At 31.8% G+C, this 72,089-nt stretch overlaps 4 protein-coding genes and 3 long non-coding RNA genes across 10 annotated transcripts; 3 read left to right on the top strand and 4 right to left on the bottom strand.

Moving 5' to 3' along the window:
• Window positions 1-331: 331 nt before the first annotated feature.
• On the bottom strand, window positions 332-1,383 carry LOC106417684. The gene has a single exon (XM_013858462.3). It carries the CDS (start codon window positions 1,222-1,224, stop codon window positions 388-390), a length of 837 nt encoding a protein of 278 aa, XP_013713916.2. The 5' UTR covers window positions 1,225-1,383; the 3' UTR covers window positions 332-387.
• A 28,528-nt stretch (window positions 1,384-29,911) lies between these two features.
• On the bottom strand, window positions 29,912-31,238 carry LOC106417668 (lipid transfer protein EARLI 1). The gene has a single exon (XM_013858448.3). It carries the CDS (start codon window positions 30,509-30,511, stop codon window positions 30,002-30,004), a length of 510 nt encoding a protein of 169 aa, XP_013713902.1. The 5' UTR covers window positions 30,512-31,238; the 3' UTR covers window positions 29,912-30,001.
• A 2,560-nt stretch (window positions 31,239-33,798) lies between these two features.
• LOC125592840 lies at window positions 33,799-38,267 on the top strand. Its single transcript, XR_007328504.1, has 2 exons — window positions 33,799-37,120; window positions 37,421-38,267. It is a non-coding gene; the product is annotated as an uncharacterized LOC125592840 (long non-coding RNA).
• A 2,085-nt stretch (window positions 38,268-40,352) lies between these two features.
• BNAC09G23210D lies at window positions 40,353-42,471 on the bottom strand. 3 transcript variants are annotated; one of them, XM_013857636.3, is made up of 6 exons: window positions 42,273-42,471; window positions 42,151-42,200; window positions 41,992-42,080; window positions 41,816-41,917; window positions 40,857-41,715; window positions 40,353-40,775 (listed from the first exon to the last, which is right to left on the bottom strand). In XM_013857636.3, exons 2-6 carry the CDS (start codon window positions 42,194-42,196, stop codon window positions 40,519-40,521), a joined length of 1,353 nt encoding a protein of 450 aa, XP_013713090.1. In that variant the 5' UTR covers window positions 42,197-42,200; window positions 42,273-42,471; the 3' UTR covers window positions 40,353-40,518. The 3 variants fall into 3 exon arrangements, with proteins under 3 accessions (XP_013713090.1, XP_013713091.1, XP_013713089.1); XM_013857637.3 differs by having other exon boundaries at window positions 42,317-42,470; XM_013857635.3 differs by having other exon boundaries at window positions 42,151-42,256; window positions 42,356-42,455.
• A 171-nt stretch (window positions 42,472-42,642) lies between these two features.
• LOC106416579 lies at window positions 42,643-49,168 on the top strand. Of its 2 annotated transcripts, XR_007328503.1 has the most exons (5): window positions 42,643-43,027; window positions 43,563-43,749; window positions 43,951-48,023; window positions 48,352-48,774; window positions 48,858-49,168. It is a non-coding gene; the product is annotated as an uncharacterized LOC106416579 (long non-coding RNA). The 2 variants fall into 2 exon arrangements; XR_001283207.3 differs by having other exon boundaries at window positions 42,643-43,749.
• A 9,044-nt stretch (window positions 49,169-58,212) lies between these two features.
• LOC106417954 lies at window positions 58,213-59,562 on the bottom strand. The gene is made up of 3 exons (XR_001283547.3): window positions 58,957-59,562; window positions 58,531-58,771; window positions 58,213-58,450 (listed from the first exon to the last, which is right to left on the bottom strand). It is a non-coding gene; the product is annotated as an uncharacterized LOC106417954 (long non-coding RNA).
• Window positions 59,563-64,685: 5,123 nt separating this feature from the next.
• On the top strand, window positions 64,686-66,519 carry LOC125592839 (putative lipid-binding protein AIR1). The gene has a single exon (XM_048768320.1). It carries the CDS (start codon window positions 65,852-65,854, stop codon window positions 66,239-66,241), a length of 390 nt encoding a protein of 129 aa, XP_048624277.1. The 5' UTR covers window positions 64,686-65,851; the 3' UTR covers window positions 66,242-66,519.
• Window positions 66,520-72,089: the final 5,570 nt, after the last annotated feature.

The following is a 72,089-nucleotide window of genomic DNA, read 5'->3' as shown; positions in this document are numbered from 1 at the left end:
GTGATTGGTTTATAGACTGTATGAAGCTCATATTCCACTGATATTAAACGAAGAAAGACAAAATATAAAATAGTCACGATACTAATACTAATACTTATTAAACGAAGAAACAAAAATCAAAACAGTAAGTAAGATTATGCATCCACTCAAACATCACTTATAAAGAATACTTTTAGCAATTAAATTTTTTATATGCATCAGTGATAATTGTTCAATTTCCCAAATCATAGAAATCCCGCCAAACTGTCTGAACCTTAAACGTGAGATTGTAGCTTGCATAAAAAGATGAAATCAGAAGAATTGCGTCAAATTTGGATATTAATCAGAAATAAGGACGAAATATAAAATATATACTTATTTCTCAAAGTTCGATAATTATTCCTTTTTTTACAATCTGAAAAAGATTAGAAAACAAGGCAACACAGCGCGTGCATCGAAAACAATCAATTCACCATCTCGACCCGCAACTGAATCCGACCCGAACTCGCCTTTCTTCGCAACCCGACCCGCTATTACTCGACAAATCAGCATCGCTCTCCTCCCTCCTCCGCCACCTGTGCTATCATGCGCTTCACCGCTACCTGAAAACGTACAAACCGCCGCTCCTTTACCTCCTGGAAACACCCACGCGCCGCCGTTAATCCCTCCCGGAATCGGACCTAACGGATAAAACCTCATCATCTCATTCCCATCCGCCGAACACCTCGCGTATTCATCGCACGCGCCGTCATCTGAATCCAAGTTGGAGCGCGATCGCAGTTTCACAGCCTCTCTGTACTCCTCAAAACGGGCCACAGCTCTCGACCCGTTTTCAACTTTAAAAATCATCTCAACCCGACCCGGAAATTCTTCGGAGCTCCAGCTAGATTGGAATATAATCTCCACGACGTTTCTCGACGGATGACCATCGGGAAGATCGGTCAGAACGGGCAATGCAGCGGACTCTGTGGAAGCTCTTGCGGATACGCTTCGTCGGGTCGGGTTATAAGAAGAATTGCATTCTGATTCGGGTCGACGAGAGGACCGTAAACGTCTTAAATTCGCGTCGGGTTTAAGGTTTTTATCACCGGATCCTTGTCGGGTGGGTCGGGTATCGATGACGTCTTTAACGGACTTTCTGCAGCTGTAACTTGGCAACGAGAGTTTGCCGTTGTTGGAGTGATGATAGACGTCGTCGAAAGCTCTTGATTTGCAATGCAAAGATTTAACCCACCCAATCGGCATATTCGGGTATTGGATCCGAATCCGGGTTTTCCAGTCTCTGTTTAGAAATTAAAAGCTTATGCTATCTTTAGAGATTAATGGGGGCTTTGAAGTTTTTGTTGTGAATATATGTGTTTGTGTATAAATGTATGTACGTATGGCATATTGTCCTTCCGTTCGTTTTATCGGTTGGTGCTGTCGACAAAAAGACGAGATTACCCCTTTGATCTTGGGTCTTGACCCATGCCAACGTGAATTCTCAGCTTTTTGTCTTCTTAATCATTTTTGGTCTTTTAGTTGTCTTCTTAATCATGATTTGAAATATCTTATGATAAAAAATCTAAAATTAATAGTAAACAATTTTTTTTATCAAATTTACTTATGCTAAAACATTTTAAAAATAGTAATTATACAATCATGATACTGTGTATATATTTTATATACATATGTATATATAACTGATCAGATCGACTCAAATATTCAATATTCGGATAGTATCTAAATGGATAATAGATCGAATCAAATTTCACGGATATTTCGTTTGCCTCTATTCAACACATAATTCATATCATATCCATTACGTATATTATTGTAGCTATTTTCCTTTTCGATTGATTAGCAATTCAGCAAAATTTATGTATTCTTTGTCATTCTTCATACTTTGTATCTGTGTTTTAATTACAAAAATAAGTTTAAAAAAGCTGTTGCCGAAGGAAACTACAACGAGACAAGTGTAATAATTAAAGCAGTTGGTGAAGATAAAAAACTCATTTAATGGAGAATATGGTTATGGCCTATGGGAATGTGTTTGGTTTCTTTTTAACATGTTGAGAGTTGAAATGAGTAAAGTCTATTATCAGGTAGAGAAACTATTAATATACTTCCTCTTTTTGATATTAGTTATCGTTCTAGAATTAAAATTTTATTTTATTTTAATTGTCGTTTTATGTTTTCAATGCAAAAATTATTAATAATATTTTCCATTTTATTTTTCTACTTATTGAAATATGTTTAAATATATAGGTAATGATGTTTTTATTTTTGAAATACGCAAAATTAAATATTTTTTTAATATGTGTGCATAAATCTAAAACGACAACTAGATTAAAACGGAACGAGTAATTTGCAATAATAATAATGATGGCCGTGCTCATAAATAAAATAGGAAGTTCAATTTCGTTTGATTTAGAATAGGTTAGAATATTTAGAACTGAATATACAAAGGATTGGTACACTAATTCTTTCTATCTAATATATCTACAATAAAAGTGATATGCACTCCATCTTTTTTGTTGTCAAGAAATGCATTTCATTAAAAACCAGATTAATTTGTGGCAGGTACAACAGAACCAAGGATTTTGGCTAAACCATCTTCCAAAACAAAGTTATTACGATGGTGAAACCTAAAACACACAAACTCAAACGAGCTTGCCATAAAGATAATATCGGAGACTATTCCGTGGAGATCAGAGAAGCTTGATATGCACTCAATCTTTAAGTTAATTTCATGTATCAACTTTAAGTTTGTTTCACCAACAAATCGTATTGTTTCTTGTGTCGCTGTGGGTCTAGTGTGAACCAAGCACGGAATCTTTCCATTGAGCTTCGTTTATTGTTTTGGAACTTTTTTAATTTTTTTGACTACTGACATTGCTCAACGTCTTTTTTTTTGTAATTAGACATTGCTCAACTTTCTAATTTTGTTTCTTTTTAAAATTTTATTATAATGCCAACAAAAATAATATTATAATGTTAACTTAATGTTTGTAACTTTTTAAATATTAAAATATTTGTTGTCAATAAATAAAAATAAAATTTTCACAAACAATTTTGTTAACCAAAGTAATGATATAACCGAAATAGAATTAATTGAAATAAGTTTCCGCTCATAGACGTGGTCGGATGGTACGTCGGGTTAGAAATCTGCCATTCAGATAAATTGCGTGTACATGTGAGAGAATATAAGATATTTGACATGGTTTGTTTCTTGGTTTTTGGGATTAGTTAAGTCTTTTTGGAAGTTTGGATGATCCTCTGTTTCATATTAAGCGTTATTTTAACTCATTTTTTTTGTTTCACTAAGAGTCTCATTCCACAATATCAATGCAATTTATACAATCTTTTACCTGAAAATTAATTGTAAAATGCATTGATTTTATAAATAAATCGATTTATCTAAAATACTAATGATTAGATATGTGATATTAATGAAAACATAAATACGTTTTAATGAATTCCTTAATATGTGTGAAAAATGTTTAAGTGACACTCTTTGTGAAAGGATGGAGCAGTATGTTTCTTGAATGAATAAAATGTCAGGGAAATTTGAATTCTCCAAATGCAATATGGTCAAACTCGGGTTAAGTCTTAAAAACCTTCTTAATTACACATTCGATATGGACTCCGCTGTTCCTCTAGACTCTAGTATACTCATAAATTACGAAATCGCTTTATACACATGAAGTTGGCACGTCGGATTCAGCAAAACGAACTAGAATTTATATCTTTTTAATTAACTGATTCCATACGATTTGTTGGTGAAACAAACATATCAATTTATAAACATAGAAGTATATATCAATATGAAAAAGGGTGCGACAGGTAATGTGTCACTTTTAAAAATTGTTTATGCACAATAAGACAAAAAAATGTCGCATTTCAAGTTGCACAACATGAAGCGACAACTTTAAGATTTGTACACTACAGCACAGCAATGTATTTTATTAATGTTTAACTAAACTGTGACCCGTATGTCCGTACGTATAATTTTTCATTTTATAACTTTTGAACTTGAAAAATTATATGACTTATTTATTTTTTTTGTTACTAAACTAATGTATTATTTTATATAAAAAGTTAGAATTTTTATGAGATTCTTTATAACTTTTTCAACATATTTTGTCATAATTAAAAATAAACGTTTAATTTATAGTTAAAATTTTTTTTTTCCAATATCTTAAATGAACTAAAATTTTAAAGATTTCAAATAGCATATTTTATAAATAGTACTTAAAGTAAATGTTAGCTATATTCTATTATATTTTCTATATAATCATTTTTAGATAATATATTATTGTACTTTTAAAATAAATAAATAAATATATAATATATAGTTGTAGATATAAAAGTTTAACATATATGGGAAATTCTCACAGATACCACATTCATAGTATAATTCGAAACCATAAAAATAATTTTTTTTTATTTAACTAATGATTTATTATATATACAGAGAACAATGGTATAAGAGTCTTTTGTCACTTAATGAAGAATGTATTTTGAAAATGTCCCTTTAGTGGTGGTAAAAATGATAAGTAGTACCATGAAAGTGGTAAATATGAAATTTCCCCAACATATATTAACAATTTTATTTTTTGTATAAAAATATTACATAATTTACAAATTTTAATCCTTTTAAATGGTGAATGATATTTTAATTTGTTTAAATGGTGAATACTATTCTAATCCTTTTAAATGGTGAATACTATTTTATTTACTTATTTAAACGAAAGTATTTTCAAAAATATGATAATTTACCAATTTAATATAATTTTCATATTTAATTCATATATTACTTCTATTTTCATATAATATAGACAATAATTATAAAATTTATAAAAGTATCATATAATTTTTTTTTGTAATATAATTTTATTTTAAATTAATTTATAATAATACTATATTACTAATTACAAAATTATTCAATTTGTTAATATTAAAAATATTTAAAAGTTATAGTAAGGTTTTGTTAGATTTTCTCAACAGATTTATAATTTAATATTTTTTATAATTATTAAAAAATTAGAAATGTTATATATTCAATAGATTAATGTTTATAATTAAATACATGTAATTAATGAAATTGACTTATTATGATTGTTATGGGAAATTACCAAAAATACCACATTTATAGTACTACTTTTCACGTTTACACAAACCACTTTTACTTTCAATTTTAATGAAGGGTAAAGACATTTATAACCCTATGATTAACTAATCTAGACTTAAGGGTATAATTAGTTTTTCTGCTACCACCCGCAAACGTAGATTTTGCGGTTCGTAGCGGTTGTTGGCATTTTACAACAATCACTCAAACTGCTCTAAATCGATTCAGACCGCTCTAAACCTCATAAATTCAAAAGCTGGTTTCAGTTAGCGTTTGCGGTTGCGGACGATTGTGGGAGGATAATTTTTTTTTCTTTTTTTAAAACAATATAAATACAAAAATAAAATATTCAATAAAATTTTAAATTAGAATTATAGAAATACTAAAATATATCTATTATATTTTAATTAATATTATAAAATTTTAAAATAAAAATATATTCTATAATTTTTAAAATTTAAAACTATAACTTTCTAAATACATTTTTTATATTTATTATAATATTATGATTTTTGATATTTTATAATTATATAAAATGTAAATATTGTTAATTTATTATTTAACCGCTGCTGCATTTGGTAATTAACTTGTCATAAGTATCCCGCAAACGCACCAATTTCTAACCGCAGAACCAGTCGTACGAATCTCTTAAAACCGCTAAAAATCGCAACCACCTGCATCCGCAAACTCTCGCAATCGCAAACGCAACCGCTGCGTTTGAACTAGTCAGGCCCTTAGGCTTTAATTAGAGTTGAGGAGTAAGGTAGAGTTTTTGGAATGTAAAATTTAGGATTCTAATAAATATATAAATAAATACTTTTAAAATATAAAAAAAAATGAAAAGTTAGTTTCAAAAATAATTTTCAATTTTCAAAAACAAGTTTTGAAAAAAAAAATCGAAAAAAATTCAAAATAAAAAATTTATAAAAAAAATCAAATTTGAAAAATTATAATTCAAAAACATTAAAAAAATTATTTTTTATTTTTTATTTAAAATTTATTTTATTTGAATAATTATTTATTATATATAGAAAACAAGAATATAAGAAATCTTTTGCCAGTAAGAAAGTGGTAAACATCAAAAGCCTTTTTTTTTATGGTAGATAAAAAATGATACTTCTCTTTTAATAGAAAAAATACACAACTTTGCAATGTAATCTCCCATTACATATAGTATTGCCGGTAGTTTTTTAACATTTGTGTAATTACGATGATATAAACATGACAATATTACATAGATGTTTTATAGCTGATAATTCTATTTTCTTTATGACTATCGCACCTCTGATTATAATATCAATATTTCTACAGGATAATATATTATACAAAATATGGATATCTAAAAGTAAAAACAATTTAATCCCTTTATGTTATTTTAAAATTAGAATAAAATAACATTCGTTTTAACATTTTTACAATAGAAATGAGCAAAATACGGAATGGTGAAGGAGAGTGGGGACTATCAGGACTCGTTTCGATGAGAAAAACACGGCCATGGCTTTAAATTCATGAAAACTGACACGGTTTAGTTATGATAGATTTATTAAAGGGCTTATTTGCTATCTAACCAAAATTTGAAGTTAAATTAAGTATATGACAATGATTTTGATATTATTAACAAACTAACATTCAGCTCATTTTTACTCCGGTTATGTCCTCAATAATAACAAGTATTCTGTCATAGAGTGATAGAGTGGATGACGTTGATGTCTTTTGCTATGGACATAATTGAGTCACTACTATTTACTATCCAATCTTATTGAAGCCATGTTATATACTTATTTACCGTGAACATATTTAGTATAAATAAAATAATAAAAAACAACATAGAATCTACGAGTGCATGGATGACTAAGAAGAAGATCAACTAGAGTTTGGAATTTTTGTTTTATTATGTATTATGAAAATATTCTTCTTTTTTATTTAATAAAACTTGAATAGTACTAACATTGCATTTTTATATACGGAATAGAATGATCTGTTACCGTAAATTGAGTAAGTTAGTATTCAATTTGAATGTTCGGAAGTCCAAAAATGTACAAACACATGATTCGAATCTTCTGAAGTGTTTCTATTCTATATCACCAAAATAGTATAGGTCACTAAACTCTTCTCAACCTTTAAATGATAAACATTATCCCAACCCCACTTTCAATCCCTAAATACTAAACCCTAAACTCTAAGCACTAAACCTTAAACTCAAATATAAATCCTAAATCCAAATATAATTCATAAACCCAAATAGAATGAAACAGAATAAATAACATAGTACATACTGGTAAAAATATGAAATGTATATGATTACATGGAAGAATTTAATGTTGACCCCAACCTCAACCCCCACCTTACAAATACTAAACCCTAAATCCTAATCACTATACCCTAAACCCAAAATATAAATCTTAAACCCAAATACCAAAATCTGAAAATAGTACATAATTATATTTAATATTAAACTATACCATATAGACCATTCATTGTAATACTTAACTTTAAAATGTAACATATAATCATTATAAATAGAATAATAAAAAATATTATTGAAATTCAGTTGGGGTTGTTGCCGTCTAGAGATTTGGAGAAAGAATTTGAGAAGTTGAAGAAGACATGGTTAAAAGAGGTGGAAAAGGGTGAGTGAATAACAAGAGCCACAATTTTCTTTTTTCAGTTAATTAGTAATTAACATTATTTTTTAAAAATTATTTTTTCAATCGGTTGCTTTAGGTGTAGACAAAGGTAGAAATGTATTATTATATAAAATACACATTATATACTAACTAATTAGGGTTATTAGCCAGTCAGTGAATTATTATTATTTTTTCTTGTCACAGAGTGCAATTTCCCTTTATTAAATGGCCATAACCAAATAATAAGTATTCCAGCTCAAGACCATTTCCATTGGTTTGAAAAATATACTGACGATGAACAAAAAAAAATGAATTATTCTATATATAATCTATTTTTACTCTATTATAGAGTGAAAAATTAAATACTATTGAAATATTTTTATTCTAAACTCTATTTTAGAGTGAAAAATAAAATGGAGCGGAAATGCTCTGAGATGCGGAAAATATAGTGGTACTCACATTTCTGCTGCTTAGTTGTTCTTCTATTCATTACATTTCCACCAAATAGGATATCTCTTTAACCGAATGATGGGACCGTAATTTATGTTACCATAAAGTGTAGCAAATATGTAGTAATTTTTTTTACAATAAGGGAACATTTATGTAGTAATGTTCCGTTCTCATGCTCTTTTTACACAGCTTCAGTGGATCTGCAAGAGTTTCATGTATTGTTTCGCTTGACATTGTTTGGTGTCTAGAATGCAGTACAAGTTCTCATCTAAAGGTAAACAAGAGTTTGAGGAAATGTACGAGGAAGATAAGCTTTCCTTGCATGACACTAAGGAGTGTTTTAGCAAACCTGATGTTGGTTTCGGGCACATGCATTTCCGAAGACGAACAAGGCTTTCCTGATCCAACAGAGAAAGAGAGAGAGGTGTTAGTCTCTGGTCTATGATCAAGGACACTGTTGGAAAGGATTTTTCTCTTCCTATTTATTTCAATGAACAAATATCATCTCTCAAAAAGTGTTTTGAAGACTTGGAGTACTCTTACCTCCCAGATCAAGCATCTGAATACAGAAAATCTGTAAGTGATTAAAAAACAAAACACAATGAAATATGTTGAATAATTTGGTTATTGTTACGTGTTAATTGAACGTTTTCCTTACTCTTAGATTTGTTTTTTTTTTAATATACAAGACCTATGATCTACAATACACTCCTTCTAATCTTACATGATATGATATCTGGTCTGTACATATGTACTTATCTTGAATAACCTCTCAGCCTGTTGGATTAACAGAGTTTTTGATGCAGTTATTTAAAGTTTTGATTATTATTAGGATAATTATCTTTATGTGTTAGGGTTTTTATGTTTTCTTATATATAGTTTTTGAAGGTATGGTTTTATGTAGTTGATGATTTGATTAATAAAATTGAGAGTTCTCTCTTGTTTTCAGCTAGAACATAGGTGTTCTCAATGAATTTAAGAAGACATTGATTTTAGGCATTCTTAGACTAAATAAGATCTTTGTGATTATCCTAGTTTTCCGGGTATTCTTAGAATCAACAGATCTCTAGTTCTATCTTATAAAAGCTTCCGCTTCATCAGTTCATCATCAGGGGAATAGTCTCCTCAGAGCTATGTATGTTGTTGCTGTCTCTGGTTGTGCTTCCACTGAATACCGGCACTGTAAACTTTCAACCCTTTGCTTGGAGAAACTTATGAAGCCGTTTCTTCTCTGAGAAGGTAATCTCATACACTCTTTTTTTTAACAGAAGTTCTGATGAGGTGAACATAATTACCTAAACGTTCAATTTTCTCTGACACATAATAGGCCAGCCACCAGGGGATAATGCAAATCCGTGGGAATCACCAATGTTTTTGTACGTTATGAAGATGTAAGATGTCTGCCCTGAAGTAGTCGCTGACTTAGTTGCTGAAGCAGACGTCGTGTTGAGTGGTGAAGACCATGTGTAGTCAAGGTGCTGAACTGGAGTCGTGTAGACTTGGTGAGCAAGAGAGTATCTTGGAGATAAGGAAAGAGGAATAAACTTGAGGAGCAAGTTTACGACTTAAGGAAAGAGGAATAAGTGCATTCCAAGAAAAAGAAAGTTGCATTTATTGTTATGGAAGATGTCCATACATGTTGCCTTGGAGACTAAGGTTTCGGGAACGTGGAGAATAACTATAAGATAGCTATGGGGTCGTCTGTATAGAGACAAAGACACATATGTTGATCTTATAGAGAGATATAAGATCTTGGAAGTGTTCTGGGTCGTGCTGAAGCAGTGGCTGAAGTACTTGACGGAAGAGAGACACTAACGGGTAGCTTAGGAATCTTTCAGTAGTAGTTGTTAGGGTGTAACAGACTGTGTAAAGCTGATTAAGCAGATCTTGTAATAAAGTGTACAAGGCGATTTCTAATAAAGCTTAAGTGTTGCTTGTAGTTGTTTTATCTCCTTGATTCATCTTCTGCATTGCTTAATTGTGGTGTCATCTTTTCACTAACAAGTGGTATCAGAGCGGGGCACCTAAGTTATTGGTGTAATCCTGAAGGTGATGATGGACACGATTATTTCGGTGCAGAAGGCGATCATGTTGAATGCGGACCAGTATGGTCATTGGAAGGCTCGCATGAAGCAGATGATTCGAGGAATCAATGAAGATGCGTGGACAGCTGTAGAGATTGGTTGGGAGGAGCCTACCATAGTCACATGAGATGGGAAGAAGCCTAAGCCAAAAGAGGATTGGTCAGAGGCAGAACGCAATGCATCTAAGTTTAATGCAAATGCGTTGTCGGTGATTTTTGGAGCGGTTGAAGCAGAACAGTTCCAGCTGATTCAGGGGAGTACTTTAGCTAAAGAGGCGTGGGAGATCCTGCTGAATTCGTTTGAAGAGGACATGTCTGGATCATCTTGGGTCACAGTTTGAGAATCTCAGGTGGTCTGATAATGATTCTGTGGCGAGCTTTAGTGCCAAACTCAGTGGTATGGCGCATGAAGCGTTTGTACTTGGGAAGAAGTACAAGGAGAATAAGCTGGTAAAGAAGTTACTACGCTGTCTTCCTAAGAAGTTTGGAGCTCATAAGGCGGTCTTGAATATGACCACAAACACGGATGAGCTCAACTTTGACAAGCTTGTGGGTATGCTGAAGGCAGAAGAGATGGAGACAGACAGTAGTTCAGTCTCTACGTTAGGTGGTGCATCAAGGAGTATAGCTCTTGTTGTTGACAAAGATGGAGATAGATCTCCGAATGTTGAAGATGCCATGGGGATGTTGGCTAGGAATCTGGGTAAGATGATGAATTCCTCTGGTGGGAGGAATCAGTATGGTTGCCAGGGAGGTGATCGTGGCAATAACAGAAGAAGAGAACGTCTTAGATGCTATGAGTGTGAAGGTGTTAGTCATATAAAGGATGACTGTCCTGTAGCACAACGGAGAGAACTTAAGTGTACTGAGTGCAGAGGTGTTGGACACACACGACGTGAATGTCAAAACTCAAAGAAGGAAAAAGGTGTTCCATTGCAGTCGTCTGATGACTCAGAGTCTGAAGAAGATGGAAAGGTGATGAAGAACCTTGTTGCATTTGGTGCACGCAAGGAAGAATCCAATGAATCCTCAGATTCAGACGTTGATACAAACTCTGAGGATTATCACGTGATGCTCAACAAATGATTGAATCTCAAGAATGAGAATCTGAGGTTGAAACACGATCTGGTGCAGAGCCGTGAGCAGTATGATGATCTTGTTGAAGAACTTACTGCTGTACATGAGAAGAATGAGTCTCTGGAGAAGGAGGTTAGCAAGCTGAGAGAAGTTGCTACTGGTGAACAAGAGAGAGCAAGGATGCTGAAACATGATTTGGCTGAGAATCGCAAACAGATCAGGATGCTCAACAGTGGATCCAAGGACTTGGATAAGATACTCTCGATGGGACAACCAGCCATGGTGAACTGGGGACTGGGATATCGAGGAGCTGAGAGTACTAAGGAAATACAACAAAAGGGGCTGTCACATTTTGTGCATGGGAGCACATCAAAAAGTGGAGCCAAAGAAGCTTGTCAGGAAGTACGTCAGGACGTATGACTGGGAGTAAGGCAGGAAGTTCTTCAGCGTGTAGCTGTGAGTAACAAGCCGAAAGTAGTACATAAGTGCAACAACATGAAGGTCAGACAGGAGGTTCTGAATCATGGTTGTGCAGCTGGTAAAAGGAAGGAGACTGATCGGTGCATCAGCAAATGTGTCAGGCCAAGCAAAAAGCAACATAGGATGTGTTGTTGGTTCTGTGGGAAGGCTGGACACAAGAAGGTGGAGTGTTTTGCTCGTGAGAATAGCATAAACATGGCCAAGAAGGTGAACAAGACGTTCACTAAACCCAAGAGGGTTGAAGAGGTGTTCTTAGCCAAGAGTGGCTTACCTGATGAGATCAAGGAAGAAACATCAGAAGATGGATGCAACTCTGGTAGGAGTGATCTTGAGGTTGATCAAGAAACATCAAGTCTGGAGCCAAGACACGAGGTTGTTTCTGGCACAAAGGAGAAGGAGACCGAAGTGCGTCAAGAAGTGGTGCGAGATGATCTTCAGGAGGGTGATAGTGAAATCACTCCAAGACAATAGCAACGAGTGCAGAGGGCACTCGGTGTGGATGGGGAAGGGCTCATGGTCAAGAAGACGACACATGACGGAAGCCAGGTCCTCAACATAAGCTGGTCGAAGGGTAGTTCGACAGGTGCGTCAGGTCGCGATGCAATACTTGTTATTCCGCTGCAGCAGGGACTGTGTCATGATTATACATGAAGAAACAGACGGGTGGGTCCGTAAGGCTTGACATCTAAGCATCTGTTTTAGCTTAGTATGCAATCAAGCAGGGGGAGAATGGTGATGTTCTGGTACAGAGAATGCATATCTCATGGGGAGAAAATCATGTGTGGTGCACATCTCGTGGGGGGAAAAGCACATTTGGTGTGGAAGTTTCCAAGTTGGGAACGTGGTTGCTGAACCAGAAGAATGTTGTGCTTGATCGGCACTCAAAGCTAAAAGGGGGAGACTGAAGATGTAAGATGTCCGCCCTGAAGTAGTCGCTGACGTAGTTGCTGAAGCAGACGTCGTGTTGAGTGGTGAAGACCATGTGGAGTCAAGGTGCTGAGCTGGAGTCGTGTAGACTTGGAGAACAAGAGAGTATCTTGGAGATAAGGAAAGAATAATAAACTTGAGGAGCAAGTTTATGACTTAAAGAAAGAGGAATAAGTGTATTCCAAAAAAAAAAGTTAAGTTTATTGTTATGGAAGATGTCCATACATGTTGCCTTGAAGACTAGGATTTCGGGAACGTGGAGAATAACTATAAGATAGCTATGGGGTCGTCTGTATAGAGAAATAGACACAAAAGCTGATCTTATAGAGAGAGATAAGCACTTGGAAGTGTTCGGGGTCGTGCTGAAGCAGTAACTGAAGTACTTGACGGAAGAGAGACACAAACGGGTAGCTTATGAATCTTTCAGTAGCAGTTGTTAGGGTGTAACAAACTGTGTAAAGCTGATTAAGCAGATATTGTAATAGAGTATACAAGGCGATTTCTAATAAAGCTTAAGTGTTGTTTGTAGTTGTTTCGTCTCCTTGATTCATCTTCTGCATTTCTTAATTGTGGTGTCATCTTTGCACTAACACGTTATGTTCAAGTAGCAATCAATTCTCAATAGAAATCCACTAGTTGATTTCACATACTATATGTGTTTACACACTGTGAACATTTTTAGATAAATGTGTTTGGCATACTTGAGATAACGCCATGATCAAATATAGGTTAATGGTTGTGTTGAAGATGTAACCGGGAGAAATGCCGCGGTGGTGATTAACTTGAGGGAAAAAATCCAATACGGTGAACCTACCAGGGTTCGAGTTCCGGCCACTGGGGAATTAACATTTCGGCATCGCTAGGGACAGGGGACCGACACGTGGCAACACATGACTAGTCTGAACCACTTTTATGGGGCCAAGATACCCCTGTATAATTCAATAAAAAAAAAAAAATGCCGCGACAATATTTGGTGAATGGAATGATAGCCTTCACTATGTTGCTGGTGATGTGCTTAAGAAAGCAAGTGCCTCGTTGCTGTGGATATCGACAAAGCCACCACCTAATGTCATAGATACAACTTAACATCATTAATTAGCGATAATAAACTGACACATGGTTTGGAGATATATTACAAGCATGCTGCTTTCGGTTTTATTTGTGAACTTGGTCTTATTAGCTATCTGATGTTGTGGTGATTTTGTTCATTCGGATTATAAGGAGAAGCTTCCTCGGACAGATTCTAGGATCTGACCAGATCAACGATGCCTGGAGAAGGGTGAATATGAGAAGGTAAATGAAGAGAAACAGCTATTAAAGAGAAGACAAAGAATGGAATACTGAATATCTCATCGTTAGTCCTAGTGATTCTTTCTCCAGTAACCCTTTTGGATTATGCAGTCAAGAAAGATTGCAGATTGTGATTAAGCTAAGTTATTATGATGTATCCAAAGCTTTCATGTTCTCCAAATTAACGGTTGATGCCTGTAGATAAATGATATATTCTTAATTACTCAAATTCTTTTTGTAAATCTGCTTAAGATTAGGGATGCATTTGGGTTATTTGGGATATATTGTAAGGGTCAGGGCTAAAGGAACTTGAGCCCGCAATTCTTCTGTGCACCAGAGATCGTCTCTAGCTTGGCAATGAACAGAGGGCTTTCTTTCGCTTTGAGTTGTCTCTTAATCGAAACTCCAGAGATTGAAAGAAGCGTATAAAAGGTGATATATATTATTCATTTTTTTTTTTGGAGTTGTAATGATGTTTATCACATCTTTAAGAGGGTCCTCAAAAAGAGTTTAGATGAAATGAAACTTACTGTAAAGGTCATGGAGAGACATGTAGTGTTGGTTCCAGAATTTGGACAAGTATTCGTTGTGATCTATTGGTATTTAGTTCAATACAAAGGAATCATTTGATATTTCCCATGGTACAAACGAATCTATTGAGTGAGTCCAGACCAGAGTATATTTAGAGAGTGGTCTGTAGCAAATCAAAACCGTTGTTTTGACGTTGTAAATATGTAATTAAACAAATTGTTTAAGCGACTTTTAGTAAAGATATATCATCACGGTTCTAGTTATTTCAACTTCTATCACAATATAGAGTCTTCCGATTTTGGAGTATGTCTGGATTTTATCAGTCACTGACATTTCTGTTACTCATGCAACTTCTACAGCCTAAAGGGAAAATAAAAGGATAACTGAGCTCAATTGGTTCTAGTGAGCTTGCCTCGTTAATCTATCTAGCAAAAAAAAAAGATTCAACTAAAAGCTAACGGATCTAGTGCCGGTTTCGAGAATTCGGGTCCAATAATAAAATAAAAATGGGGACCCCAAATAATTCATAAAAATTACACTTTTAAAGAATTTAACTTCTATTACTTTTCTTATATAGTAAAATAAAAGAATAAAATATTTTAGATTTACTTAATTTATCTTTTAAATGGTCTCACAGTTTTTAAGCTTTCTATCTTTTTCTAAAGATACTATTACTTACAACAAACAAAATAAATAGGCCTTCAGTAAAGACTAGGGAGATGCATTTGTAGTCCACGGGACATAGGCACAAAATAGAGTTAGTAAAAACCGAGGTGGATGTGGCTAGAGATGATTTTCTCCTACCACTAAAGTCAATCGAAACGCGATATCTTCATTGTTTCTTATTCATTATATGTGTCCTTTCCCTTTTGTTATCGCATCTTGTAATTAGTATTTTGATGATAAAAATATTTATAAAAAGAAAGTCAAAATACTACGAACTCGGATTTGAGTCCTTACTTCCATGTATATCTTTGATTTAGAACACTCCAAGACGTGTGCTTCTTAGTAAAAAAAAAAAAAAAAGACGTGTGCTCTTTTTGGTTCAACTCAAAGACGTCTTTATCGTCGACCGAGATGAGATGTTATGAGATATTTTATTTATATGAAATAAGCAACTGGCCATCTCAAGTTTACTAGTCCATATCTTGTTGATATTAAAAGAATCGTCTTCTTTTGATTCGTCAATAAGGATCGTCTTATGCAGACGTTATAATCGTACGTAGTTTTGTTTTCATGTACAATAATCTACGTAAAAGTTTCTAAAGGCATATTTCAACATTTCGTATGAATTGGTGCTTCCTGTGCGGTCCAAATGGAAGCATAAATCTTTATTCTATACTGATTGTTAATGGTTCCAGTTAAAGTCAACCAGACGACGACTGAATAAATCAGAATCGCACATTTTCATGCAAATGGACAAATGGAACACATAAGAGAAAAGTGCTTAGCTAAAAATTCTAGTTTTACTTACACACCCAAATGGTAGCCTACACATCCATAGCCTCCTTTATAGACCGCACGGGATCCATGCCGAAGAAATACAATGTCTCTCAAACCACAAGAGATGAACAAAGTACATACTTTCGATGGACATAGATAATGTCTTTACTTTTAATATAAATTTTCAAAGTGAGAACAGATAAGAATGGAAAAAAGTTAGAGAGAGGTGAGAGAATATTTTCTCTCTTCTCTTTCTCTCCCGATATCTTTACTCGCAGCCTCCTATAGATTTCAGTTCCGGTGGTCGACGGTGCCTTATCAACCGTCGGCCGCCACGCCCTCCTTCCCCTCTTTCTTGTTAGCCTCATAACCTGTTATTTAAGCGGTTATTTCACTTCTTCCTTGCTTCAACATCTGTGGATTTCCACCGGATAGCGGCCGGATCCGGTAGATCTAAACAGTAGCTGGGTGGGTGTTCAGCTTCCCTGGAGTGTTGGCGATGTCGTGCTTGGCCGCTGCCGCTCATCATCAGGAAGCTCCAACTTGAGGTCAGATCTTGACTCGATTTCGGTCAGATCTGGGTCAGATCCGCCATGGAGGGTTCGCCGGAAATAAAGCGTCGCTGCCTTTGTCTCTCTGGTCAGTTGTTCTGCCTCCTCTTGTCTCCAGTTCTGTCCTCTGTTGGTTGCTATTGTAGAACTTCCCCATCGAGATCTTCCGATCTGTGATGTTAAAGGCGAACCGAGGCTTCGCTGGGGACTTCTTTAGTTTCGGATTCTGGTTGCAGCAAGCGTGGTGGCTGTGTGCGCCACCTGTTGATTTGGAGTTTTCCAACTCCTCTGTTCTTCAAAGTTTCAGAAGGAAGTTGACAGTCCCGTGCTTTGCCTTCTCTCTGATTTGAAGCTGGAATCTTTTCAAAGCTTATCTCGTGTGAAGGGACCGGAGTCGAGTGCCTAAAATCTCTGCTTGCTTCCGCCGGTGATGTTCCGTGCTTTATATACTAACTTCTCGTCTTTGGTTTGGGATCTTCAGAGCACGGCTTGTTCACCTCTGGAGACGTACGGCGTCTGGAGTGGACTCCTCTGGGTGAAAGCCGGACCAGGAACTTTCCAAGCCTGCTTCGCCTCTTAGTCCTTCCGGAGTCGCCTTCGGGATAATTCTCGGAACCTGGAATTATTCTCTGGCTGTTTCTCTCTAATGTTTGTCGCTCTTGTCGCAGGCCCGGTGACGAGATAAAGCGTAGAACTACTGGAATTTAGATTGCTGCAATTAGTCTTTGTCTTGCCAAGCTTTAATCTTAGCCTTCGGGTTTGGATTAAACCTTTATGTCTTTGGGAGTCTTTTTTATCTTTTTTTGGGGGCTCTCTTTGACCTCTGCTTTAACTAGCTATTTAAGATGCATAAGATTTTGTTTCTGCAAGAACTGATTGTATTTTCTTTGTGTCATTATCTTGGTAATGAATATTCACATACTTATCAAAAAAAATATATATATATATATAAATAAATTTTCAAAGTGTGTGGCCCATAACCATGCTTCAAGTATAAATCACATTTCCAAGTTGAACTACTGATTTCTTAGACAGTCGGCTATGGAAGGAAGCCGATGAAACATGTGACTTCAGAGTTAAAAAAGTATTTTCAAATTTTCAAGCCAAAACCACACTAGATCTTTTGGAAACGCATAACCTTATTATCTTGTTTTTTTTTTGCAAAAGAAGCATAACCTTATTATCTAAAGGTCAATGTTTTAATTTTGGAAGTGCACATTTTATTCTTCAGATTTTTAATAAATTAACATATAATGAAATGATCCAAAATTTCGGTTGTTGCTTCTAATAGAGTCAAAGGCAGGGCCGGCACTTCTTATAGACTCCCAGGCCAACCGGTTCTTCCAAAAAAAAAAATCCTGTTAATCTACCATCCACTTGATATAATAACTAAGGTCATTATAATATTTCTTTTAGACATAATATATGATGTGAAAAATCTGCCAGAATACCAAATATGTGACGTTTTTGCATGACTGTGCATTTTTAATTGATTTCTTCAACTCAAATTGCTTGTTTTTCTTTCAGTGTAATCTAAAATCCGCAAAAATTGATAAAAGAGTAAAAGAAACTTATAATACAATTTGACTCAATCAAAAGACAAAAACAAATTCTAAAAAATGCTTAAAAAAGCATCAAAAACGCACTACCAAACTTAGGAGCTAAATCTTTATTATTTTTTTGTTAATTGACTTGGGAAAATTCTCTATTGCACAAAAAGATACCCGCCACGACAAGTTTGTACACGAATCCTAATGCAACTTTGTGATCAGACCCAAACTCATATTAACTACTGCACCAAAACAACTTAGGCCATGTTTAGTTTTGTATTTAATGCACCATCTAGATGAACATTCAAATATAATAATATTATAAAAACGAACATGGCTTTAGTCTTTGTAATTTATACTCTTAGTTCCTAAATATAAGATGTTTTAGGGACTACATGCTTATTAAGAAAGTTACTTTTTTACTTAAAAAGTATTATTAAATTTATAAATTAAAAACTACTCAACCAATTACAAAACATAACTATTAAATTTTATTGGCTATACAATTTTTCGATAAACTTAAAGTTATCTAGAAAGATGAGAACATCTTATATTTCGCAACAGAGGGAGTAGTAGTTATATATATATATGTATATATGTATGTTTTGTAAAAACATGCAACTAAAATTCGAATACATGTATGTTTTCTCAAAACATGCAACTAAAATTAGAATACTAAGTGTTATCAGCTTAACTAAAAAAACTGTAGAGAAAGTTTAAAAGTCATATGATCGTGTGATGTTTAGAATGAAATTAATATTAAATAATGTGGTTTTGCGTGTAGGATTGCTGGCTTTTAGTCCAAATATATATAAATAAAAAAACCTTAAATTTGACCCAAAAAAAAAAACCTTAAATTAGGATGATTCTCCATGCAACAAACAACAAATCTCTTATATTAACTGAGAAGGCATTATAACATTTTTTGTAGCCACGTGTTATTATTACGATGATTCTTAGAATTTTTAAAAAAATAGATTGGTCCATCTAAACATATATTATACATTTTATTAAACTAACTATCAAATTGATTAGTTGTGTACAAGATAATATTCTCTATTATTTTCTTAAATAAAAACTACAGAATTACCTAATATGATTAACATATTTATGACAATTAATGATTATGAATAATAAAGATTTAATAACAATTATTGTATCATCTCTTCTTTTTGTTTAATTTTATATTATTTTAAAAAATTAAACAATCACATTAACCATATAATAAAAATTTAGATTTTTTCTTATATGTTATATTTTAAATTTTTTAAAACGACTATAAATTACTAAAAATATTTAAACTCACACATTGAAAATTTTGTGATCAATGGTTTAACTTCTTTTGTTGTAACAAGATAACAATGATCATAAAATTGTGAAATCTCACTTAATAGATATTCATATTGAATATATATAATAATATCGTTTAAATTAAACTATATACCATATAAAACACAAAAATATGTTAATTTCAAAATTTGCAATGAAAACGTATTGAGACATTAATATTTTGATTTTGAAATATGCAGTGAAAAAATCTCACATTGAAAATTTTGTGATGAATGGTTGAAATTTTTTGTTACAGAAAATATACAAATGTTAATAAAATCATATGAGTAGAAAGTCTTAATAATAAATATTTATATTAAAATATACTATATATCTATCTCAATATCATTGAAATTTAATTATATACCATATAAAATAAATAAAATGATTGTTTTAATTTACTTACTGAAAAAATATTTTCAATAAATAAGAGATATTTTTTTATTTATGTGCTTATTCTAATTTAATTATGTACATAACATGTAAATGAAGATAAAATAAATTTTAGTAAGTAAAAATCATTTATATACATAATCTCATTATGCGTATGAGATTATATTATGTACATGTAAATGGCGCTGATCTTAACCTAGTCTTATATTATTTACATGAAATTCCAATGTGAACGTACTCTTCTTTTTAAGACAATTAGAGTACCATAGATCATTGATCTTACCCAAACGCGCTGGTTTACTTTTTTAGAAAGTCAACAAAAACTTTTGTCCGCAAAGAAATAACATGTTATTTTATTCAACAATGTTATTTCTTTTATTCAACGATGCTAGGACCACAAAATACTTAAAACTGAAATAAAGAAATATAATTCCGAACTTCAAAACAAACAAAGAGCTAGAAAAAAGTTACGAAGTCGACCCGACAATATTTCGTAGCCCTGTGGTTACTGTCCGAACCGAACCGCGAATCGAACCAGAATTTTTGGTTGTCAGTTCGGTTACGGTTTTGAATTCGGTAAGGTTTTGAAAAATAATTCTGTTTTCGGTTCGGTTTTGATTTAAAAAAAACGAAGGTAACCAAAACTAACCGAAAGAACCAAAACCCCACACCGAAATTAACCGAAAAAAAACAAATTTAACCGAAATAACCGAGCTTAACCGAAAATAACCGATTTTTTTATGAAACTATACCGAAATTAACCGCAAACCAAAAAATTCGGTTATTTTAAGAAACAAAAGAAAAAACCAAAAATAACTGATAACCGAACTAAACCGAAATATAATTCGGTTAGTTTGGAATTGGATTCCAAAAACCGGTTTGGTTTCGGAAAACCGAATTCGCAGAGCTAATATTCCATATGCAAGATAATTGTTAACGCTAGGATGCAATTTGATTTGGCAGCTATTTTAATACTTTTAACTAGATCTCGATCCGCGCAACCGCGCGGATTTTTGTTTTAATTTATTTTTATATAAACATTTTGTTTTCAATTCTAAATTGGTATATATTATAGTATATATGTGTCTATCAATTTTAAAAACATAATAAGTTTACGGTATATTTTTTTCATTGAATAGATTGTTTCAAACTTTCACATGTATTTGTATCTTCTTCTATATATATATTTTCGGATTATTATTTCATTATTAAAATCATAATTATATATATAAAGATTAGTAAAATATTGTTTTTTGTCATATTCAAAAATATTGTAACATTTCACAAATTTAGAAAGTTTTTAAAAAATTAAACTTTTCGCTTATATTATCGAGTAAATAATTATACATTTACTTTTTGTTTAATTATTAAAATAAACTATATAGTTTAATTTTTTTTTTCATTGGTTTAAGGTAGTAAATATTAATCATTGTTAGATAATATGATTTCTGTTATTTAAAAAAAATATTCATAATTTTAAAATTTAACATCGACAAATATTTAAATAATTAACATATGGAGGTATAGTATTACAACATGAAATTATATCTATTTAATTTATATTATCTATAAATCCAATGGATCATCTATTGTTTAAATCCAATTATTGATAGCCCAATAAAAATTTCTGGTAGGCCCAAAATTTAAATGATAAGATTAGAGATTAAATGTAACATAACTTTCTAGAAATAGGTCTATTAGGTCCATTTTTTAAAAAATCTCACATGAATCAAGGTTGTGACTTCGGTTTTAATATATAATATATTTATTATCGCACACGAGCAAATTTCAAGTCCATTTTGATTTAGATTTTAAATAATTATACTTGTAATCATTAAGTTGATAGACTTCCACACTAAAATCAATTGATTCTAATTGAATTGAATTCTTTTGTATTATACTAGGGTAGGCCCGCCCTACGAGCGGGATGATTTTTTGAAAATTATGTAAATAGTTAGAGTAAATATTCAATATAAATTGTTATATTTTAAAATATACATATTAGTTAAATTCTGTATATGTTATTGTATTTGAAGACTAAATATACCATGCCGTATTGATAAGTATTTTTTTCACGGTGCCATCACATAATTTTTAGTCGTTTTCTGGAATTGGATGAATCTAAAGAGTATCGTGAGGAAAAAGACAAACTTGTAATTATAGATTACTTAAATATTTTTGAGTAAAATTTATTATTAGGTCGGTTAATTATTAGTTGTGTAAACCGGAAACAATAATATTAAAGTATTCTGTCTTGATATGTTGGGCAACTTAAATATGATAAGTTTGGATTATCATGTTTTTTCGTACTCAGTATATATTATGTGTTGAACTTGAAAAAATGACTATAAATTAATAAGCTGTTAAATTCTCACCGAAATTTTGTGATAGATGTTTAGACATTTATAACATAATACAAAAGAATACAAAAGCGCACAGAAAATAGTTAACAACTAAATATTTATTATATTAAACTAAATAACTATTCAAAAGTTGATTTAAATAGCTGCATTGTATCAATAAGTCCCTTTTAATTTTCAAATCATTATTTCAAAAAAAAAACTATACCAATATATCATATAGAGTTTTTAAATTAAACTCGATTGGAGTAGTAAGTATAGTGAAGGTTAAACCCAAGAGGAAGATATATCAAAATACAGTATACGGGATAAAAATGATTTGCGAAAGAGGGATTATATATGTACTTACTCGGAAGAAGGACTTTGTTTAGGTTCTCCCAAGTAAGAGAAGGATAGGATTGATAATCAGTTTTGAACTTGGTTGAAATTTTCACTCAAAAATCGTCAACACAGAAAAAGAAATTGCCAACACGAAGAGTAAACGAATCATAGATCGAAACTATTCACAATCAGAAAATATAATAAAAAGATGGCAACCAGTGGCTGTTGCAACTAAATTGACCACACTGGAATGCAATTGATACTGCAAAGTGAAAATTTATATGCCTAAATAATATTATAATTTAATATGAGCCGAGCAATATTCAACATATTCTCTGAATAATTATATTGTTGTAATGATAGCAAATAATAAAATTGACCATAGATTGTTTTCGACACCTTCCACCAAATAAAAAAGTAAACACTACAACGATTAAAGATACAATCCACCAAAAGGCAATTCACAAAATCATGAGACTTACAAACTTAGTCATAAACATATATATGATCGAAACAAAAAAAAAAACTTTTTCCACAAAATAGACCAATACTAAAGAGCCTAGAAAACAATGCCAAGACATATCTTTACAGTCTTTCATCTTGGTTATCCTCAAAGAAAATGTTTGAGTAATAAACAGAAGTGGATCCCGTAGCTTCATTATCATCATCATTGTTATATGCTTTAGCTTTGTTTCTGCTTTCTCTTCTTATCTTGTCATTTGAAATGTCTGTGTGTTTAATATAACAAAGTTCACATCCATGTAAAGTAATCTAAAAATTCTCACTTATTCACAAACAATTTGGCTCTGTTTTATTTTGTTTCATCATAGTGTTGATTTAAACATGAACTATTTTCCAGCGGAGATCACTTCCAAAAGTAACAAAGCATTAGGAAAAATATCCAAGAACTGAAACGTAAACTAAACCAAAAATAAAAGATAATCTTCATTACCTTGGCAAGTACGTTTGAGAAGTTGACAGCCTCTTGCAAGCCATTCTCTGCCACTAATTACAAAGAAATTATCCCCTTGTATCAGTTCTCTACTATGACTACTACTCGAGTTTCCATTGCTACAATTACTAATGTTGCTGCATCCTTCAGAAGTAATGAGTTCTTTATCACTATAATGCTGATGCAATGTTCCAAAATTCTTTCATAGCCCTCACTTTCAATGTCGCCACTCCTCTTAACACTTCACCAAATACTCAACATTAACTTAAATCTCTTCATAAAGCTCCAACTTTGAGCTAATACACTGTTCTTACATATTCTACATAAAAATAAGAACTTTAACGATGTCAATTACATTGTCAGTATTAAGCATGTCTCTACAAAATCTAAAAACCAAAGATGCCCAACATACATATTTTTGAAGTTACTAAACCTGTGGTACACAGGCAGTGAGTGTCATGATATCTCTGGCACAACGAACACTGATGGCGGTTCTGACAACAGAGGCCAAATGCTCTTTCTCAGCTCTAATAATTTCAGCAGCCTCCATACACTGAGAATCAGCAAGGGTCGCAGAGGAAGAAACGGCCATGTCAGTTTTAGCCATCTGCTCATCCTTCCCATAGATCGAAGAACGTGGTGGTGGAGGCTGCTATAGCAGAAACAGATGCAGCCACACTTTCTATACAGTAACAGCCTTGTGAATCTGAGATAGTTATTGTTTGCATATAACAGTGCTGGAACAGCAAGAAGCACATTATTCCGGGCTGCCTGCAAAATAGACCCATGTAAATACGATTTGGATTATAAATAGTCAAATAATTGAACTTAGAAGTTTCAAGTTATATCTACTGGTCAGTAATATCAACATTCCAAAATCTAACAAACCCCAATAAATTGTAAAAAGGTGATACGTAGATGAGAGTATGCTATGACATATGCCAAGAGATCAGATAACAAAAGGTCAAGAATCTAACTTCAACTTTGAGAATATGCGCTAGGAAAACTCTAGTACAGACTCTTTAATTGATTGGACTCTTTTTAATTAGCAAAGACGAAGTACCTGGAAAAATGTTGAAACTGATAGAAGTGGTTTCTCTCCAACCCAATTTTTTGGAGCTTCGCCTACAGTTTGAACACAAACAATTAAGTACTAATATATCCATCCTCAGAGAAGTGAGCTGAGTCAAAAATAGATAACAATTTGGAAATCAAGAAATCGTCAGAACTGAGTGGGATCTTTTTCACATTCAAAGTAAAGGTTAATCACCGTTAGGACTCCAATAAATGAAAACAGAAGAGCAGAGTCCCAAAAAAAATCGAGAAAATAGCCAAAGTAATGAGCTTTGAGGATGATTCTCAAGGAATGAGGTCTTACCTATTTTATAGGTGCAGATACACCGCTTGGGAGAGGGGTACGAATCATTGAATGAGAAACAGACGAACCGGCATAGATGCGATGATACAGTCGTCTCTCTGATACTCTTATAGCTTCCATGGATGGTAGGTAGAACTAATCAGATTACACATGAGAGGATGAACCTTGAGTTTTACGGAGGCAACAGTCAGAGAGTCAAAGCACTATACGGGCCAAGATTAATAATTCTAATGTTGATTAAATGGATCTAATTAAAACATCAAATAACAAAATAACCTTTAAAGCCCATCACACGATGAGTTTTCTCTTCTGTGACACGTGTCGGCTTCACAGAACATGACTTTGTGACATGGATGCCTATGTGGCGCAACAGGAGAGAATAAAACCCTTTTATATATATATAGATTAGAGTCTAATCCACACAATCTAATTCGATTTATAATCAATATGAACCAGATATATAGTCCATAAATCTTTTATGTTATTTACCAATTTATTTACAGTCAACTGGTTTTATGTTAAAAGTCTATCTATTTAATATAAAACCTTCTAATTAGCTTAAATAGCATAGTTTTTTATGTTTACAATATATAAACAAAACTGAAAATTACCAAATTTTAACTTTTTTAAAATGTCATTAGATTTATTTAAGTATATCCTAAACTGTTTTTGTAACTATTGTTTTGAAACTTAACTATTATAAATACCACTAAGTATTATTTTATTATTATTGTGATAATACTTTTTATTTTTGCAGATACTAAATGAAAAATAAAAATGTTATAAAAAATATTATGTGATATTTTGTGTTTTGAAACGCATATGTGGATTATGTAATATCTTTATCATAATTTTTTTTAAACGCATATGTGGATTTTGTCGTATCTTTATCATAATTTTTTTTTTTTAAATATCAAACATTTAATTAACGAGAGTTTTAAGAATTTAGTTATGTTATTCGGTTTGAATGTTCGACTGTTAAAAACTTCAGAATTTTTTAAGGGGGAGGGGGGGAGGGGGGGGCGTTAGAAACCATGGGCGAAGGCAGGACAAGAGCTATTAAGACAAGTGCACCCGTAATTTTATCAATATAATAAAAATTGTACGTAAAATGTTAAGTTTCAGCTAGCTAAAATGGAGAAAGGCTTCTTGTGCACCCTTAACATCTCAGGTTCGATCTAAGTTAAGAGTATTCCTAAGTTAATGCCATCCATTTTTATTTTTTATGAGTTGTGCACCCACCCAAAAAACATTTTGGATTCTCTCCTGGTAGAAACGTTAACATAATTACCAAATTTTAGTTTTTAACAGACATTACACAATAACTAATAGCAGAGAGATAACAAACTAAACTAAGCCAACAACAAACAACTAAAAACAAATACAAACTGAAACAAAACATAACTAGAAAGCTAAAGAGAAGCACCCATCTCCGAGAAAACTTTGGGAAGCCTTTGGTTAAGGACGTCACACTGGAATCAGTATATAATGGCTTTCCCAAAGCCTGGTTCAAATAGAATATACCTCAACACAAAGGAACCTGATAGAGCAGCATTTATAGCAACAAACCTCAGCCAAGAAAGCCTCAGTAAGCTGTACCTGCAATAAAGGAGAAAGAGGCAAACTAGCACCACTCTGAGACACAAAGGGGACAGAAACAAGCCCTATATCAAGTCTCTGAAACTAGTTAGCTCTATACGCACTGCCACATAAGCAAGAGGGCCATGGTTGACAAAGCCGAAGAACATTTGCTCCCTACGCATCCAACACGGGAAATCCGTAACATATCTACTATGACTGAGTCCGATGGCCATGCCGACAAAACCACCGGGAGTACTCTAACCTGGTAGATCTAAATGAACCTATTGTAAATACAAACAAAGTCCCACATTGGAAGTTCATAAAAATAATGTCTATTAAATAAAGGGAAGTCCAACTTTGATTAATACCATACGTTTTGGGAAGGATCCCAAAACCAAATACATGCAGGCTTTGTTTGTGTGGCTTAAAGTGGACAATATCGTACTATTCGGCTTAGGAAGAGTTGGACATGGGATTGAAACATTCCAATAATTGGTATTAGAGCCGAGATGATGAAAATCTGTAAAAAAAACAAAATACCCTTCAAGTTTGAAGCAGTTTTACCTTCGATGGGAAGGGGAGGTACGTGGCAAAGACTATTAAAGATCTTGGAAGCTTCGGTCCTCAAGCGAGTAAGGGGTGTCGAACACTTGTATCAAAAGTCTCTCCCTAACGGCGATAAAAAGATTTGGTGGATATTTCTAATTGTGCTGCAAAGATTAAGTGGTGAATGTCTAATGGTGCTGCAACGCTTAGGTAGCTAAATCATAATGGTGTTACAAAGTTTAGGTGAGGAGTCATTTTGGTGATTATGGCGGTACAAGATATGTATCACGTTTCGCTAGAGGTTGGAAACCAAGGGTTTGTGTGGTACTTGGTTTGCGAGGATGTTTATTGTGAAAACAAACAAAGTTTCACATTGGAAGTTTAGACAAATAATGTCTAGTATATAATGGGGTGTCCAACTCTGATTAGTATGAAGCCTTTTGGTAAGGAGTCCAAAATCAAATTCATGTGGGCTTTGCTTGTTCGGCTCAAAATGGACAATATCGTACTAATCGGCATAGAAATATTGGACATAAGCTTGAAAAAACCCAATATAACCAAAGACGTCAAACACCCGCTTCAACATCAACCCACAACCCAGAAACCCCAAACCCACCTTTCCTAACAGCTTCACCGCAATTCCTAGGACCAGGCCCGTCAGATCTCTCTCTCTCTCTCTCTAAACCAGATATGAAATCTCTTTGGGCCAGCGGTGCTGACTTGTGGCTCTAGCACTCTGGAGTGTGCTAGCACCACCACGGTGACATAGATTCAAACTCGAAACATCTGACATTCATATGTTAGAAAAAGTACCACTTCTCTAAAAATTAAAATTGCTAAGAGTAAACTTTTTTTAATGATTACCCCACTAAAAAGCGGCCCCATATCCAGAGAAAATCTTACCTCCGGTCTGGATCTACGGATTAATATATACCACTTGTCCCTCAATGTATGAAGGAGTTCTTTTAAGGAGATGCTAAGTACCACCGTTGATTACAAAAGTTCAAACTCGAAACCTCTACCACCGATCTGTGAAAAAGAAATACCATTAGGATACAAGAACTAGTTATTTTTAATTTCATTGACTCATTATTTGGGATTATATTTGTAAATATCTTTGCAAGAGTGGCCCCAAAGACCCCAGTGTGCCACATTCGTCAACTTGCTTCCGAAATTGAGCTTAATGTAACTCACATTTACATCATCACGGGTCATACAATAACCCGAACACGCATGGACTTTAATTTCCATTCGTATGAATGATAAAAGCGGTTATCATAAGAAAATAGCAAGAATGACAATGACATACTCCAGATATTATATAATAGTAGTTTTCTCATCATTGTATCACCATATGAATTCAAATCTAATATACTGCATGTTATTGAAGCAGAAAACAAAAACACAAAACATGTCTTTAAAATTTTTGGTTATGGGATTATACTCGTTAAATTTGAAAATATCAAAATATATCAAAATTAGCTTTTCATATATAATTGAATTAAAAGATTTGTTTGTTCTAAATAACTTTATATTAAAATTATATTTAGGTTCTCTTATTTTAATGTCGATAGGATTACTTAATTAAAAATAAAATTAATCATTTTAATATTAATTCTTTTATATATTTTTATAATAAACATGTTTTGGACCGAAACCCGTAATTTTTCCACATATAATCAAAGTATGTAATATATTCATTTTTAATTGTTACTCAGATCTTCTCATCTCTATACATAAACATCACTGCTAGAACAGTGTTTGTGATTGCTACTTTCAACATAGCCTTTAAACGTTCATGCAAGGTGGCGTATCACTTATTCGGCCAAAAAATTAGGCTTCTCAAGATAGCCATAATTAATTTCGGTACAAACTTTTTCTTTTTTGAAAAAAAAAATTAAACCATGTCTATTAAAAACACGGACCTAACCCCTGGGTGGGAGGTACAACCTACGACAAGTCCTCTCACGGGTATACGGACGTATCCGCAGCCGTGGTGAGCAGAACAATGTGACTTAGTTTCCGCAGTAGGAGGATCGACCCCATAATGTATTTGCATCCAAGGCCCGTTCATAACAAAATGTTACAAGAATTTTCGGTTAATACCTTGTAGACTCATAATCACATACTCCATCCATTTCAAAATGTTACATATTTTAGACTTTTCACACATTTTAATAAAACACATTAAATTTGCATAATTTTTTTTTATTATTTTTTTTCCATAATTTTAAGCTAATAAAAAAAAATCCAATAAGTGTAATTAAGTTTTTTGAAGTTTGCGATTGGTTAATAAAACAAGCATTGAAAATACAAAAAGTAGATCTTTTTGAAACAATTTTTTTCTCTAGAATATGTAATTTTATGAAACGGATGAAGTATATTCTTGGCATAGGCTAATGAAATCACAAAAGAACAACCGCATTTCTTTCGGACACACAAGAAGAAAATGACCACATACATAAGACTTACAAATCGGACTTTTGAACAACAGACATGTTCATTCTCAGCTGAAGATATTATAATGTTCAATTAGATCAGAATTTTAGAGAATGGTAATCATCTTTAATATTTTAAATAATTATATTTTAAGTATTATGTTAGAAACCAGATATGCAATAGTTTGGTTAATATCATATATTATGTCAATCTGAAGATTGTACCAATAAGCCAAATGCAAGTATTTGAAACTAAGACGTTGGTTACAAAATCTATTCATTAAATGGGTCGAAAATAGGTATAGACGGCTACATAAACATTTTTTTTTGGGTAAAAATTTTAAGATATTATTACTAAGTTTTATGTTTACAGAAGTACAAAAGATAACACGGAGTAGAAAATAAGAAAAAAAACTAAACACAGAAAAACATACAAGCACCAACATCGTTTACAACAAAGAAAAGTACGAAACTCTCACGCATTTATTATATCACTTAAAAACAAAATTAATATGTAAATATTAAGCTCTAGCTTGCATGCTTTTATTCAAACTGTAAATATATTTTGAAGAGGAAACTGTGTGCACGTCGTGTGCATAGCTAATTCAAGTACATTCGAAACCAGACGGAACCTTCTTGTTACACTTGTTGAGAAGAACGCTGAGAGATATAGGAACGTTAAGGTTGATTCCAAGAACGTTAACCTTGAGAGCAGTGCAGAGACAAATTGCAGCCTCGACGTCAACCAAACCTTGAACAAGCGAGCAGCATGGTTGAGCTGATGGCTGACCCAACTGTATGTTGAGTAGGCCACTTAGAACGTTTCCGCATACACCAAGCTTAAGGACATCTATAGGACAGTTTCCGGATGAGCCAGGGTTGCTCGGAGGTGTGACAGGCCTAGGGTTTAGACTTGGGACCGAGGGACTTGGAACAAACGGACTTGGGACATGCTTGGGGGGCCAGGGACTTGGGAGCGGCTTAGGCTTAGGACTTGGGCCCGGCTTGGGTTTGGGATTTGGGCTGCAGCCACAATCAGTTGCAGCGGTCAACGTGAAAAAGAGGATGTTGAGAGCGAAGAAAAGAGCGAGACTGGCTGAGTTCTTTGAAGCCATTCTTTTAAAAAAAGATAAAGTCCGAGTTATAAGGACTATTGAGTGTTTTTGAGAGAGAGATGAGGAGAAAAGAAGAGAAAGTGTTGGTATTTATAGGGTTTTGCAAGGATGTGAAGAGTACTAACTTGTTTTAGAATAAATCAATTAATTATATTTTTTTTCTCTCTTAATAACATCATTCTAGAAAAAAAAATCTGATCCTTTATCGTATACAAAATCTGATATAAAATTAAGAGAGAGAAAAAATCGATTTGCGCATTCATCTTTGTCTTATTGTCACATTGTCAATGATGTTATGATCACCACCATCATGAGTTCATGGCCCCATTGCACATTTATTCAGTCTTTGACTCGTAGTCATATTACAATAGAGCTTCGATAACTTTACGTCTGGTAGATAAATCCCAGCCAATACAAAATGTTTTATCATATGTGAGTGGGTGTTTTCAATATTTCGTATCCTCTGATGTTTTTTTTTCTTTTTTTCTTTTTTCTTTTTTAAGCAATCTTTCTGTGTTGTGTTTAATCAGTAACTAATATCCTCTTATGTTACAAATTAAGAGGACATAAATATCCAGCAAGATTCGGGTTGGGCTTTGAATCTCATGTGTTACGGAGTGTTTTGTACATATGGATAAAAACGTTGTTGGAAAAGATACGATATTTTCTTCTGCCAAAATGAGAATTTCATTTTTATTTGTATATGTTTCAAAAGGTAGATATTTCTGACTAGTAAAACTTTGGCAAAAAGAAATAAAACCAAGGTTAGACCAGAACATACCTTTAATAGTTATTCGTGAGTTACTCATTCATAACCAGCGCTTGCATCAAATGAAAATATGTCTTCTTAATGTTGCCCAATATGGTTTCTCTGGCAGTACTCTCAATACTATTAGACAGTGGATCCGCTTGTTCCGCACCGAATCCCATAGATTTCTTGGGAGGCTATGCGACTTGAGGACTCTTGGAACATTCACATCTTTCATGGAAAGCCAATCTAAGAATGCTATCCAAGTGACAAAATAGATGGAGTTGTAATCCAGTCTTTTAAGCTCCAAGTCCCATATATGATCGCTTTAAGCTCCAAGTCCCATATATGATCGCTTACTTCGCATCAGAAGAATAGATAATCCATGTTTTCTTTAGCCATTGCGCAAAGGCAACACAATGAGTTGTCAGTGATGCCCCATTTAAGTAGACGACCTTGTACGAAGCATGTCCAAGTGTGCAACCCACATAGTGAAGTGTGTTTTGGACTAGTACCTTTGAACCACATATTAGCTGTCTATTGATGATGGGGTTCTCTGTTTCGCGAAACCACCCACGTTTTTGAAGCCGAGAAACTTGACAATTCACACTCATCAATGGACTAGAAATATTCATCTTCAGCTACAGAAATCACTGGAAACGGGAGAGTAATGAGGTGCATATGTAATTCTTCTTCTGCCTCCTACCTAACAACTCTGAGATTCCACCCCGATGGAATCCGCAACTGCTGCATTCAACAGAAATGGCAGTTGTCTTGGACCAAAATTTCCAAATCTGTCAATAAGACGATCAAGCAGTAGCCAATAGTCACCCCATAAACTTATGTTCAAGCCATTCTCCATGCATATGGTAGAAAACTATACATCATCATTAAAGTATGATATTAAATAATATGATAATATTTTACAAATTTCAAAATATTCTTTATTTCGATTTTTGTATAATTATACATTTTTATTACTAAAACAGATTTTCAAATTTTATTTTACTATTTTTTAAAAAATTATAAATTTTCGTAAAATTATAAGTTTCTTTTATATATCTACAATTTTTAGAAATACTGTTTAGTTTTACTTTTTGATAATTATACAATTTTTCTTTCAATTTTTTTATTAATTTTATACAAATTGAATTAAAATATTTTTTATCCAAAAATATAAGTTTATAATTTTAAATATATACATATATACTTTAAATATAATTTAAAGTAAACAAAATTGTTTATTTTATTTTAATTTTGGTTAAGTTAAATTAAAATTTATATTAAAATATTGATAAGATAATAAATAAAATATAAAAGAATAATAATATTTTGTTTAAAATATTGTTTAAATTTAAAATTTATTACTGCACCTAGTACATGAAAACACCTAGTACTCAATTATTTATAGAGTGATGTACTAAATCTATGTACAGCGCCGCCACACCCCACTCAAAACTAAAAGAGATATTTACGTATTAACGCACTCATGCCAAAAATCTTTTCACTTTTACTCTTTTAGCCATTTACCGCTAAGCCTGAGATTTATTATCCGGGATTCAAATCCAATCCGAGGTCTGCTCCGGATCCGCTCTGATATCCGGAGTACCCGAATCTGAATCCGGCTAGTAAAATCTTGGATCCGTCAAAAACAAATGCGGACATCCTAATTTTTAGGTCCGGATATCCGAATCTGGATCTGTATTTTAAAATATGTTAATTTTTTAATTTCATTATTATTTATGTTTGATTTATAATAATTTATACATAAATTATTCTTATAATATTTTATTTTAAGTTTTATAATATCATACATATATATATATATATATATTTATAAAATCTTGAATAAATATTTAATTTATATATTATTTTTAGAGTTTTAGTATCGTAAAAAAAATTTTTTTATCTTTTTAATAAAAATTATTATAACTCGTCGGAAATAAAAATTTCGTCAGAATTTCGTCGAAATTTCTGACGAATTTCCGACGAAATCCGACGGATATAAAACTGACAAAATTCCGACGGAAAAAATTCTGACGAAACTCCGACGGAAAAAATTCTGACGAAACTCCGACGGACAGAATTCCGACGGACAAATTTCCGACGAAATTCCGACGGACAGACTTCCGACGAAATTCCGACGGACAGATTTCCGACGAAATTCCGACGGACAGATTTCCGACGAAATTCCGACGAACATATTTCCGACGAAATTCCGACGGACTTTATAAATTATTTTTTAAAAAATAAAACAGATTTTATTTAAATATTTTTAATAAAAAATTTAATTCATTAAATATATATAAATTTTTAAAATTAGAAAAACGTTTTTTAAGATAATTATTTTTTAAAAATAATTTATAATAAATATTTTTAATTCTTTATATATATAATTAAAATTAGAAAAACGTTTTTGTAGTATAATTGTTTTTAAAATCCTTTATAATAAATGTTTTTATAAATTTTTAAAAATATAAAACGGTTTATAAATTGAAAATATTTTAAAACAAAGAGAAAACGTTTTTTAAAATTTTTAAAAACTTTTGTAATTGAAACCTTTTTCTACTAACTGAAAAACGTTTTAATTAAATCTAAAAAAAAACACAAAAACATTTTATTCATTGAAAAGGTTTTTAAAAAGGTGAAAAAGGTTTTGATAAATTTTAGAAACCAGAAAACGTTTTATAAATTATAACAAACTTAAAAAAAAAAATTATAGAAACTTAAAATGTTTTATAAAAAGCTTAAAACGTTATATAAAATTATAAAAACGTTTTGAAACAATAAAAGATAATAAAAACTTGAAAGCATTATATATATATATATTAATAAAACTTTTCAATAATTATAAATACACAAAAAATGTTCGTATAAAAATATTTAACATATAATTTCTAAAATCTTAATATCTAAAAGTTTCAATCTACATACAAAACAACAACCTAAAACAAAATCTAACAACATATAACTCCTAAAACTATCAATTCTATCCTAAATCTTCAGATTCAAAACCTAAAATCCACAATTCTAACATTCCAACCTAAAAAAATGTAATCTGAAGAACGGTTTAGATGACTTACATGATTGGAGAAGAGATTTGGAGGATTTGGGGTCGGAGTCACAGATTTATGAGAGAGAGAGAGAGGAGTAAGACCGCAAAGATTGCAGAGGAGAAGAGAAAAAATGAGGAAGAAGAAGAAGGGTCGGCTTATGTATTAAAAATAAACCGACAGACAGTTTCCGTCGGAATTCGGTTTGGTTCTTTTTTAATTGGTTAATCAAATAAATTTTCCAAATTTTCTTCCCGGGTAAAGTGAAAAAGTCCGACGAAATTCCGACGAAACCTGTTCGTCACATTTATTTCGTCAGAATTCCGTCAGAATTTTTTGAGAATATCGCCAAAGGAAGCCTCGAGAAACTATGAGTTTCTGCATGTCTTTTGATTGGTCGGGGTTAGAGTCCGTCAGAATTTCGTCGGTATTTTCCGTCGGAATTTGGTCGGAATTTTCGACGGATTTCCGACGAAATTTAGAGAAATAAGAATTTGGGGTTTCAAAACAACAGTCTAATGATCACATAGAAATCTTTGATAGTATGTAAATGATTTATAAGAGGTTTAACTAAAATAATTACTTGTTTCACTCGATATTATACAAAATCAAAATCTACTCTTATATTACCGTAATATATTTGTATAAGTATATAAATGTTATTGGAGGATGTCACGAATACGTTGATATGTATACGTAAATAACTTTTTTATATGAAAAACTTTAACGGTGTGAACTAATTTCATATTATAAATTTATATATGTGTTATTTGGATATTTTAAGTATCAAATTATACATTTATAATAACTTTGCCAATCTAAAATCTGTTTCGTCGTGGAAAATTCCGACGACATTCCGACGAAAGTCAAAAACCCGTCGGATTTCCGTCGAAATATTTCGATGGAATTCCGACGAACTTCACATGCCTATCGAAACCCCAAAATTATATTATTCTGTCGGAACTTTGTCGGATATTTCCGACGACCTGACTTTCGTCGGTATTTCGTCGGAATTTTCCGACGAAATACCGATGAAATACCGACGACCATGAAATTATATGTTTCGTCGGTATCTCGTCGGAATGTCGTCAAAGAAAACCGACGAAAATATTGTCCGTCGGAATGTCCGTCAGAATGTTGCGTGTTTTCTTGTAGTGGTACCGTACAATGCATGATTTTATTGATAGATGAGTTGGTTCACGTGCGCGCAAACGAGCACCAGCGTCAAGCTGCCTAAGGTCTTGACCACCTCCTGTTAATCGGGGAAGTTTGAACTAGCTGGAGAGTCATGATTTCTTCTCGAAAGCTATTATCAACGTTCAGCGATTGAATGAAGCTCATTAGTGCGAAGAATGAAACACAAAACAAGAAAAGAAGCCCGCCAGAACTAGTTAACAATACATCCGGGGTCACAACCAGACCTACCAGCCTATTTGATATCTTAAATTCTCTGATATCCGGATCCATCCCATGCCTATTTACCGCTACCAAGGCATTTTACGGAAATCAAAATTGCCTTAATACACATTACATAAGATAAGACACTCCCTCTCCGGCCCTCCCCCGCCACCTGACTTCATATTTTCTTTTTCCTTTTCTTACTTCTCTTTTATTATTTTGTTAAAAATAATATTATTTTCTCCAATTTTCTTTGTTTTGTCATTTTTAACTTTGATTTGCTGCCATTTCATTTTATACGTTAATTACGTTATGATTTCAACAATCCAAATCTCATAATTCGACGAGTGCCTTTGTATTTTTATCCTTATCCATAACAAATTTCAAATTTTATTATATAATCAAATGGTCTCACCATTAATGTTCTCTCAGCCGATATAATCAGAATCGGCACCGTAAGATGTGTCGTCTATTTTTAACTTCGTTGTAGTCGTGTTCGACAGAAATCTTCTTATGAGTCCATTACATAATAAATTGTGTGTTCATTTAGTTTATAAGTTCTATGAATAAATCTCAATCACTTATCTTTCCATTTTGGTTTTTCCGATTCTTTGATTAGGGATTTTGAATTTGGGTCTTAAATTGAAGTCTGATCAATAATCCATAAGTCACATAATTTTTATATAGCTCATGAACTACATGTACTTCTCTTGTCTTTTGTAGGACCAGACCCTACTGTATGTTATGAAGTTAACATATATAATACTATATAATGAATACTTAAAATGTTGTACACAATTCTGTCTTTTTCATAAAAAAAGTAGGGTCTATGTGTTATGTATTACAATTTCCATTCAAATATAACCACTGATTTTCTAATGATTCCATGAATCATCTATGCATATGTATATTTTGAATATGGATATCCTTTATATAATGAAGCACAAGTCACCTTACCAATCAGATTATGACACATGGAAAATAGTTTTTTAAAAAAAATATTCAAGAAAAATCTATCCCAATATTTCAGCGACATTTTTTTTTGTTGAAAAAACTTTATTTTATTATTCTCATAATATTTTATCCACGTTGTTTTAGGTTAACTGACAATGATCTCAAACAGTTTTCTTTCTTATATTAATTTTTTCATCTACAAATTTGCTTTCTGTTTTTTCCTTTAATTTTTGAGATTTTATCTATCTTCTCCATTATTAAATGAGCAAAACAACGGATCCTTTCATCTCTCCTAGATTTCAGTTTGATCTCGACCAGTGCCTTCATATCTACTTTCTTTTTGCGCCAAATCTAAAATTTTATCTCTCCTAAAGTTCATCATCAACAAGTTCTTAGATTGATACGGTGGATTGTGGCAGTCGAATTTAAAATCAACTTGGGAAGAGATTGATATTGGTAAGGTGATTTTGGAGAGATTCAGAGTGCTTTAAAAAAATTTGTTGCAGGGTATGCATACTTTGCGTGCAGGTATTAATGGTAGTGGTGTGTAATGAGTTCATATGAGTTTTTTTTGGCAAAAGCAGAGTAAAAAATATTAAATAATCATTTGTATTGTTCAGTTTTAAAATTAATTCAGTTTGCTGTAGACAAGTATGAGAAAGAAGTAATTTAGATTTATTTAGACCTCTGCAACAAATATTGGATCTGTAAAGAGTCCAGTCAAATGTTAACAGAATAAAATATTGAACTTTGCAGGGTTGATAGCATGCCTCTTGTGGAGTATAGTGGCAGTAACGGTAGCTTGGATCAAAGGAGGAGGGTACTGTTTTACCCGAATGATCAGACTCAATTTGTTATTTCTACGTATATCATCTACTTAATTCTTAACTGGAAAATGTATCAACGGTGGCTTGAGGTAAAATCTTGAATTCTCCACACAACATTTGACACAAACCCGTCTCTCTGCAAAGTCTAGGCCGACAATTTTTATGTTTGTTTGAATTACTTTGTAAAGAATAATAAAGTACATGGAGACCTCTAGCCAAAACTGTATGGTTTAAAATAAACTAAATTTGTAAATTTTAATCTTAAAAATTCAACAAACTATCGAAAGAACTAACTTGGGTTTTTTTTAATTGTGCGTTTTTCTAAAAATCTTTTATATATTAGATCACAAGTCAACTAACCTATCAAATTTCAACACATGTCATATTTTTACAAAAATAAAATTAAAAATAATTGAAAAAACTATGTCATTCGATTTCTAATGTTTGAAAAAATGTCCATATGCGTTTACCATTATCCTACTTATATTTCATGTTTAAATAAAAAATATTTTATGTGTTTTTCTTTTGTTTTTGTTGTTTGTGTAGTTTAACAGTGTAGATGATATTCCTTAAAAAATCACCAAATTTTGGAAGAAAAAAAATTAGCATGTGCGTAATGGATAATATTAGAACACAAATCACAATTTATGACACATAATTTATGCTTTTCAAAAAACAATGAAAGCTAATTAGTTATCGACATGATAAAATTTAAGCAAATCACAAAATTTTAAAAGTTAAATAAACTTTCTATAAATTAAAAGAACTCCACGATTGAAAGTGTAGGTAAATCTTATTTTTTTCAAATTTCTAATTTCATGGCACAATTTCAGACTGTTTCTTTTATATAATTTTTGGTTAACTAATTTTCTTCTATATTTTTTTTCTGTATTTACTTTCTCTTTCTCTCACTCTTTTATTTTAAACTTTCCCATCTCTTCATCATTTTTTTCTGGCTGTTTAATGCAGCAACAAAAATCCATATAACTTTTACTTTTATTTCAAATTCCTTTTTTCTTCTTCTAAAATTAAAACTATCTTATTCTTTGTATGATCCAGCTTTAAGTTGTTTTATGGATTAGGAATACGAAGGGACAACAAGGTTGGACAAATAGATTTAAGAAATCAGACCATGCATACTAAAGTAATTATTTACCACTTTTCTTTCAGTCGTTTCATTGTTATTGAGTTTTTTGTTTATCATAGATTTATATAAGGCAAAAGAGAGACAACTCCAGTTCAAAAAAAAAAAAAAAAAAAAAGACAGCTCATGTTGCAGTCAAAAAACGTGAAGATGACACATTGGTGTAGCTGTTGGGACGAGATTGAGGTAATATTGTAAATATAAGTATTTTAGTTTATTACAAATTGTTATGATTTATATATTATACATATTTTATGGCTTTATTATGCATATGATTAGGCCCGAGACATTTATCCGAGATCCGGATTCGATTCGAGATTCGATCCGGATCCGATCCGAAAATCCGGATATCCGGAGGGACCGGATCCGGATCCGGATAATAAAATGTTGGATCCGTCAAAGTCGGATTCGGATCCGGATATTTTGATTTTATAGTCCGGATATCCGGATCCGTAAGTTTTATTAATAACTATTTCAATAATAGTAATATCTATATATAAATATTAATTTTATTTAATATATTTCATTTTTATAATAGTATATATAAATTTTATGTAAATTTTGTAATATTATACATAGAAATAATTAAAAATATTATATATATTTTTGTTTTTAAATTATTGTTAATATTTTATATATATTAATATTATTTTTTATTTATTTTAAGGCAAAATCCGGATATTACAATTTTTAGAAGGATATCCGACACCCGGATATCCGAGAACCCCGGATCTGGATAAGGATAATAAAATTATGAATCCGCCGGATAAAGATCCGGATCCAGATACCTTAAAATTGTCCGGATATCCGATCCGTCCCAGGCCTACATATGATGCACATTAACACTTTGGTACTCTTAACACCCAAGAATAGTAGAGACAACATATGTACTGTTAGTATACTTTAAACCCAAAGTGTAATATTAATATGTGTTCAAATTATATGTTAAATTTATAAAAATAAAGAATTTTTCCCGTACGTAGTATGGGACCGAAAACTAGTTCTAATAATAGTTTATGAAACATTTTCATCCACGTGGATAATATTCGATGGTCATGTTTCCGTGGACACATAAATAGATTCAAATTCATGTATTGATTTCTATGTTAGATTCACTTTAGCCATGGTGTCTTACTCTATTATATATAGGTGATTACGAATGTATATTACAACAAAAATGCATATTTAAAAAAGAATTGAAGTTACTAGGACATGAATAACATAAACCTTTGGAATCTTGACCAATTTGTTTTTGCTCATATGGATAACTTTCAAATCTTGAACATCTTATAATGTCCATATGGACATTAAAACATGGTCCATGCATTTTTAAAGTTATCCATGTGTACAAGAGTAAAATTGCAACATCCTGATTTCTATTGTAAATGGTAAGGCTTAAGAGAATATCTGAATTTGATGTTGGAGTTTTAGAATATACTCCACACCATGGTAACATAAACTGAGACGCCAAAACAATTATTTTGGCACAGGATCATTCTATTGCACCCAGACTTGCCTCGGGGACACTCGAAGAGACTATGATTACTGGCCTCGTGCTCTGAACCGGCTAGAGCTCTTTTTGAAACCTTCCACAAGAAGATCCATAGAGATACATGAAGCTTGAAACAATCCAATGCACATCGCATATACTGGCGTCAACATGCCAACTAGCTTTAAGACCATTTCCTTTCCCTCTTCGAAACACATACTTATCCTATAGATCGAAAAATAACTCCCCAAGAGGGTATATTCAATTCAATATTTGGGAGAATTTGAAGCACATATAACTCCCCAATATGGTAAAGAAAGATTGAACCGTACGATTGACAAAATTACAAACAAACGAGGTGAAGTTATACGTAGACTATATTGTGCTTTGACCATCAATTTAACTCGTGTTCCTCATTGCCACACACTTCCTCTAACATTTCCATAAACCCTTTCTTCTTATTCCCCCTCATCGTTGTTGTTGTCGTCGTCTTGGAGCTGAAACGGTTTTCATGCATTGATGCTTCTTCGAACCTTGTCCACAGCTCTTTCTTTAGAGTACTCTCACCAGCTCTTGTTCTGTTTTTCGTCATTACACTCTCTGCTTCGTTCATCAATGGTGTACTCTCAACCACCATTGACCTGCTTGCCTCTAAGCAAAATGACAAAGATCATAAAGACCACATGAAATTACCAGAAAATCAAAATTCTCGAAAGTTTCTTTTTATAGTACCTTTTGTGTGTGCTGCTGCTTCTGGTTTAACGTTTGTAAAAGCAAATGAGGATACCGTTCTTGAGACACCGGTTTCATCAGTTGGTTTCTTTTCATTCACAGGCAGCTCCAGTAAAACAGATGTTTTAGGAGGCGAAAACCACCAAACCGGCGAGGCTTCAAGATCGGTTTTTCTAGCTATTGGAGCATGTTTTAACCCCATAAGCTCTGGATACTTGGAATAGAGGTCGTCTGTTTCATCAATGCCAGACGACTCAGAGCTCTGTGAACCATTAAAAGTGCTAGCTCCCAATTCGGAGCAGGTGGACTTACAAGCCTCTTGCTTTCCCCGTTGAGGAACCGGTTTAAACAGTGTACGAGTTTTCGGAGGGGACATCTTCAAGCAAGGGGTCATCAGAAGCTGAGACTGAATTTTCACTGAAGGCAATGGCTCAGACTCTACCAAACTTTCAGACAAATCCATGAGAGGGACTAAAGAGTTACCACCAAGTCCTGCAGTCTTCATCGACTCAACTCCTAGACCACAGTCACTTGTCTCTTTAGAAGCTTGAAGCGGTTGAGTTGCAGCAGAATTTGGAAAGACCCTTTTGGATTTGAGCTTGGATTTAAGGAATTCAGATTTTCGCAAGGGGAGTGGTGTCAACATAAAGAGCTGTCTACCCTTGTCGGGGTTATGATCACCACCACGCCATGCCACGAGAGGAGAAGGGGAGACTAAGGGCTCAAATCCAGTAGGCTCAGGACTCTCAACATCATACAATTCTTCTTTGCTTGCGCTGCTCATCAAAGACTGTTCTTCCTGTACCTTGGAAAGCAATTGAGAACTGGATATGGCTGCTTGCAACCGAGGAAACCATGGCTGTAATTGTAATGAAAACAGATTACAAAACACTAGAAGGAAGGAAGGAAGTAAGGAAGGAAGGAAACAAAGCAAACACAATGAGTCAAGGGAATGTAACCGTTAGTGAGGAATGCATATCTGACAAGACAGATCTGAATGACTCAACTTCTTGTTTGCTCAAAGTTTTGAGCTTTGTGGCTTTGACAACGAGCTCATCAATCTGAGATTCCAAAACATTCGTTAGTCTATAAAATTCTCACTATTCAGACCAATACAAAAGAGACAAGCAAGGACCTGGTGAAGAAGAGATGAGATATCCGAATGTACAAGGTAGAGTAGATCCCGTTCACAATCTTCTTCTTCTTCTTCTTCTTCTTCTTTAACTGCGAAAACAACCAATCAATCACTCAGAGAACGACTCTATGTCTAAGATTCGAAGAAGCGAGAAGATACCTGTTTCTCTAACAAGAGTATCTCTTCTGGTCATGTAACGCTCCATTTCTCTAAAAAAGTAGATTGTGCTTATGAAATGAGCTTCGATTTAGCAATAATCTTGGATCTGGACAAAAACAAACCAATTGGTACGCGATTCCCTTCCTAATTGATGGAGAATGCTTACGGAAGTAAGACGAAGAAGAGGAAATGATAGAGAAAGCACTTTGCTGAGAGAGAAACGGAGTGTTAGATCGCGCCGTCGTTAGGGTTTCTAGAAGGCGGGATTTTGAATTTTCGAATTTGGGCAGCCCATTAACTCTGTATACCCCCTCTCTCTCTTAAAAAATTATCTTTTCTCCCTTTATTAAAATATCATTTAATATTTATTTTTTTTTAAATAGAAAACATGGGTCCAGAGTGTGTAAAGACTTCAATACCCTTGACTAATTAGAATATTCACAAACTCAACCTCTAATTTACCTACCCACCAAAAAAAATCGGATCTAACCCGATTATCTTCCCCCCCCCCAAATCCCGTCTTTGTTCTCTCTCGTAACGTAGAGAAAATTTTTTTTAGAGAGTAAATAGAAAAGGGAGAAACTTTTCACTGAATTCTTTGATTTTTACTCAGAGAAAGAAAGATCGATGAGAAGTCATGGTTTGGATTCCGTCCGTCGAGCTCTTGGATTAATATGTTTCTATTTTTTGTCCAAAATTCTGAAAAAATTTCTCATTTGTTTTTGATACATCTTGGGACTTGTGCTGCGAGAAATCTTATACTTCTTGTCTCGTAGAGAAAACAACGACAGAACATGAAGACGCCTTGTGGGTTCTAGAAACTCACCTGGTAGTGTGGATGTCAAGGATCAATGGGAACACTTGTCTGGATATAGAGGTATTATTGGTCATAAAAGGGTTATGGTATTCCTGGGGGGAAAAACAGCAGCTCTTCTGAGAAAACCAAATCAGAATGGGTGTGCACGAGTTTCACTACACCCTCTTACCTGAAGTCTGAAGACAAGGAATTCATATAACACTCTTTATCTCTTTGGTTTATGATCTGATTCATATGACTTTCTTAGGATGCTTGTTTTGTGTCAATAGTTGTGTGCTAATTACTCATCAATGCTATAAATTATATATTAGTTGTTAAGGGATGTTTTTACCGACAAAATAGAAGTTGAGGTTTGAAATCTCTTTTTGGCTTACCTTTTAACACTTGTGAATCTTATGTGCTTTGTTACTAGTTTTTGTACAGAGAACCTACGCGTGCTTGCAGTCGGAAAGTTTTATTATTTATGGCTTTGTTATTTTATTGTCAGGAGATGTATGGCATTTGCATAGTTGAATCAATGGTTAGGTGTTATGAGAATGTCGTGGCTTGTTTTTGAATATAGCTAGGATATAATCGATCAAAGATCTTGAAACAGGTGATCTTGTGTGGGTTTTAAAAAGTGAACGCTAAGGCATGAGGCGACCTCAGTTGGAGAGGTCATCGCCTTGCAGAGGTGAGGCGATGCGTTTTCAGGAAGGCGACGCTCCACCACGCTTCACACCGCCTTTGACGCCTCACGCCTCACGCCTCACACGCATTGGACGCCTCTGCATAAAAAAAGGGTAAGTTTCCATTAACCAAGACACTAGAATTTGAAGTTTTAGGTAACTATTAACATAACTTGATTTTTACTTACCTTTTTATGTTTAAAAACCTTAATGAATTTTTAATAGCTCTTTCTTCCATAATATATTTACCTTTACCTGATGTTGATTGTGTTATAAGCTTCAAAGTTTCTGACTCTTTACTAACCATCTTACCAGGCGGACAAGCTTTTGTCTGCAGAGTTCCAGCCTTCTCTAGAGGAGTTGATACCGTTTCTGCCACAAAATCGTTAGTTTTTGATGTATTCCGCTACATTTCATGTCACTGTAAAGGCTTTTAAGGATCGACGCTATTTGTTATCAACCTCATGGATGTTGTTTAAGTATTTTGGATTTTTAAAACGTGAGAATCCTTTTTGAATGTTTAAAACTTGGTGTGTTGCAAAAGAAATATATTTAACACATGTAAAACTCTAAAATATATATAATATTAAAAAGGGGAAAAAAAATTTATAAAAAAAAATTCACATGCCGTCATATATAGATTTAGTGATATTCTACAAAAAATTTCATCAAAAACGGATATAAAATCAACGCGAAAGATAAACATTTATCATCATTTTTAGATTTTAAAACCGTTTATGTTTCATAAAATTTGTTTTGTTTTATTCATGTTAAAATAATAATATAAAAAATACTCATGTAAAACGTGCAGCCGTTATATACATAAATTTAATATTCTAATTATACTTAGTAATTCTTGGTAATCTTCAAGGTAGTAGTAATACCACCTTACACATAGTAATACTTTGGTAAATTTTAAGTTTTATTAGTAAAACCATGTCCAAATGTAATATTTTGTAGTAAAACCAATGATTTTATACAGTGTATGTCATTAAGGAAAAATATTACATAAACAGTTTACCAGAAATAAGTATTTTTATAGATTCTCCTTACTATAGTCTAACGATTCACATAACAACCATGAAAGTTAAGGCATCATTTTGGGAAAATGGTAAATATTCCTAAAACTATAGAAAATAATCATCTAAATAGTTTTAATAGTCTTATTTACTATATACATTGTCTACTAATAGATAATATATGAGTTCTATATGTTAAATATACGTACTACTTGCAATATATATGGGTTTCAAATTACACATAATAAAACCAAGTAATCCTAGTAGTCAGAATTAACATAATAAACCCAGTAATCCTAGTATTCCGAATTACACACAGTAAATTCAGGAATCTTAGTAGTCGGATTACACACAATAAACCCAGTAATCCTAGTTGTCAGGTTATACACAATGAAAACATAATAAATAAAAGCTTGTCTTAATTATTCCTCTACATGCCATTGCGTATGATACATCCACACCAATCCTGTGTATAACCAAATCAATGTTACTGTCCTTTCTGAAAGTTTTCTAGGTAAAAGTTATCTAAATTTTCAGAACAACGATCTCAGGGAACAATTATATATTTGCATCATCACTTTTAGGGTAATTCAGTTTTCAGTTATTTCGGTTAGTTATTTTAGTCCGCTCAAAAAATTTATCAGAAATTATGAGACTTTGTTAAGAACTATCAGCAGATTCTCCACGCTAGTGTGGTTGGTCACGAGCTTGATGTGGAGAAGCAAAGATATGGGGTATGTTCTGATGAAGTATCCAAAGCTGTTAGGGTTTAAGCTCGAAGGGATAATGAGTACATCAATTGCTTATTTAGTACGCATTGGTGTGAGTCCTAGAGATATTGGTCCAGTTGTGACTCAATATCCTCATCTATTGAGAATGAGAGCTGGAACAATGATCAAACCTCTTGCAGATTACCTCATTTCCATCAGAATTGTGGCTAGGATTGGTAGAGAAACATGCTTATATCGCCGGGTACAGCCTCAAGGAGACTGTTAAACAAATTTAGATTGTTTGATTAGCTTTGGCGTCAAGGAATAGTTGCATACTTTATTTAATGATATTCCAGAATTTTTTTTTTTTCAAATTTTTTTTCTTCCAAAATAAAATTGCTAACTTTGGTTACCGGTAAAGGACAAGATGTCTACACAACACTACTTTTTCAGCGTGAAGCTCAAGATTGATCCTGAAGGATTTGCTCGTGTTGTTGAGTAGATGCCAGAAGTTGTAAGCCTTAAGCAGTTAAGCATAACGTGATAATGAAACCTTTAATGATATTCCAGAATTTTTTTTTTTTCAAATTTTTTTTCTTCCAAAATAAAATTGCTAACTTTGGTTACCGGTAAAGGACAAGATGTCTACACAACACTACTTTTTCAGCGTGAAGCTCAAGATTGATCCTGAAGGATTTTTTTTCGTCAAGGAATAGTTGCTAACTTTGGTTACCGGTAAAGGACAAGATGTCTACACAACACTACTTTTTCAGCGTGAAGCTCAAGATTGATCCTGAAGGATTTGCTCGTTTTGTTGAGTAGATGCCACGAGTTGTAAGCCTTAAGCAGTTAAGCATAACGTGATAGTGAAACCTTTTAGAGTTTCTGTTAGGAATTTATGGAACTGGTTCCTCAACTGCAGTGACAAAAGGTTTGAGGAACGGTTGGAATGTAACTTTACTGATGCATTTATGCCTAGTAAATAGTAATGGTAGTGAAGAAGTTGTATCTTGCGTTATTTACATTATCTATGAGATACATCTTGTTTTAATGATATTTCAGAAAATAATATCTTCAAAATCAGACATAATAAACCCACAAAAAAAAAACAGTTTTAAAATTTATTTTCATTTTTTCAAAATACTCATCAAATCTTACATTCTTTACTTTACCCACGATGTCTACTTTATTTAATGATATTCCAGAATTTTTTTTTTTTCAAATTTTTTTTCTTCCAAAAGTAGGCATAATAAACCCACCAATTGATAAATACATAGTTTTTTTTAAAAAAATCCAGTCTCTCAAAATACTCATCAAAATTTACATTTTTTACTTTACCCATGATGTATACGTTGTTTTAATGATATTTCATTAAAAAAAATCAAAAACACGGCAATAATAAACCCCTCCAACCCATAAATACAGTTTTTAAAATCATTTTCAATCTCTCGAAATAGTCATCAAATCTTACATTCTTCTTATTACTCATGATGTAAAATTCATTATAATGATAATTCTGAACAAATTTCATCAAAAACAGATGTGTTATTACATATTCTTTAAAGCTTCAGTTCATCAATACGGAGGAAGGAGGACACATATGTGGAGACGAAGAAAAAAATTGGACCCCACCTAAATTTAATTGGTTAAGATTTATTGTGGAACCCATATGTGAATTGATTTGTAAATAGTTTGTTTAATTCATGAATTGGTGAAGTGGCCATCCGTTTCTAAAAAATAGACTTTTTAGTATTTTCGCACATATTAAAAAAACGCGTTAAACTATCATAATAAGTGTATCATTTTCTGTAATTTTCAATTTTCAATAACTTTTAGCCAATAGTAATTCAATAAAGTCAATTAATTCTCTTGAAGTTTACAATTTTTTCATAGAAAACACCAAAAATATATCTTTCTGAAACAAATTTTTTTTCTAAAAAATCTATCATTAAGGAACGGATGGAGTATTAAACAATTATAAGGTAATTTAGGAATAACAAGGAGAGAAGGATACTGAAAATAGAGAAGAGATAAAGATTTTCTTTTAAAAGGGCATATTAAGTTAAAGTCCGTTGGGGATTCTACTAAGATTATTAGCTCAATATACCCCTTCCTCTCTTGGAAAATTCTAATTTATCCCATCAATTAAAACAATTTCTTTTTTATTTATTTTTAAATTCGAAACCGAGTTAAAGACCTTTGTACCCTTAATAAAATGGACTTATTACTTTGACCCAACCTAACTATCCGACTCCGACCCAAACCCAACCGGGTCAACCTCAGATTTTTAACATAAACTCTAAACGACGCCGTAAAATGTTATGTCTCTCATTTCTCTAAATCCCCAGTCTCGACTCTCTCTCGAGACGAGAGACGATAGAAACGGCCACGGCTCCGACCCGACTTTCTCTTCTGTTTCCATTAACATCAAGCCTCCAATCGAGCCTTCGTCGATATTCTTCATCTTTCTTCTAACTTTCTTAGACCTAAACGCAAAGTCACGAATCTTTTTCTTCTTCTTTCTCTCTCGTTCAATTGAAAAGGCGACGACTAGTAACCCAAATCCGCGATTCTCTTTGTTTCTTCTTTATTCTCCATCGAAATCAATGTTTCAACCGACGGTCTTCATCTTCTTCCTACTTTTGTAAATCATGGTTTGGTAAGTGTTTTGTTTTTTCCCTGGTCAAATTTTGTAATTAGGTTCAGAAAAATTTGAGAAAATTGTAACTTTGTATAGAATCTGTGAAAAGCGTGTTTTAGCTATGAATTTGGGGGAAATTTTGGTAAAGTCTGTAGATTTAGAATTGTTTGATTCATGATTGATGTTTTTCTGGTTTGATGTTAAATGTTTTGAAGTATTGACTCTTGATTTACTTTTGACCCATGGAACTTAAATAAAAAAAAACTATAAATCTATAGATTTAGAATTGTTTGATACATCTCTATAGTCTATATTCCTGAGATTGATATACATGTTTGTGGTGTAGGGATATAGAGAAGATGCAGGTTTAAACTTGGAGAGTGATGCTGATGAATAACTCCGAATCTATATTCCTTTTAACCAGTCTCTTAGTGGTGACTTGAGCTGTGAGATTTTAAATTTTTGTGATCAGAAAAGACTCTGACCTTGGTAGATTGTATGTAGAGATGAAGAGGCTTAATAGATGGAATATGTTTTTCTTGGTAGATAGCTTGCTTAGAGGTGTCCTACTTGTGCTTAGTTGCTTAGATTGAATCTAGGGTTAGATTTTTCTTTAAGTTCCAGTTAGCTACAAAGGAATCAAATATTATTAGCTGCTATAAGATCTTCTGCTGTCTTTAGTAACAGGACAATGTTGTGGAACCGTTGCTTGTTGGCAATACCGGTAGGACTTAAGCAAAAGGACAATGTTGACGCTCTTGTACAGAAGGTAAGCATGCTCCTTTGTCTTTCTCAGTTCATTAGTGATGAGGTTCTGTCTCTATTAATGTTAGTTTTGTTTGTTGTATTCAGTTTCTTCCGGAGAATTTCACAGAGGTGAGTTGAGGAAGACAAGAACTGGGTCGACCGATCTCGACAAGGAACCGTATCAGCAATAATCGAAGGTTTAAGCGGAGTTGTGTGATATCAAGTTCATTGCAGAGGCAAGCTGAACATATTACGAAATAAACACATACAGTTTTGTAATCAAATCAGATTAAATGTAGAAAAAGATTTAAATATATGTTAACATTTAATTATACACTCGATTTTTATTAGTGTAGTTTTCATTATCTTCTTTAGATGTGACACATTCTCCTTTCATCTTTGATTAATTCCCATTATTTAAGCATGTTTCATTTGAAAAAAAAAATGCCCATATTAAATTGTTTTTATAAAATGTAGGATTAAAGTTTAAGTCTTTTTTTCTTCTACAAACACATTTTTTTTTTGTCAAGTAAAGTAAATATTAAGTTGAAGTAATATATCACATTACACCTTCCATCATTTACAAATAATTAAAAAGTTTTAAAATTTTATCTTCTTATTTTAGATTTTAAAAACGTTTTATGTTTCATAAAATCCATTTTGTCTTACTCATGTAAAAATAATAATATAAAAAGTAATCATGTAAAACGTACTTGTATAGCGCATGTTAAAATAATAATTTAAAAAACACTCATGTAAAATTCGCAGCCGTTATATACATAAATTTAATATTTTAATTAGACTTAGTAATTTTTGGTAATCTTTAAGGTGGTAGTAATACTAATTTACAATAGTAATACTTTGACAAATTTCAAATTTTACTAGTAAAACCATATCCAAATGATATATTATATTTTGTAGTAAAACTAATGATTTTATACAATGAATGTCATTAAAGAAGAGTATTATATAAAAAAATTACCAGAAATAAGTATTTTTATTTATTCTTCTTACTATAACCTTATGATTCACGCAACAACCATAAAAGTTAATGAATCATTTTGGGAACATAATAAATATTCCTAAAACTATAGAAAATAATAATCTAAATAGTTTTAATAGTCTTATTGACTATATACATAGGCTACTAATAGATAATATGTGGGTTCTATATGTTAAATATATGTAATATTTGCAATATATAGGAGTTTTAAATTACACATTATAAAACCAAGTAATCTTAGTAGTCCAAATTACACATAATAAACCCAGTAATTCTACTAGTCCGAATTACACACAATAAATCTAGTAATTTTAGTAATCCGATTACACACAATAAACCCAGTAATTCTAGTAGTCCGATTACACATAACGAAAACATAATAAAGAATAACTGGTGCGTCAAAACTACCAGGATGATCTTGAGTTAAAATAGCTGCAACGATTTGTGGTGCGTCTCTCATTCTATTAAACCACTATTATCATATTCTATGACCATATTAAAGTCCTACTATACTTCAAAATGAAGTAAAATAAACCAAACCCCATAAAAGCAGTTTAAAAAAAAATGTCTCAAAATTTTCATTAAATCTTACATTATTTACTTTACCCAAGATATACACTTCATTTTAGTTATATTCCAGATAAAATTTCTGCAAAAAGCAAACATTATAAACTTAAAACCCAGAAAACACAATTTTAAAACTCGTTTTCAATCTTCTGAAATTCTCTGTAAATCTTACATTATTTACATTACCTAAGATATATAATTCATTTTAATGATATTCTAGACAATTTTTTTAAACGGATATAATAAATCTAAAACCAAAAAAAAATAGTTTTAAAACTTGGCTTTAATCTCCCGAGACTCTTAGCAAATATTTTATTATTTACATTAGCTTTAATATACTTAGAATTTTAAAGTTATTTTACAACAACTTTCATAAGAAATGAACATACAGTACATGTTTTATGAAGTTTCAGTCACGTTAATAAAGGAAAACAAAAGGGAAGAGGTCACGTTGAAGAAGAAAGAGAAATGGATAGAAAGTTTTCATTGGTTAAAGTTTATTATGGGATCCAGTTCATTTTTGATATATTAATATAAATTTAATTCATGGTTTAATATTTTAATGAGGTGGCAAATTTATTAAAAAAAATTAGAAGGCTAATTTGGGGATCACAAAGAGAAAATACATATTTGTAAATGTATTTGTATGACTAACATATATTATTATTTTTTTTTGACAACAAACGGCCACTAACATATATTATTCTTATCATACTCAAATTTTTATTTTAATATGTTACATCACATACATGACGATGAATTATGCATCCGGTATAAAAATATATATTATTCATGTTCAATGCAACTATGTCTGAATTTGTAACAATAATATGATTTCTATTGTTTTTTTTTCATTCCTAACAACTAAACATTTTATATGTAGTACCAATAAACTTACATGTTTTGCATAAATTCAGTTCTAAGAAGAGTGTTGCTAAATTTAAAATCTTGCCAAGTACAAAATTAAGCAACAAAAAAAATATTTTAAAAACAAAAAGCAAAACTACATTTGCTCATTTTGCAAAACACTATAATCTTAAAATTTCAAATAACATTCTATTTAATCAAAACACATAATTGTTTTCAATAATTTTAGAAACAATCAACCAAAAATATACCTGTCTTTTTAGAAAGGCGGGTCAAAGTCTAGTTTATATTTTAAATGGGAATATATATATATATATATATATTTATAAATAATAAAATTTATTAATACATTATATTACCTATTGAATTGATAAAACTCAATCCCGATAAAATTTATCAATATATTATATTTGTTCGTTTACAGAATATTAATTTATAAAAATTATAATTATATTACATATTTAAATATTAAAGTCACCTTACGTCATCAGTTTAATTTTAATCGATATGAAAATTACATTCGTAAATTTAAGATATGAATAAAAATTATATTAAATACTAGGTTTAATCATTAAATTTATTGGAAGAAAGAAGAAAACTAATTAGTTTATATTAATACGTATTAGGTCTGATTGTTTAAATTAATTGGCAATTAAAATTAAGTAAGAAATTTTTATTATAATATTTTTTAAAGATTATTATTAAATTATAAAAATAAGGGTTAAAGAAAATAAAGAAATAAAGCTTTGAAATAAATTATGACTAGAAAAAAAAGGAAATATTAAATAAAGATGGGACCCACTTGCATAAAATCTGTATCAAAATGATAAAAAATATTAAAATAAATTTGGGACCCATCGCATAAAATCTGGGCAAAAAAAACCAAAAAGAAAAGGGTAAGTTGTGGAAGGGAACTAAAGGAAGGGCATTGAAAATAAAGAAGAGGTATTGAGAATAACTTTTTTTTTTTATTAGGGCAAATTGAGTTAAAGTGCTCTACAGAGATAGATAAATAAATTATTTTTGTTATATATTTATTATAAAGAACAAAGCTTTGATAACATAAAAGCAAAGGAGAGAATTTGATTATTTAAATTTGTGTATATGAAAACACGAGAGAGAGAGTTGTGAGCCTTTTATTATTAACGTTCGACTTAATCACTTTCTATTACACACGAGGATATTTATAGGAACATGAAGTCAGTGATGGAGGTGGTAATAAGCCGCATAATTGTCTTGGCAACAAGCCATGTGATGGAGTGGGCAACAAGACATCACCTTAATAGATAATCACTAATAAGGATAAACATCTTTAACACTCCTCCTTGATTATCTATTTTCTATTACGTTGTGCTTCGTTGAAAACCTAGTCATGGAAAAACTAATTGGGACAAAAATCATGACGAGAGAAAAAGAGTACACTGTCATAATCCCCCCCTGAGAATAGTAGATATAGATTTCTTGTCACAGGTGACGCAAATGCCGCATTCCGTTACCATAGACATGTTTTCGAAATGTTGTAGTCGGAAGAGCTTTTGTGAAAAAATCAGTCGGATTGTCGCATGACCGTACATACTCGATGTCCACCTCTTTATTTTTCTCGAGCTCCCTTATGTATGAGAAAAATCTCGGAGGGATATGCTTTGTTCTGTCGCTTTTGCTGTAGCCTTCTTTGAGTTGAGCGGCACAAGCCGAATTGTCTTCAAATACTTTCGTCGGCTCTTTCTAATTGACTATTCAGCTTGATTCTTGTATGTGGTGACTCATTGACCGAAGCCACACACATTCTCGACATACTTCGTGAAGCGCAATAATTTATGCATGATTCGAAGATGTCGCAACCAGAGTTTGTTTCTGGGACCGCCAAGAGATCGCGGTTCCACTAATTGTAAAAACATAGCCGGTTTGCGATCGAGCCTTATGAGGATCTGACAAGTATCATGCATCTGCAAAACTAACCACACCAAACTCTGGTTTTCTATATTAAATCAACCCTAAATCAAATGTACCTTGGAGAGAACGAATATGTTCTCGACGTCATTCTAATTTCCATGAATCGGAAATGAGCTGTATCTTGCAAAGGCATTAGTGTCTTAAAGTATATTTAATCAAATACAATTCGCAAGACATATAAGCTCATATATGCTTTATTACCATTAGCATCTCCAAAGTACTTATAAGATCTTACCAGGATCTTTTAAAACAACATCTCTTTCAACATCGAGAGATCTATTTACCATTGGAGTACTCAAAGGAGTTGCTTTATCCATATAAAATCATTTCAACAACCTTTTCATATAGTTTGATTGATGCACATAAACTCCTTCTCGGATATGCTCTATCTTGAGCCCAAGACAAAACTTTATCTTGTCGAGATCTTTCATTTCGAACTCCTCTTTCATATGAGTTCGAGCATCATCAACCTCCTTTTGAGTTTCAATTATGTTCATGTCATCTACATGTACAGCAATGATCACAAAGCCAAATGACGATTTTTTTATAAAAACGCATGGACATATCGCATTATTCACATATTCTTTACTCAAAAGATATTCACTTAAGCGATTGTACCACATGCGTCCGGATTGCTTTAATCCGTAAAGTGATCACTGTAACTGGACCGAACAAATCTCCCTGGATTTTTCTTTCAATATCCCTGGTATTTTCAATCCCTCAGGGAGTTTCATATATATCTTTATCCAACAATCCATAAATATATGCAGTCACAACGTCCATGAGATGCATTTCAAGATTTTTAGATGTCGTTAGGCTCATCAAAAATCTAAACGTAATTGCATCAATTACCGGGGAATACGTTTTCTCAAAATCAATTCCCGGTCTCTGAGAAAATCCTTGGGCAACTAATCAGGCTTTATATCGTGTTACTTTTCTCACGAATACCCACTTATACCCAACAAGATTTATATTCTCAGGCGTTATGACTATAGTTCCAAATACATTCCTTTTATTCAGCGAGAATGATTCAATTTGAATGGCCTTCTGCCACTCCTCCCAGTAATGTCTTTTTAACATTCCAAAATGGACCTTGGATCATCATTTTCATGATCGATCTCTTTGGACATAGAAAAGGAGAACATTCCATCAACATCGTTTATCTTATAACTTTTCATCAAGGGCGTAGTTGATGGAAATCTCATACTTTTCTGTTCTCGTTCCGTCATCTGGATCATCTTTATTTGGTTCATTTTGAACCTTTTTATCTATGCCTTCTTTCAGACATTTTTCAGTATCAGGTTCTTCTGAAACCTTTCCACTTTGCTAAATAAATTTCTTTTTCTTTTGGGGATTTTTTTATCTTTAGAACCCGCTAGTCTCCCCCCTCTTTAATTGAACCCTAGGTTCATTCATTTTGTTACCACCAGTTTATTCTTTAGGAACATCAATTCTTGATGGAACATTTTCAGTGGGTATATCATGTCGTATCTGTGAACACGTTTGGTAACTGGTTTGCCAAATTATGCAAATGCACAATTTCCTGAATTTCCAGCCCTCTTTGATTCGTAGGGGGATCAAGGTGTAACAACGACGGTGTACACCAAGTAATCTCTTTAGAAATTCTACTAATTCCTCCCCCTAACGCTGGAAATTCATCCTCATTAAAATGGCAATCGGGACACTGTGACGTAAACATATCACTAGTTACCAGTTCAAGATACCTTATATACGGCTTGTTCTAATTCTTCCAGAGTTTTATACATTCCCGAGAGCATCTTTAACTCTCCAGGGACTTCTAAATATCAAGATGCAACTCACGTCGTTTATGTCCTACCAGACATATCAATATATTGCATCTATTTTAATTTTTCTCCAGTGACCTTGGAACAAGCCGTTTTTCATACCTCAAGGTCATCTTTCATTTCGTTCTCTGGAGAAATATATACCTTTGACTTTTGGTCCAAAAATCTCTCGTTTTTCTAACGAGCTTTATATCGAATTGATGGCCAATCAATTCACTCTACCCTCATACATAGAGGTAGATTCATAATCTTTATTTATATAGCGCTTTTTCATTATTGTCGACAATATATTTTCTCTTTGGTTCCATCTTTTTACCCGTACTGATATGGTTAATCGAGATCTCTTTATCATCATTAATGATTTACCCAGGTACCTGACTATTATATTAACCATATCAACGGTCTCATCATGAGATTCATCCTCTATTTATATTTTTTCTCCATTTCGAGGATTCTTTGGAACCAAAGTGGTCTATCATGTCTCTAGCGTGCCATAGACTCATATGTTATCCTTTTAGGACACACTTATATATCATCCTTTTAGGACACTTCTTATTAGAGCCTTTTCAGTTGGAATATGAGATTTCATTATTTCATCAAAATGTCTGGCAGGCATTTTGTAAATGGATTATCCTACTTTTCATTGTAATCCATTTCACATATCTCATTCCATCAGCTTATCATATGCTTCTAGCAAACTTGCGAGCATATTTCTAATTATCCATATACTTATCCCTCTGGATTGTATATGTCTTTATTACATGCACAACTGCATGTTTACACCCGATCATGAGGATCATCTTACTTGAATTCACTTTATCAAGTTCTTTTTTCAAGTGCGAACATAATTTTCCAATGTTCCACTCATTAGGATTCTTTAATTCTCCTCCTCGAAATGATGACACTCCATGTCTAAAATCTCGTACTAGATCCCACTCTAGAACCAATAACATATTCATTTTTCCCATTTTGGGATGAATTATGTTTCAAATCCTTTAGAGTGAGATCTTAATTTGGGGTCTGCTTAAATAAATCACATATAGTGAACTTGTGTGATGATTCATCACCCATGATGGTTTCCTTTATTTTTTCTTAAAACATGCTATATGTGAAAAACTAGGAGTTTTTCTACATTTCACAATAATGTCGATAACATTATTGGAGATGGCTATATATCAGTAAACTTCAGGTTTACCACTCATTTATAATTTTGCCATCTTTTTCTTATGCATGTCTTTTCATCATAAGCTCATTTAGAACCAATAATATGTTTATATTAGTACATACTATACTTATTTAATTTGAGAGAGAAAAGATATTTGTTACCTTTAGTAGTCATGTACGATGACCCAATATCTGCCAAGTATGCCTATCTCCATCCCGAATCTCAAAATTTTCTTCAGAAAAATAATTCTCATGTCACATCGATATTCTCATTTTTATTTTTTGGACCGACCAGAAAATCTGATATCAAGATGAGTATAACTTTTAAGCCATGAAAGATGGTCCAGGCTCATAAGAGATGAAGTTGGTTTCACTTCCTTTCTCTTTTTATTTTAATTCTCAATACAGATCGGCTAAATATTTGGGAATACGACAAATACGTACCCAAAATTCTTTCTTGCCGCATCTGTAGCAAACCTTTTCTGTTTGCCTTTTATCACCCGACCACTTTCATTTTTCGTGGAAGTTTCCATTATTCTTATAGGGACGGAATCTTCTTCCTCGTCCTCTTCCACGACCACGATACTGGTTTCAACCGCATCCACACCCTCGTCCTTTTCTAGTAGGACCGACTTGATGGTTTAGTATCATGATTTCATTTATTTTTCCAGTTTACTCAGAGGATTTACATTAACTCCGACTATTTAGTGAATCCTTTCTTTCAAGGATTTAATTTTAAAGATCTTTTAGATTTTTTCTCATAATACACCTCATCTTATAAACCATCATTGAATTGGTGTAAATATCATGGCTTTATCTTTTTCTCATCCGATAAAGTTTATATCGATGATTTCTAAAAGCTCATTTTCTCTAAGGTGCATCTTTGCACCCACTGCCCAGGTCATATAACTATTTTCCGTAATATCAAGGGCATTTATTTTGAGCTTTGTCAAATTTGACCCATTTCATAGATTAATAATATAAATATAGTAAAGACGGAAATTTAAATGCAGAAATTAAAGGCATAAAATAAAATCATAAACTTAAACTGCAGAAATTTAAATAGTATAAATAAAATCAGGAGGCTTAGCCTACCACATGATCCGATGAGTCATAGACTACCATATTGATCATTATTTTTCAAAGTCCAAGGAGACATGGTCTACCATTTTGACTTTTAATTATTTCAAAGTCCGAGGAGACTTAGTCTACCATTTTTGACATTTTCTTTTTTTTTATTCACGGAGGCAAAACCTACTACGTGTTTCTCTGATCGTGAAGGCATAGCCTACCATAACGATCAGTCCGGAAAGACAGCGCCTATCATCCCGAAAAATAAACGGAGAGGGTCTAGTCTCTCATTCTGGAATAATAATAAAATTTAAATAAATTAAATATATTGAAAAATAGAAATTAAAACTTATCTTGTTTGGTTTTCGCTGGTCAGAGAGCGTTCGTGCTGATAACGTGTTGTGTATCTATCTATATATATATAAAGGAGAAGAGATTCTCTTCTCATGCTGCCACGTCAGCGTCTCAGAGGAAGGAAATTGTGCCACGTCAGCGTCTATTACCTGCGCCACAACTCACTTACGGACTGTTTTGGGCTTCGACGAATGGGCCTTGGTTGTTTTGCGATTATCCTAAGTGTAATAATATAATTGCGGTTACGTCATCCCCACGTAAATACCTAATGTCGTATTTAACTTATTTTTATATATTTGAAAACCACAACTATACTTATAAGCGATGACCATATTACTTTATTTGGAAATGATAATTGGCAATTTCAAAGGAACACATAACGTAGCTTCTACATATTATCAACCAAACCCCAAAAACATTAGCACAAATTAGCTACCATGCAATTGTAGAACACCTAGGCACATACCTCTGAAATCAGACTTAATCAATCGATCATATAATTCTCCATGGATACAGTAAATATTACTCTACTTAATATTCTTCTGCCATACTAATGTCATTATATGTTATAAATGATTTGAGTCCGAATACGTTAAGGCCAAAAATAAAAGACTTTAATGGTCACCATAAACAAAAAAATCAAAGCTATCTATAACAACTGCCGTGGAAAACAAAAAGCCAAATGAAAATATATACTACCATATGAGCAGATAGTCAGAGTTACAAGCTACTTACATACATGTGTCTCTCAAATATCTCTGACATTCACAAGCTCCAAATATATCAAAACACTTAAATGGCGAAGAAGAAAAATACCAGCACCGCCGACGATCCATGATCAAGTTCTGTGAAAGCAAGCAGACAAACACAGCGCATCAACCTCCAACCCTCACACGCTCTGTCTCAAACGCTCACTGAAGAGCCAAGTTTTGTTAGAAAACAACTTTTGTCATATTAAAAGCTGTATGGAACTAAGCTAAAAAGATTGATCAACCTTTTGCAGGTGTTGCTAAGCATTTGGACAGATAACCATGGTTAAGACCTGAGTACATTCGACAGTGGTACAGTCCTTTGGTAGCTGCTAAAGGTGTGTTTGAAAATATTTTTTACTATCATCTACTACCCTCACAGATTTTTAGAAGCCATTACAGCGCCAGCCTATATACATTCATCCTGAAACATTTGCAGAGTCCTTGGGCAAAGTTGTTAGGGTAAGACGCCCGTCCATCTGTCCACTGAAAAGAAGACAATCCATCAGTCAAAGTCAGCTACAATGATTATATGTCCCTAAGTAGGATATACTGGCCACAAACGTTAGCTTCCTCAAAATTAAATTGATAAAACATACTGCCATAGCTTAATTAAATTGTTCACTAAATACAGATTCAACAAGAGTAACACTCGATCCACTAGCACCTACCCTTCCCGTAAATCAACGTAGAGTCCAGACCTCGACAACATCTTCATGCTCAAAACAAAGACACCTTTGTGGATTGCCGAGGAATACAGACTACAGAGCATCGGTAGCTCCAGTGCAACAAACTCCACAACAGAAACATGAGAAAACATAGGTTAGACAGTGAATTAACTAAAATATCTTCCTACCCTTTTATGGTCTACAACTATTGCAGAACGACTATGTTCATCGTTGCAGCCACCACAAAGAAAGCTAGAGCAACCACGTACATAATGAGAAAAGATTAAGGAGATGAAGAAATTCGAATGGTTGTTGTTGGATAACAATGAAGAAACAAGAAACTCAATAGATCTATAGATTTCTCGGCCTTAATTCTCTTTGTTTCCTGATTACAAAATACTCTTCTCCAATCCATCGCCAATGTCGTCTAAACACAACGACAGCCAAACAAATAAATACAGAAAATGGGCCACAATTATGCTTTACTAACCCTTTCCCATTGCTTCACTAAACATTTCTCTAATTATGGGCCTCCATTATATTCTTCCAAATAATTTGTTACCCTCAGTAGAGCCATAAACTGGGTTAGCCCACGTCGATTAGCCCATATCCATTTGTCCATTTATTGTTTGCGGTCAGAAAGTGACCATGTCCATTAAGAACCATGTCCATTAAGGACCAGACCCACTAACACTCATGTTTACATGTGATGCCATGGAGTCCACAATAGACCATATAAGAAAAGTTTAAATTTTGCGGTTTTGGCGGAAAAAGTCAATTTTGCGGTTGTGGCGGGGAAAATCGATTTTTCGGTTTTAGCAAAAAAAACCAGATTTTCCGATTTTGGCAAGAAACCCCAATTTTGAGGCTTTAACGGGAAAACTTGATTTTTTCGGTTTTAGCGGGAAAACTCGATTTTTGCGGTTTTAGCGGAAAAACTCGATTTTGCGGTTAAGGCGGGAAAACTCGATTTTTGGTTTTAGCGGTAAAACTCGATTTTTGGTTTTGGTGAAAAAACTCGATTTCCGGTTTTGGCGGAAAAAATCAATTTTTGGTTTTGGCGGGAAAACTCGATTTTACGATTTTGGCAAAAAACCTCGATTTTGCGGTTTTGGCGAAAATTATGATTTTTCGGTTTTAGCTGGAATACTTTATTTTATGGTTTTGACAAAAAAAAACTTAATATTAAGATTTTAGCGGAAAATCAATTTTGCGATTTTGGCAGGAAAATTCGGATTTTAGAAACTTTAGCTTTTTGTTGACCATTGGACCGCCCATGTCCACATAGTCCAAATCCATTAACGCCCATTACCCATTGGTCAAGTGATTCTTGTCCATTTATAATCCGCATGGACAAATGGGTGTCACCAAATTAAACCCATTTATATTTGGACATGAACAACCAATGGTTAGCCCGCCCATTTGACAACTATAACCCCAGATCCATTAATATCTCTACAATGGATTTTGAGTATTTAACAAATATTAAACCACCGATTATATAAACAATAGAATATATTATATTAGTATTAGATAATTATATAAGCACCAATTAAGCTCCAACAATATCTATCATAACCGTAAAATCTTAATTAAGGGCTGGTTCAAACGCAACGGTTGCGGTTACGGAATTTTGTCGATGCGGGTGGTTGCGGTTTCTAGCGGTGTTAAGAGATTTGTATGACTGGTTCTGCGGTTAGAAATTAGTGCGTTTGCGGGATTCTTATGACTGAGTAACTACCTAATGCAGCAGCGGCTAAATAATAAATTAACAAATTTATATTTTATATAATTATAAAAATATCAAAAATCATAATATTATAATAAATATAAAATTATATTTAGAAATTTATAGTTTTAAAACTATAGAAAATATTTTTTATTTTAAAAATGTATAGTATTAATTAAAATATCGTAGATATATTTTAGTATTTTTATAATTCCAATTTAAAATTTTTATTGAATATTTTTATTGTTGTATTTATATTGTTTTTGAAAAAAAGAGAATAAAATATTCTTCCGCAACCGACCAACTTTTGAATTTATGAAGTTTATAACGGTTTAGAGCGGTTTGAGTGATTGTTACAAAAGGCAACAACCGCTACCAACCGCAAAAGTTGTGTTTACGGGTGGTAGCGAAAAAACCAGTCATACCCTAAGTACAATATAAAATATACTACATATTTTCAAAAAATATATAACAAATACAATATATTGTGCAGTAGATAATAACATCCTATAACATCAATTAATTATAGCAATAAAATATAAAAAAACTATACTTTCAAAAAATTTCATGAAATAAAATTATTACATAAATTAAATAAAATAAATACACCACTTACGCGCGGACACACCCCTTGTTTATTATAAAAAACAAAGCTTTGATAACATAAAAGCAAAGGAGAGAATTTGATTATTTAAGTTTGTGTATATGAAAACACGAGAGAGAGAGAGTTGTGAGCCTTTTATTATTAACGTTTGACTTAATCACTTTCTATTACACATGAGGGTATTTATAGGAACATGAAGTCTTTGATGGAGGTGGCAATAAGCCACGTAATTATCTTGGCAACAAGCCACGTGATGGAATGGGCAACAAGACATCACCTTAATAGATAATCACTAATAAGGATAAACCTTCTCTTTAACAATTTTATTATATTCAAAGAATAAAATAAAATTGATATCATCAATTTAAGTGGGCCTGAATTTAGTATGGATTATAGTTTGGCAATGAACCCTAATAATATGGGTCTTGTTATCGGCTTATCGGGCTCTGAAAAAAGTTTAATTAGTACAATATGCATTTAAATAACTGATAAGATATGGTTTAAAAACACATTTCGTTATTTTTTTGTAAATAATATACTCAAAATGTAAAAAAAATTATTTTCATCTTTTACCTTTCTTATCATTTTTGAATGTAATATCGAATGTATATGAGAGAGCCACATTCTCTACTAGGCTTAGTTCCAAATTCTTGTATTTTTTTTAATGCTGATTTATTATGATCTTACAATTACGATATGAGAAAAATTATATAGACGATTCGATAACCAACAATACTACATGCTTTCTGAAGACCTACGCTTAACTGCATCACCTGTGCCGTCCTATGAAGATCCACGCTTGGCAAGATTTACTTGCACCATGTTGAAGATCCTTTGTAAGCCTTTCTTCTGTAGTCTGGCATAATTGTTTAATAAATAACTCTCTTCGGGACTTGAAACCTGGATTTTCTGTAATCTGCAGTAAATTGCATAGTCTGGGATTCGAACCCCAGACCTGGGTGTAGAAGCCTTTAAACCTTAACCAGTATGCTACAGTGCTTCCACCCTTGCCACTTTAAAACTAATTAGATTTTGCCCCGCGCGCGGATGTATTTTTTAAAAAATATGATGATATTTGTTTTTTTATGTCACTATTTCGGGTTGGGCAAAAAACCCGAATTCGAAGAATCGAACCGATCCCAAACCGAATAAGTAGTACCAAATCCGAACCGAAATTGATTAAATATCCGAATTATTCAAAATTTTGGTATTTGTACCTAATCCGATCTGAACCGAAGTATTTTGGGTATCCAAAATTGATTTATATACTTATATATATTAATTATTTTTAGATTTAATATATATAAAAACATCCATAATATATATGATACTTTTAAGTTCGTTTAAATACTTGAAAATATATAAATAATCAAACGTAAATATCTAAAATAGTTAAAATATACTCAAAACTCCAAAAATACTTAAATAATTATTAATTCTCTATCCAAGTATTTAAACCAAACCAATTTAAATTGGTTATCCAAATTTGAACTGAATCCTCAAAGATCTGAACCGAACACGAAATCTCAAACAGACCCGAAAACGAACCTGAACTCCCACCCCTAATCACTATTATATATCCTACCAAACGCCCACCCCTAATCACTATTATATATATCACATATGTGTCATCATAGGTCACAAAAATATGTGTTATCATATAATTAATCGTACTTTATACGTACCATCAAATAAATTTTCTTATAATTAATAATATTTTACACGTACAATCATTTAAATAATCACATATATTATATTTTTAAATTTCAATGTGAAATATAAAAACCATAATTTAAGTTGGTGTTTGAAATTAGACTTTGTATTGTATTTTTCTTATATATATTGAAAATATTTTTATGATGGTTATTGGAAAATGTGTTAGTAAAAATTAAATTTTGAATATATGTATATTTTTGAATGAATTTTCGATATAAATCAATTTTAAATTATTATTTTGATTTGAATATGTATATCAAGTAACATAAACTCATTAGTTTTAAATATAATGTAATGAACTTCTAATTATTTTAATAGCATAACCCCATTACTTTTTTTTTCCTAACTTGCTCCTACCTATGTTTCCAAACATCATTATTTTTTTTAACTGCTATATATGTTGCCAAACAAAAGCTTAAAGTACTTCTACTTTAGTAATATACTAGACCCTGACCCGCTCGCCAGCGCGGATATGAATTTTTAGTTTTTAATTATTTATTTTATTAAATGATGTATTTGTAATATTCGTTCATATTATATTCATTAAGTAAATATTTTTTTTTGCATCTTAAACTATCTATTTTTTTACAAATGTGTGATATCATATAAAAATATAAAAAAGTGAGTATAGAGTTAATTAGATAATTTTAAAAACAGAAATTTTTCTTTCGTGTGCGATATCATATAAATAATGATCCGTCCAGTTAACAAAAATCATGATTATTTTATGTGTATTTTTTTTATTTTGACCATTTCCTTAAAATTATATTAAATTTTACATATTTTAATTAGAATATTTTTAATATCTTTACCTTTTTATTTGAAATGCAACTCAATATTTTTTTAACAATTATAACAAATATTTAAAAAATATTTTTAGAATTTGTTTGAAAAATATGAAAATTATATTTTAAATTATAATTATCCTAAAATATGATACGTTTTGATGTAAACGAAAACTCAAATTATGTTAAAAATAATGATATTCAATGATAATAACAATTTTAATTGATTATTTTTTAAAAAATACATTTACAAAAATATTCTTTCAAAGAAAACTCATTTATCTTTCAAATATAATATGAAAATATTATAATTAAATAATAAAAAATATAAATAAAAACCATAAATTTTGGCAAATGACAACTGAGTTATATTATGCTAAAAATTTTTTTCTAACAATTTATCAAATAACAAATGAGTTATGAGCAAATAATACCATATAATTTTTAAAAACATAGTCATTCTTAAATATTTTTTGAATAAATAATTATTTTTAAATTTAATCAACTGAAAATAACATCCGTACAATTGTGTGAGTCAAATTCTAGTTTTATTGATGCATGTTATATATTAGTGATGCATGTTTTAGGTAACATTTTAATGATGCACGTTTTTAAAAATCTCCTTTATTAAAATTATGCACGTAAGGATAGGATAATTCATGAGTTTTTTTTTGGTTGATTAAATGACATTATGTCCAAATTTATTTAAGGATATTTTATTAAGGCAACTGAAAAAGACAAACAATAAAATAGGAAGTTTAAATTCATTTAAGCATATTTCATTAATGTAAAAGACAAGTAATAAATTAGACAGTTTTATTCGTTTTAGGATATTTCATAAATGCAACTGAAAAAGAGAAAAAAAAAAAAACAAAGGGAGTTTAATTAATAAAGTAAGAACATTTTCAAATGCGTACTTCTCTTTTAATAATATAGATATACAATTAAAATTTCACCCAAAACAAACATTTAATGTTACCAATATCATTTTACCGCTAATTGTTTTTACAATTTTGTGTCAAAAAGCATCGCATTTACATCTATCTCATTTCTTAATCTAAAATAATTTACACCGCGTTTAAACATGAATTTCAAGCTAGAGAGTATATAACATGAATTATCATATATTTCTCTACGTCTTGGTACAAATCGAAATATAAGAAATTTGAAAACCTATTAATTTAAAAATGTACACTTGACACATGACTTCGTTCCAAACTCTTACTGTAGATAGCCAGCTAAATATACCCTAGGGGCTAGGGCTAACCACATGGTCGGCACACAAACATATTCTTCATCATTTTGGTTTTACATACATACAATTATTATCCCTGTTCGAAAACGCGCTCAAGGCGGCCGATTCCGCAGTGGTGAAGCGCTTGGCGGCCTCTTACCGTCCCGATTTTGGTCTGTTCGGGACAAAACTCGGATCTATGAAAAAAATCACCAGTTCTTTCATTTTAATGTAGATTCAGTGATATTTGATGGATTTATCATTATTTGTTACAAACTAAAAGCTAAAAGAAGAAGAGAAGGAGTTAAATCAGTGAAAAAAATGGCTGCCGTTCTCAGAAAAATAATAGGTCTAAAGGAAGGAGACGATTAGGAAATTACGCTTTTAGCCTTCATTAAAAGGAAAAAAATAATAAAAGGGACGAAAATGGCAATTTTGGTGTTTGAACTCGGGTACCTCACGAAATATAACCAATCCTATATCAACTCAGCCGATACATATCATTGTATTCTCTTTGCAAATATATTATTTATCCATTATATAAAGAAAAAGCTTAAAAACTAAGTCCCGCGTAATTCCCGAATACTCTCCGATTTTTCGGTAACTCGCTAGGCGTAGACTAACCGCCCGACTAGCGCCTAGCGTAGTTCTGACCAGGGATTATTATAACCCTAAGTTGTATTTAAATAGTCAAACTAATTCAATCTTGTAACTCATGTCATTCTTTACTCGAAAGATTCCCACATTAACCTTATAAATACCCACTTACACACTCTTGATTTCTTCACCAGTCTAAAACAATACTCCAATTTTCTTTCAAGACAAGCAAAATGGCTCTTAGAAACTCTCTTACCATCTTCCTTGCCTTTAACATCATCTTCTTCGCCCTAACCGAAGCCGCACGCTCCGGATGTCCACCATCATCTTACAAACCCAAACCTGGCCCAACCACACCTGCCATCGAGACATGCCCGAAAGATACCGTAAAGCTTGGTGTTTGTGTTAACGCGCTTAACTTGTTGAATGCGACATTAGGTGCTCCTCCGGTGAAGCCATGTTGCAGCCTCATTGACGGTTTGGTCGATCTTGAGGCTGCCGTTTGTCTTTGCACCGCGCTTAAAGCTAGCATTCTCGGTATCAACATTAACCTTCCAATCAACCTTAGCTTGCTCCTCAACGTTTGCAGCAGAAAGGCTCCACATGGCTTCCAATGCCCTTAATTTTTAAACGTCACATATAATTATGGCTAAATCCTTAATTAATGGCCATGCATGAAATGTGATCGAACTTTAATTTGTGTTCCTTGTGTTTTTTTGTTTTGTTTTTCATGTTTTATATTTGAATTGGTGCATGGGGGTGAGTAAGATTGTCACCATCTAAGAGATGAGTTTGTATTGTAATTTATTTCATCTGTTTTGATGAATAAAAATGGTTTTCAGTGTGACGTAAGATGGTTTGTGCCGTTTAGCAAAAAGAATTGGAATTTTTTTTATTATTTCGCTATATCTGGTCCGTGAGTATATTTGCTCATGCCCACGTGCATTTCTGATTATTAATATTTAATCTATTAATTTAGAATCATATATTTTATCTACGGTTGAAAAGTCATAGTGGTTAGGCCTGGGACCTTTATCCGAGATCCGGATTCGATCCGAGATTCGATCCGGATCCGATCCGAAAATCCGGATATCCGGAGGGGCCGAATCCGGATCCGGATAGTAAAATGTTGGATCCATCAAAGCCGGATCCGGATCCGGATATCTTAATTTTTAAGTCCGGATATCCGGATCCGTAAGTTTTATTAATAAATATTTCAAAAATAGTAATATCTATATATAAAAATTAATTTTATTTAATATATTTTCATTTTTATAATAATATATATAAATTTTATGTAAATTTTGTAATATTGTACATAGAAATAATTAAAGATGTTATATATATATATATATTTTAAATTATTGTTAATATTTTATATATATATATATATTAATATTATTTTTTATTTATTTTAAGGATCCAAATCCGGATCCGGATATCCGCCGGATATTACAATTTTTAGGAGGATATCCGACACCCGGATATCCGAGAACCCCGGATCCGGATAAGGATAGTAAAATTATGGATCCGCCGGATAAGGATCCGGATCCGGATACCTTAAAATTGCCCGGATATCCGATCCGTCCCAGACCTAATAGTGGTACCATTTAATTAACCACTTAATGTGACAAATTTTATTATTTACATTAAATCTTAATAATAAATCAATTTATATTAGAAATTTAAATTTTATTTTTAGTTATAACAAAATCTGTTGAGAAAATATCTAACAAAATCCTACTAAAAGTTTTTGAATATTTTTATATAAAATAATGCATTATAATTTCGTAATTAGTAATGTTATCTTATTATAAATTAATTATAATTAAAATTTACTATAAAAAAGAAAAGAAAACTTCTATGTTATTTTATAAATTTTATAATTACAGTCTATATTATATTAAAAAATGTGCTCTATAAATTAAATATGACAAAATTATAGTAAACTGGTAGATTAACAGATTTGTTTTTAAAAAAAATTGATTCAATTAAATAATTTATCATTCATCGTCAAAAAGGGGATAAAATTCGTAAAGTATGTAATATTTTATACAAAAAAATAAAATTATTACCATATATTAAAATTTTATATCTACAATTATATATTATCATTTTATTTATTTTGAAACTAACAGTAATATATTACCAATAAATAGTTACATACAAAATATATAACTAGCCTTTAGTTCAAGTATTGTTTTACAAAATTTGTAAGTAGAAATTTTTCAATTTTTAATAAGTAATTAAAAGTATTTATGAGAAATCAATTTTACTTATAAATTTAATGTTTATTTATAATTATAACAAAATCTGTTGAAAAAAAAAATCTTACCAAAAAAAAAATACTGAATTAATTTAGTAACAAAAAATTCAAAATCATATAATCTTCTAAACTAAAAAAGTGTGTAATTTTCTAAATGTCTCTCGACAAAGTATACAATTTGAAAAATGAATATTAAAAACTCAAAAGGATAATATTCTAATTTTACAAAAGATAAAATCGCAGATGCTAAAATATTTTTTTTTTGAAATATGAAACGAAAAACAAATTATGTTGTAAAAATAAAAAGTAATATAATACTTTGAAATCAAAATTTAATAATAAAAAAATCAGAAAAATTAATACCATAACATCCAAAAACTCATATATTGTTAAAATTTACTAAAATAATATGATAGATACTACTACGTATTCAATTTACTAAAATAATACAGCTACATTATTTAAAGGGAAATTCTCCTAAAAAGACTATTTTCAAGTTTTTATCACAAAAATAGACTCTAAGGAATAAATGACCAAAATATTTTATTTAATAGGTAAAAAGACCTTAATACCCTAGATATATAAATACAAATAAAAAAAAATTATAGTTTCCGATTATATGTTTTCAAACTCGAACTTTTTAATATTTGTTTTTTGAAATTTTATTTTTTTAATTCGAAATACTTTTCGAAACAATTTTTCAAATTTTTATTTTAAAATTTTTAATATTTAGTTTTTATTTTATAAAATTTTAAAACTCAAACTCAAATCCCCATCCCTTAACTCTAAACTATAAGATTTGTAGTAGTTAACCGTAGGAGTATAAATGTATATTTACATTTTTAATGAATCATTTTGGTCATTTTGATCCTTAGAGTCTAAATTTGTGACAACGGTCCTTTTTAGTGCTAGGGTAATTTTCTTATTTAAACATAGGATTGTGTTTACTTATAATATCTCGCAAAATACTAATGTGATAGATGTTAACGTATTATTTTTTAAACACAACATGAAAATATAAATTATTATAAACAAATATTCATCTACTGTATAACTAAACAATTTTAAAATGTAGTGTACTCAAATTGTAAAAATTAAAAGTAAGCAAATTGTAAAAATTAAAAAGCTATATTAAAGGAGATTATATATTTGATTATTTCAGATTAAATTTATGTATCGAACTCAAAATATATTAATAACTAACAACAATCAATATGAATATGAAATGTATAAAACAAATTACTATATGACAAAAAAATAAATCACTATATATTAATAATGACGAATTAGAAACTTAAACAATAAGATTATAGAGATAAGTGTATAACACTAAATGTAAATCATATATTTAAAACTTCTATAATAATATAAAATTTAGTATATTTATAAAATTAAAAATATCCGCGCAAACGTGTGGGTCAAACTCTAGTTAGTAGTTAAAAGCATCCTGGTTATTCACATTAATGAAGAATAAATGAGCACTACCGAGGCATAAATAATAATCAATCCAATAGCCATATATTAGTAATAATATGTATGGTCTAAAATCTAAATGATTCAATGTGTCTATTTAGCAAGTAGCAATATGTACTTACATGAAATGGGGTATAAGAAATTTACAAATTAGTGGGAAAAAGCAGGGGATGTTCAATCCTGTAAATCAAACTGAACCGATTTAAATCGAACAAAAAAAATATAAATAGTTTGATTTTAGTTGTACCTTATAAATTGTTTGAACGCTGTTTTTTAAAACGCTATATACAATATAATTTAGTTATGAATTAAAAAAGCAAATAAACTAAAAACCGATTTATTAAAATGTATTACTATATAGTAGTATAACTATATGTAAAGTATAATGTAAAAGTTAATATAGATATAAAAAAATATTGATATAATTTTAGTATCTTACTATTAGAAACTTCAATTTAAATTAAAAATAATTTCAATTTTTTTGCTTCATAAATTTTAAATAAAACATACTTTGTGTTAATGGCTTACTTTTTTATATTTAATCTTAATTATTTATTAATATAAAAATAAATAACATTTTTCTTATTTGATATTTTAGAGAAATGATCACAATTTTAGTATCTTTTATTATCTTAAATATTTAGATAAATAGAAAAAAAAAGACATTTAAATCCAGAGAAATGCAAACAATATGTTTACATTTTAGTAAATCCACTTTTAAAAGAAATATTATTATAATTATTTAAATTAGTTGAAATTGCTAAATCACTGGAACTTAATCAACATTAACCATCTAGGAGAAGAAGAAAACTTAGGTTCACTCCCTAGGGCGAACCTTTAAATTCACATCCCTTCTTATTACCAATCAAAATGCCACCTAAATTAATTATAAAATAGAATAATATTTTTAAAAAAATCAAAATAATTGAAAAAATAATAATAACACCAATTTTATTGACGCTAACGCAACTAACTAAACTATAAATCCAAAATTATAAACCCTAAACCTTAAATTTAAACCCTAAACCCTAAATTCTAAACCCTAAACCCAAACTCTATACCTTAAATCCAAATCCTAAACCCTAAGCCCTAAACCCAAACCCTATATCATAAATCCAAATCTTAGACATCGTAAACCCTAAATCTAAACCCTAAACCCAAAGCCTAAACTCTAAATCTTTAATCCAACCTTTAGAGTATAGAATCTGAGTTTAGGGTTAACGATTTGAGTTTAGGGTCTAGGGATTGGGTTTGAGTATATGGTTTGAGTTTATAGTCTAGGTTTTGGGTTAAAGATTTAGAGTCTAGGATTTGGATTTAGGGTTTGGATTTAGGGCTTACGATTTGGGTTTATGGTCTAGGATTCGAGTTTAGGATATAGGGTTTGGGTTTAGAGTTTACGGTTTGTGTTTAGAGTTTAGGATATAGGGTTCAGAACTTGAGTTTAGAATTTAGGGTTTAGAGTGTAAATTTAAGATTTAAGGTTTAAAAATTAGGATTTAGGGTTTAGATAGTGGTGTTAGTGTCACTAAAATTGGCATTACTTTTTTTTCCAATTTTTTCAGATTTCGTTTTTTTAAATAATTTTTTTATTGTTAATTTAGGTGGCATTTTAATTGGTAATAAGAAGGAAGGTGAATATAAAGGTTCACACTAGGGGTGGACTTAAGATTTGTTCCTTGGAGAATTACATGCTAATTTATGTGTTTTGATTTTGAAAAATAAACAAAACTATTTGCACTAAACCTTTATTGATATGTTTTAATATAATAGCTGCTATATGTTTTAAAAAAAAAATAAACCAAAAATGAACAACTAGAATTGAACACCCCTAAAAAGGATGTGCAGCTATCATGTAAAAAACTAAAAAAAGGATGTGCTATAAGAAAAATTATAAGAAGCTACCAAAAGTTTTGTAGATTGACTGATTTTCGTAGCTATTTGACTTACAATTTCGAATAGCCACAAATATAATTTTGTTACTATGAGATTGTGGCTATCGTCAAAATGTTGCTAATCGTGGTTGTCATTCTACGACATTGCCAGAAACAATATTTGTGATTAATATACACAAATAGGTACAAACTGTCTTTGTAATCATTTTAGCCACGGACTAGATCTTGATCCGCACATTCGTGCAGGTTTTTTCTTTTGATACTAAAATATTTTAATTCATATAACATTATTATGTAACAATACTATTTTACATAATTTTATGTTTCAATTCTAAAATTTGGACTATATGAAAATTAAATTAAACTGAACCTATATAATAGAGAAGATGTTTTTTGGATACTATTAAAAACAACAAAACTTATTTAAAAAAAGAAACTATAATATTTTATACTTGCAAAATAATTTTGCTGTAAATATATTTGAGAAATTGATTGAAATGCATTAACTTGGATAGCAATCTTTAAAAAAAAGGTTCAATAAAATATATCCTAACATTTTAACTTAGGGTTTAACAATTATTGTCTAGGATTTAGTATTTAGATGGTGAAATTGAGTTTATAAACTTCTATAAATAATTCTTATACATTTATAAAATTTTTGGGATGGTTAATTTTGTCTTTTAATAATAAACTCAAAGTATTTATGAAAATGATAATTTAAAGGTAAATTTGAAAAATAGAATAAAATATGAGGTAAATTAAACCAGTTTGTTAAATGTGTATTCTCTTCATATAGAATAATAGTGTTTGGATATTAGTCCTTTTGACATATATAGG

The sequence above is a fragment of the Brassica napus genome, chromosome C9, assembly GCF_020379485.1.
Source record: "Brassica napus cultivar Da-Ae chromosome C9, Da-Ae, whole genome shotgun sequence".
NCBI classification, from domain to species: Eukaryota; Viridiplantae; Streptophyta; class Magnoliopsida; order Brassicales; family Brassicaceae; genus Brassica; species Brassica napus.
The sequence above is the reverse complement of the archived record's forward strand: the minus strand, read 5'-3'. Positions and strand labels throughout refer to the sequence as shown.

Excerpts from the sequence above, each read along its gene's own strand:
- LOC106417668 (XM_013858448.3), bottom strand. The coding sequence starts at position 30,511 with ATGGCTTCAAAGAACTCAGCCAGTCTCGCTCTTTTCTTCGCTCTCAAC.
- LOC106417684 (XM_013858462.3), bottom strand. The coding sequence starts at position 1,224 with ATGCCGATTGGGTGGGTTAAATCTTTGCATTGCAAATCAAGAGCTTTC.
- LOC125592839 (XM_048768320.1), top strand. The coding sequence starts at position 65,852 with ATGGCTCTTAGAAACTCTCTTACCATCTTCCTTGCCTTTAACATCATC.
- BNAC09G23210D (XM_013857636.3), bottom strand. The coding sequence starts at position 42,196 with ATGGAGCGTTACATGACCAGAAGAGATACTCTTGTTAGAGAAACAG. Across the intron at positions 42,081-42,150 it reads TACTCTTGTTAGAGAAACAG|TTAAAGAAGAAGAAGAAGAA; the intron begins GTATCTTCTCGC and ends TTGTTTTCGCAG. Across the intron at positions 41,716-41,815 it reads ATATGCATTCCTCACTAACG|CCATGGTTTCCTCGGTTGCA; the intron begins GTTACATTCCCT and ends TTACAATTACAG.